Source organism: Lygodium microphyllum, chromosome 27 (genome assembly GCF_053477565.2).
Source record: "Lygodium microphyllum isolate KBCC chromosome 27, Lygodium_microphyllum_v1.1.10, whole genome shotgun sequence".
NCBI lineage: Eukaryota > Viridiplantae > Streptophyta > Polypodiopsida > Schizaeales > Lygodiaceae > Lygodium > Lygodium microphyllum.
The window spans coordinates 111,803,225-111,875,313 of NC_141161.1; the positions used below are offsets into that span (position 1 = coordinate 111,803,225).

Sequence of the window (72,089 nt, forward strand, 5' to 3'; positions counted from 1 at the left end):
GTGTATATAAACTCAATGTTGTCATTGGAATTGCACTTGTTGATATGTACAGTGTGTCGCAATTTTAAAGATGCCTTAATGATTTCAACATATGTTGATAAGCATTATGAAAGGAACGTACTTGAATTTCTCAATTCAATGCAAGAGGAAATATGTGTATTCTGATCACACTATCTATATCACTATACTTGATGCATGTTCTGACCTTATGGATTTGGTGGAAGGAGAAAAAATCCATGCTAGCATAGCACTACAAGGGCTTGATTCATTAAACTCCATTGTAGCTTCTCTTATTCAAATGTACGGAAACTATGACAGTGTTTTTGCTGCATTTAGTATGTTCAAGAGAGCTCTGCTAAAAATATTGATGTATGTAATGCAATATTGGTAGTCTCTACACACAGTGGTTTGTTTACTAAAGCATATAGTACTTACAAGGAAGTTGTTGAGATGAGTTCTTCTTGATAATGTGACCTTTATCAATCTACTTTCTGGTTGAATGTGTTTGATAGGTGTACCAAATTAGAATATGCTTGTTCATGGTATAGAAAAATGTCAGACCATGATTTAGAATTATGCTCTTCCATGATTGCAATATATGTGTGAAATGGATAGGCTAAGCTGGCTTTTCAACTTTTTGAACAAGCGCATAAGAAAGGAACCATTCTTGATAAGAGTAACATTGACTTGCATTCTTGATGTTGTTGCCCCATCAGCATTAGTTGATGTCCAAAGTACTCATACGCATATAATCAATAGGGGATTAGAGGCAGATCTAATTTTATCAAATGCTCTTGAGAATCCATATAACAAGACTAGAGTTATCCACGATGCAAGAGTGGTGTTTAACACAATGCCAAAATGGGATGTTTAACTTGGAATACATAAATTTTTCCCATGCCCTAAATGGGCATTTAGGGGAGGCTCTTGACATTTTTAGTCAAATGAACTTAAAGAAGTTTATTCCTAGTATAATCACATTTTATGGCGTGCTTACTACATGTGCTCATGAAGCAGCCATAATTGAGGGCAAATTGATCCATGACTATATTATCCACGACTCTAATGTCCATGTAGCATCTTCTCTTGTAATTACTGTATGATAAGTTCGATTGCTTGAAGAATGCTCATAAAGTATTCAATCTCATGGCTGAACACAATGCAATTCAATTGTTTCATCAAGAGGGTGTTCTTTTTTATAAAGTTTGCTTTATTTGCAATTTAGTGTTTGTGAAGGAAGTTTATTTCTAAACCATGGGAAATGATTTCATGCTAGCATTATAAACTAGGGGCTTGAGTTGGATGTCAGTGTGGCCACTACTCTATTAAGTATGTATGCCAAATGCTCCTATTTAAAGTTGGATTTTGATGTGTTTTCTAGGAGCCAAGAAAAGGATATGGTGTCTTGGAACACTGTGACAACATTGTCAGCCCAAGGCAATTATGATTGTGTGGGCTTAAATTTATTTGATTAGATGTTAGATAAGGGAGTGCTTCCAATTATGACATTCACAGGCAATTTGCATGTGTGTACCAAGTTTTTGGCTTTAGATATTGGTAAGTAAATACAAGCGCACATCTTTGATGCTACATCATTATTGGATGCTTTAGATATTGGTAAGCAAATATGCCCATGCATCTTTGGTACTACATCATTACTAGATGCTTTTGTTGAGGACTCTCTCATTACCATGTATTCAAGATGTGGCTCAATAGTAGATCCATACTACTAGCATTTGATAAAATGCTAAGTACATAACCTAGAACTCAATGATTGCTACCTACATACAGGCTCAATGCTATAAGGAGGCTGTTCAGATTTATTATCAAATGTTGATGGAGGGGTTGATTCTAGATCAAATCACTTATATCAGCATTCTTAATGCATGTACCAGTCAACATGACATTGCCGAAGGAAAATAGATTCATAGTTGCATTGTTTGTAGTAAGTTTAGAGAACATACTTCATTGAACAATGCTCTCATGACCATCTATGTCAAATGTGATTTTCTATTAGAAGCACATATCATTTTTACCAAACTACCAAGCGGTAATGTTGTGTCATGGAATGCCATGGTTTCAATATATTCTCAATGTGGGCACAGTAAGGAGACTATAGAGCTTTATAATGGGATGCTTAGAGAAGCATCTCTTAATATATATCACATTTGCTTCTATTCTTTCAACTTCTACAACTGCAAGTTCCTTAGGAAATGGGATGCAAATTCACAATCTAGCTACATGCAAGGCTATGGAACAAGATGTTCTTGTTGAGAATTCTCTCATCAACATGTATGGTAAGAATGATTTGCTAGAATGTGCCCAAATTTTTTTTAGTAATACTTTCGAGAGAAATTTAGTTTCATAGAATGCAATGCTCATAGCACAGACTACGAATGGGATTGAGGCTTTTGACATGTTTGCTTAAATGTAGAGAATATGGATTGTTCCAAACAAGATTACCTTCCTTGCTATGTTAAATTTGGAGAAGGTCATATTAATTATATGCTTTGGGCAAGCTAGTTTGGTGTGTATAAATAGAATCTATGATGTTCTTGTTGGTTTATCTAATGTTTGCCCTTGACACACTTGAAGTTTTAGACACATTGAAAAAATAGATCAGTGAGAGTATGTAACTATAGATTAGGACAACTCATTTATGTGATTGGTGTTGATAGACCAAATAATTTTAACAGGTCTTCGATATCGATGATGAAACAAAGCTCTAATGCTTTTGTTTTTTAGATGAGGTTTAGGGTTTTCTTTATATATATATATATATTAATCCTCCTATGTAAGTAGCTCTATTAAAAGGGTTTTCATCTACTAAATAATTTGATTCTTAAAACTAGTCAACAAGGGTCACATCCCTATCCTCATCTATTTAAGGTATTTGAAAGCTCTAAGCTACTTGATACCTAAGTGATCGATAAATACCACGCTTGGCTTAATCCATGAATTATCGATGCTAGTTTGAAAGTACTCCACTATTTGACTTGTATCCATGAATTATCGATGCTAGTTCGAAAGTACTCGAGATACAAAAGAAGCATTTGCAAGCATGCAAAGCAAGTTACTCCGGACACTCTTTCAAGTGGAGGAAAAAAAACCAAAAGGGTAATGCTTTAGTGCGCGGCAGCAAGCCCTTGTTCAGATCTTAAAAATAAAAAAGTTGAGGGGAATCACCTCTGTTAAATCTTAAAAGTAAAAAAATTAAGGGGAAGGAGAAAAAAGATCAAAAGAAAACCTCACTTTTGATAAGATCTTAAAAATAAAAAAAATTCAGGGGAAGGAGAAAAAAGATTTAAAAATCATTTAGTTGCACGTGTTAATTAAAAAAAAAAGGGGTCTCGAAAGGGATATTGGCAAAGCTGGTAGACGTGAACGAGCTCCTAAGCATCAAAGACGGCGTCGAAGCTCTCAGGTCACTGCAAGCAAAGACGCCTTCGCTTTGCTGGCGCATAAGCGCGACCGGTGCAACTGCTTTGCACCCTAAACCCTGCACTTAGCCCCGTTGCAACACGGCTCTTATATTTCAGTGACCATGGTATGTGCTACAGCTCTGATGGTGCAAACATGTTAGGATTCCTTAGTGTTTCGATTTGTGTCTGAGCCTATCGTGCTCTTGGTGGCCTGCTTTGCAGCCTCAGGGAGACCACATTGAGCTTCACCGCAAGCGGCATGGATACCGCCCGGACTTCTTCGAGAGGAAGCGCAAGCGTGATGCTCGAGAGGTGCATAAGCGCTCAGAATTTGCACAGAAGGTAAACTTTCTCTTTATTTGAACTAATTACCGATGGGGTCGTAGCCCAAGTGGGGGGTTTGAGCGTGTGGGTGTTTCATGGGTGCGTGAGATCAAATCAATCCCTTGAGAAAGCTTCAACATCGTGTGGCTATTCACATCCTAGAGTTGGCTTCACTTTCAAGTTCATGATGAGGTTTGAAGGAGTGGTTGCTCACAGTTTATTCCCACACGGGGAGACACATCAGCAGTTTCGTTGAAGGCGGGGAATCCATGATCATGATGTGCTTCTACAGGGCATTAATACTAGACATAGGATTTGGCTATTTACATTTTCTATGATTAGGGTTTTGAGTATGATTGACATTGACTTGGTGCTTATTCTTTCGATATCTTTTGGACTAGGAGTCATGACCTAGAGCTAAAATCTTGGAGTATTTCCGATGGTTCATTTGGGTACTTGAGTATCGCATGTCATTATTGTATGTGCTATGGTGGTAGACTTTGGTAGATCATTGCTATGGTATCGGACATGGTGATGGTTCCTAGGGGCTTGTTGTTTCCCATCATTGTATATTTTAATATATTGACCACCCATGATCTGAGAGAGGGTGTTCGCAATATATATTATTTAGGTGTTAGGCTCTTTATTAGGCTTTGTTTTGGGTGCTCTTATGGACAGTTGGGCAGTCCATTTAGGGCTTGTCTTAGGTCTCATAATAGTCTATTTATACTCCACTCCTCCATTCTTGTTGTATTGGATCACATTCACATGGAGAGAGAGAGAGAGAGAGAGAGAGAGAAAGAGAGAGAGAGAGAGAGAGAGAGAGAGAGTCCGGAGGTATGTTTGGTCACCATGTGCCATTCATGTGTGTGATTTATATGATACATCTCATATATTGTATTGTGGATTTTGTTGTATGTTCATTCATTGTTTGAGTTCTCGTGTACTCTCTTTCATTGTTCATTCTTCTCAGCGTTCAACACTTGTGATTCTTTTGCTTCTGTTGCTCATTCTTACAAGCCAAGTTTGGTGTTAGGCTCACACAATACATTTAATTTGCCTGATTTGGAACCCCTTTGTTATTCAAGTTGTGTAGAATCTAGTTGTAAGTTACCACGGAGACCATGGTACCAGTATAGAGGAGGCTCTAGTGATTGGAGCGCATCTTTAGGTTTACTTATTACATATAATCATTCTTAGTTCTCAATCATCCCTTCCTCTTCACATGATCATTTATGTTCTCTTTTGTGTAGTTAGAGGGGCTCAGGATTAGACTCCACCTTGCATTAGCTATCTTATGTTCTATTTTTTTTGTTGTTGTCTAGCTTTGACCTAAGCTTGGGTGGAAAAAAACAAGCAGTCTAGGTGAGCAAGCTAGCGGGGAGGAGAGAAATCCCTTACGATGCATGCAATACATCCACAACATTCTTCTCTCATCCCACTATTGCTTGTTTGTTGTCACAACCACCCCAAAAACTTGTGCTCATTTGGAGACATTTTTCCCAACTTTTTATTCGTACTTTTGCATAAGAAGTACATGGTCATCCAAAAATTATTAAATCCAATCTTGGTCCAAACTTTCAAAATTGAATAATTTAATGGAAACTTTGGCATTAAGGTTCACAAAGCTCCAAATTATTCAAATGTGCATGTGAATCTTGCACATTAAATGATTAATTAAGTTTTGGTTTCTTGACATTGAATTGTTGCGAATGATCAACCTGCCTAGGCCTTGCACAACTTATGCAATGTCTCACTTGCACAAAGAGCTAGGAGTTAAATCACATGTCAATCTTGAGCTTAGAAAAACACATCTTGGTGACATGCTCCACGTTGCTTGGTCTCCCTTCTTGGGCATAGAGGGGATGTTGAGCCATCAAAATGTGCCTCCCAAATTCTTGTACTCTTTTGGCTCATTGAATAGGCTTGAAGGGGCATTTTTTACTTTTTTGTACGACACTCTGGAGAATTTGTGTGACACTCTAGACTTCTTTTGGTCCAACATGTTCTATAAAAGGGATTTAATGCTCTTCAATTATCCCTTCCTTAATCCTCTTCTTCAACTTGTTGTGGGGTCCACACATTGATTTTTGATTAAGGAACACAACTTAGGTATCCCTTTTCGGCATATTGGGATGCCATCCCAGTAATGCTAAATTTGTTCCATAGTCACAAGTAATAGAGGGAATTGGGCCTTGGGATGTTGGGATGCCATTCGAGAAATGTGTGCATCACAAAACATGTCACATTTGAAAGTGACATAGCTTTCTTTTTTGTCACAACTTGATGGTATGCTACGCAAAATGTCATGTCACATGTTGTGATGTGACCGTATGTGACACAAAATGTGGTCACTTTCTTTTTTGTTAAGAGTGTGATGGTATGTATTTTTTAGCTTGCCATTTTCTTTTGTTAGTTTGTCATCTCTTGGTCGTGATCTCCATCAAAGTTTGATGGAGACATTGGAGCTCTAATAGTCTTTTCCATTTGGTTGAGTGTGCATTTCCTTCCCCAGTTAATTTTAGGCATGTATCTTTATGTTTTCGCTGGTGTCTGCTAGTCAGGGCAGCCTTTGTAGGCTGCGATCAGCTCTTGTATGTTGGGTTTGCCGCCGCGTCAGCATTTTTCGCAGCATTTAATGCAGTTGACCGGATTTCATGGAGTCCAACTTCATATTTTTTACATGTTTGCTGATCGGCCAGATTTTGGGGATGTTGGCTATATATAGCCCACACTTGGTAGTAGACAAATCATCATCTTCTTTAGTCTTTTGCAGGTTGTTGCAGGCTGCACACTCTGTATATGTCTTCGTCTTTGGCTGCCATGATTTTCAACCTTATCCAGTGCCCCTCATGGACGCTTTGGGTTGTGTGTAGGGACTGATCAGTCCATCATTGTATTCAGCTTTCTTTCCAAATTTAGCGCAGACTCTCTTCCATTCTCGCTGTCTTTTCTCCTCTCCTTTTCTCTTCGTGTTTATGTTCCTCTTTTGTTGCACAATCTCACATGGTATTATTGTCTAGTTGAGGACACAGAGGTTTCCTTTAGAGAAGACTATGGAGAGATACCCTAACTTAGAAACTCAAACATAATCGTATGACACAGCAAAAATTGATAATGGAACACATTTAGGGTTAGGGTAATTGAGAGACAATGAACATAGAGAAAAAGAAATTGAATGAATTTGAGTATTAGAAGCATAATGAAAAGATGGAAGGGAAGAAAAAGATATTGTACTTTTTCTTATAATCACCCCTTCTTGTATTCCCATACATGAGTGGATCATTAATGGGGGATTTGCCATGGTCAGCATATGGTACTCTTACTTCAACTTGTTCTTTATCAACATGTTGCAAAGGTGGTGAAGAGAGAGAGAGAGAGAGAGAGAGAGAGAGAGAGAGAGAGAGGAAGGGACAAAAGTAGAGACTTGTGTACCTTGCACCGAAGTATTAGAGATAGGTTGAAAGTATAGAACTTACTCCAGATCTCTCTCCAAGGGGGGGGGCACCCCCCATGGAGGGCTCGATGGCCTTGCAACATCATCAAGCTTGTGCACTACATCTGATGAGAAAGAATCAAGTATACCTTCTTCATGCATGTTTTGTTTGAAGGCTTGTTGACATAACTCTTCAAATATTTTGGCTCTATGAGCCAAGATCACCTTCAACTCCTTATCGGTGATGTCTCCAATGAAGTTAAAAGGATCTTTGGTCGTGTTGGAACCTTGTGGAGTTGGTAGTGGATGCCACTCCTGCTTAGTTCTTGGCATGGTCTCTTTTGGGGACGGAGTTGGTGTAGATGTGTTCGAAGTCATTTGACCTACTGTAGTTCTTGGCTTTTGAGAAGAGCTTTAGATCAAGGTCTAGGTTTCTTCAAAGACTACCTAGCTTTGATACCATAATTACCAGGAACGGGGAATGAGACCCTTTGAAACGGGGGGAACGCCCAAAGTTAGGGAATGGGAACAAAGGGAACGACACATGTACAGACACACACGCACACACACACACACAATCAACACTTCGAATCTATAGATATGAAGAATTGAAAACACATAGAAATGACTTTAGTAATTTGATTACAAAATCATTGACCAACCATATGGCATGTACACATAATTTATAAATTTGACCAATTAACATCCTTTTCAATATCGACCATAATTTGTGAAATTAGAGACATAATAATCAACAATGATAAAGATTCAAAACATTGTAACGAACAATATATTATGGTGCATTGTAATTAGCAATGTTAGACGAGTTCAACAAATGTGCATTGCAAAGCCACAAAATATGTACTAAAGTCTAAAGATGCAAGTTACAAGAGCTCCTAGTTCCAAGTCAATACTCAAAAGTTTCAAGAGGCTAAGTATTCACATTCATGGAAGATGGCTTCCTTGTGCTTGAATGCTCATCTTGTTAAACAACATCTTAGCTATCACCATCACCATCACCATCACCATCACCATCATCATCATCATCATCATCATCATCATTGTTGTCATCTTTTTTTCATCGTACAAAAGAATTAGCCTTTGCAATTGATGTACGAGCTAGCAAGCAAAGATTGGAGCCCATATAAACTAGGTCATTCGTCTTCATTGCACCAAGACAATTTCTTTCTTTGAGTGAATATAATTGAATTAGCTCTAGAGTTTCTCTCAACAAGACGAGCTAATTGTTTGGCTAAGAATACGAATAGCCAAACTCTACAACTTTGGAGCTTTTGCTCCGTAGTCCTTCCACCATAAAGTAGTTCCAATATTTGTCCTGTTCTCTAGTGTATCCTTTGTACCAAACATCCCTAATGTTTGTTGATAGACATAGAGCTGATTTTTTATTTTGTGTCGCATTTCACAATTAGGATAGAGCCTTGCAAGCAATGTGTTCCAAGCCTTGACTACCTCTAGGTCTCTCTCTTGCATCTTCCCTTGAAACTTGGGACTAAGCACATATGTTGCAACATGCATAGGAGAGTCACACTCATTCCATTTGTTGATGCATTACTCCTCAATCTTCTCATACCTGTTTGCATTTGGTTCCAAACTCTCCAACTTCTCAAACATGCGATCCATACCTTCACAGGTCTTCCCAATGCATGGATCCATACCATCTATAAGCCTCAACATGTGAATGATAGAATCAACCATTTGGTTGGTGCGATTCACCTCATCCCAAAAATTTCTATGAGAGTCATATGCATTACATAACACACTAATAGTAGTGGCAAACCCTAGTCCAATTTTTATACTTATCATTGGCAAATAGGTTCCGAATTGCACCTTTGCAATAGTACAATCGACTAAGCATAAGAAAGCTATATGCAAATTGTGTTCTTGACTATTTGAGAAGTTATTTGTTATTAAGCTAAAATATGCTTTACAGCTGATTAGCATCTTTAAACAACCCTAAAACACACTTAATTAATGAAAAACACAAATTTGGTGGTTCAAGAGAGTTATAGTGGTTCCCCAAAACCCTAATTTTGGGATATCCTTTAACATCTATAAAGAGATAGGCTGCCCACCATTGAGCCTAATCCTTTTGTGCAGTTTTCTCACTCTACCATGCAGATTTCAGCCTTCACCCACCTACCATCTACTGCCCAGCCATCACCAGATGCAGCCCATCACTTTCTAGCACTAGGCGGCCTGTTTTTGGCCATTGCCTTGTTGTTTGGAGATCTGCATTTGCTTTGTCATTATAGCACCTAATCAGCTTGCGTTTTTAGTATTTGGTGTGAGGTAATAGGTTGCTACCATCTCTCCCATTCGTAGGCGACTGTTGCTGTACTTGCGTTTTTGCCATCTAGTAGGCCACGTACGTTAGCAAACACCTCTATTTTGTCTCGTGATAGTTCTCTACCTCAAGTGATCAGCTTTCAACCATCTCTAGTGATACATTGTTGCATTTATTAGATTTCAACCTCTGATTGCCGTGTTTTGGTGGCCGGCTTGCTGCCCTTCATTATTCAGCACTCTTTCGCCCTTGGGCATTCTGTACACTCTCACATTCATTTACTTTAGAGTTTCTTCTCTTTGTGTTTGAGTTTTGCATTTTGCGTTTAGGGTTTGAGTTTTTTTTGTCTCTGTATGAGTTTTTGTGTTTCAATCTTGGTCGTACATGCTATGTTTTCTTAGTGTAAACTCTAGTATATCTTCAATGGTATCAGAGCCGGTGCTCTTGTAAAGAGTATCTTGTGGTAGTTTTTTATTGTGAGATTTATGGAGACTCGATTCTAACTCATAATATCTCAAGGACTTTCTTCTACGAATCTTATGATGCCCTATTAGGCTTTGCCATCATCGGAGGCTCTAAGAAGTCATTTTGGTCTCAAGAAGGAGGTAGACACACCTTTACCTTTACCTCCTTCTTTTTCACTTTTTGGTCATCTTACAGATAAGGAGTTTGAAGAGTACTTGCACATCATGTATAGTTAGGTTTATAGCCTTCCAACAAGTGCTATTACTCTGTTTGGATTGACTAGTTGATCTTGGAGGGACCATGACATTCGGTGCATCCGGCAATCCATCTCCTTTATCTCATCCAGGCCTTATGTTAGGTTCGTATAACTGTTTTGAGTCGTATGAATCAAAACCCTCTTATGTTTCTTCTTTTGTTATGTAGGATTTGGATGGTTTTTAGTATGTTAATTTTAATAGAGGAGGGTCTTGAAGTAGATACTAGGATATCTTTACCATTTGTTTCATTTGAGCGTAATCCACACTTCTTAACTCCCTCCCATCCCACCACTATCTTCTCCACATTTTGATCTACTCACATCTTCATTCCAAAATCTTGGATTACACTCCACTTTCGCTCAAAGCACACTAGGAGTTGGATCTTCCATCTCCTAGAAGTTTCTCTCTTCATCCCACCATCTACCTACCTTTTGCTCAAAGCACACTAGGAGCTGGATCTTCCATCTCCTAGCACTTTCTCTTTCTCCATCTCCTAGCACTTCTCCATCCCATCATCTACCTACCCTCCATTCACTCCACCTCGTGGTGCGTCGTTAGGGGGAATGCTATCCTTTAACACTGTACCTTCCACATACTCCCACTTTACTACTCTCGTACACTCTGGGACAGCTGTGACGGGCATTCCTCTCACTACCCTTGGACACTCATAATATCCCCACATGACCTTCAGATGCAGGGATATCTATCCGCTGCTTATGGACTATTGTCACACATCCCTTCGATCACTCCGACGTAGGGATTTCCATCCTTTGCTCCACATGTCCCTATCCCTCCACATACCCCCACTTTACTATATCCTTACACTTTGGGATGGTTGTGATGTGCATCACTGCATCCCTCTCACTACCCCGGACACTCACAATCTCTCTACATGACCTTTCAGGTATAGGGATATCTATCTGTGCTTATGGACTGTCGTCACCATCCCTTGGATCACTCCTACGTAAGGATTTCCATCCTCTGCTCCACTTGTCCCTATTCCTCCACCTTGGGCTCCTTAGGTGGTTACTATGCCTATGTCCACATTTGGATCCACTATGCACACTTCTTCTATACATGGTGGGCACTTTGAGATTCCTTGCCAAGTGTACTCCACTCCCCCACCTTATTCCCCCTATCCACCTAGGTCCTCGATTAGCTCACCTTGATCACATTCGTCAATGGAGAGAGCCCACCATGCCACGACCAATGTTGAGTTAATGTAGGGGTTGCTTCCTAAATTTCACTCTCAGTTACAACATTTTCCCCTTGTATTCGAGAGTTGGAGTCATTTCATTGGTTGCTATGTGGCATGAGATCGCACTCAACGTATCAACCTTGATTTTGAGCTTCAGGAGTTTTTCATTAAGGAAGGGGATGATCTGAAAGTTAAGTTAATTGAATATCAACAGTTACTCGCCGAGTTTGCTACTATTGGCTCCAGAAGTTAGATGAGGATCGGTAGGTCACATTCTTCTTGAATAAGTTGCGTGACAAATACTTTCATTTTATCTAGCACATTATCTCACTACCTAGAGCGGCGCCCTATGAGTTTAGGAGTTTTAGTTTTTGCGTTACGTGAGGCTGCACAATTAAGTCCACAAGAGGTTCTCCACACACATCCATTCAGAGAGGTGTGGGTTGGTTGCCTCTTCTTCGGGAGGGAAAACTAATAGTGGTAATAACTTGCAAGATGCAAAGGCACACCAAAACAAGGGTGACACCCCTTCCTTCATCAGAACCAAACAAACATAACCACTTTGCCAGCAAATTCTTAAGAAAAATAGGTTTTGCACACATTGCTAGAGGTCAAGCCATGTGGATGAGGAGTGTCATACCAACGCCTAGGGTCTTCCACCTAGAAAACCATAGCAAACTGTTACAGCTTGCGACTGCCTCCACTTTGGCTGGTTAGTCCAGTGCGGCTACGCCTCTTCTTGCCATGCCCTTTACTCCATCTGGCCCAATGGCTACTAGACATGTGGCGTAGGGACAGATTAGTAGGTGCTATCCTTCACTACTTTTGAAGGATTAGGTGATTGGTTTGCTAGTGGCTCACCTATTGCACTTTATGCATCCATTCCTAGGGCATCCATTGTATCTTCTAGGACCACTTCATCACCTTGTTAGGCATTTCATTGGTAGAGCTCCGCTAGTGGGTGTATGTGATGGTGGTCACACATTTAGCCTTTCTCTTTTTAGATTTCCACTGCATACTTACATACTCATTGCATTGCACTTAGCTTTTCTTTCCTTTATTTTCAGTTTTGTTTTTTGGAGCATCTCACTACTCACCTTTGTGCTTGTAAATTTGATCTCTTTTGCATGGTTTTGTACTTAAATGTAGGGCTAGCGTATAGGTTTGCACCGGCCCTTCTTGAGCTGGAGACAAGAGCTGTGCACCGTTCCTTTCATGGTTCCATCTACTTGGAGTTTTATTCTTCTACCAACATGGAGGCTTCCCCTCCCGTGGTAGATCATGCACCATCCTTGTTAATGCTATCATGGCGGTGCCTTCTATCCTTACTTTTCTAATAGGCATGCTTCATTATCTCTATCCACATGGTTCTCGGCACCACATGAAGACCCACATCCTTAGGCTCCTCTTTCTTCTTCAGTATTGATATCTAGGTTGAGAGGGGGTTTCTATCCTTCTTGGTATTCCACAGGTTTTGGCACTTGTCTTTGACATTGGCCTTCCCTCCCCCCTTGTCATGCCTCCCCCTATGCATTGCATGATTTCATAATCTTTGTATTAGGGCGCTTGGGCAAGTGAACAATTTTTCCATGAGGGACACTGTCCAAGTGGTACTTTCTGCATGAGCATTCTTTAGCATGTAGCATACTTATGCATTCCATTGTGCAGAGCATTGCTAGACGGATCCTAAGTTGCTTCCATCGGCGGATTATACCACTATCATTCTTCACATGATACTTTATCACCTTTTCCTCGTTATCGATATCCTTGGGTGGATGGGTAATCTTGTACTGTTTTGTGATAGTGTTGGGTGTACCATTTCTACTCCCATCTTCTAGGTCACTGTCACTTAATAAGCCCCGCCACTCATAAAATCAACTTTTGCACAAAAAAAAAAACAATATGGTTCCATCCGCCTTGGTAGGGCTTGATAGGCCACTGGGCAACTGATGAGTACCCTTTGTCTGATGCCCTATCCTCTCTAGGGTGACTACTTAGACTCCCTTCGTAAGATAACCATTGCTTGTACAGTCTTGGTAGGCCATTGGGTAACCGATATACACCCCTTGTCCGATGCCTTGGTTGCTTTGGGGTGGGACACCTCGGGATAAACATTGCAGGCCCTTCCTTTTCCACTCAGTTTTGGACCTAAGAGAGGGGTATTGAGCTAAAACATGCTTTAGAGCTGATTAATATCTTTAAATAACTCCTAGACACTCTAAATAAATGAAAGATACAAATTTGGTGTGCGGTTCGAGAGAGGTCCCCTAAAATCATAATTTTTGGGACATCCTTCAACATCTATAAATAGACATGCTACCCACCATTTAGCCTAATCCTTTTGTGCAGGTTTCTCACTCTACCGTGCAAATTTCAGCTATCAGCCACCTATCATCAGTTGTCTAGCCATCATCGACTGTAGCCCATCACTATCCAGCCCTAGGCGGCTTGTTTTCAGCCATCACTACTTCTATTTGGAGGTCTCCATTTGCTGCGTCATCATAGCACTTGATTAGCCAGCGTTTTCGATATTTGGTGCAAGGCAATAAATAGGTTATTGCTATCTCTCCCACCAGGTGATTGCTGCAGCACCTACGTTGTGCTATCTAGCAGGCTTCTTATATCAACAAATACCTCTTTTCGGCCTTCTCTGGTGGTACATTGTTGCATTTACCAGACTTTAGCCTCTGACTGCTGTGTTTTGGTGACCAGCTTGCTGCCCTTCATTATTCAGCACTCTCTCACACTCCGACTGGTGATCACAACTCTTGGGGTTTATTTCTCGTGGACATCACTCTTCGACACTCCATTGCCCTTCATTATTCAACACTCTCTTAACACTCTCTCACACTTCGATTGGTGATCACAGCACTTGGGGTCCGTTTTTGGTGGACGTCACTCTCTGACACTCCATTGCTCTGGCCCTTTGGCATTCTGTACACTCTTACATTCATTTGAGCTTCTTCTCTTTGTGTTTGCATTTTGAGTTTTGCGTTTGCGTTTTGTGTTTAGGGTTTGAGTTTTGCATGTGAACTTGCATTACATTTTTGCCCCAATAGCTTGCATTGCCTCGCACCACTCGGATGCCAATACAGTTGCACTCTTTCCAATCTTTGAAGCATTATGATTACCAATGAAGTATACATCCCCATGAGAATATGTGACAACGTCATGTATAGACCTATGGCGTGTGCCACTCCATCCATTTGCTATCAATGTCACTCCATTTCTGGCCCATTGATTGCGAATATTTGCTGTTGCAATCTCTATGGCTGTTTTCTCCTTTTGAAGCAATGTGGTTTTGATAGTTTCTGATGAAGAGGGCCTATATGTGGGTCCATACTTTGCAATCTTTGTCACCATATTTAAAGAATACAGTGACCTGGCTGATTTGAATGCAATATTGTCATGGCAGAAAAAGCATGCCACTACTGCATCTGTTTCCTTTTTTTTCTTTGGTTTCCATGAAGTATGCAATGAACTCCGTCTAACATGACTTACTGCCTCACTGATGGCCCATGAGAAGGCTGTGTAGCGGCTAATCCTAGTGGTCTTCTACATGAAGCACCATGTCTTGTTGTCCTTCGAGTCCATGTTGTTGGATCCATTGCTATGTTTGACATCCTCTTGGCATGTGAATTCTCCATAGAAGTAGCTACATAGTCAAGCAGATCTTGTCTTTTCTCAACTGATACATTGGTGCAAAAATGCACCTCTTTCCCCTCATGTAGAAGATGGATTCTCCCTTTATCAACCCCATTGGTATGAGCATAAGAGCAAAGGCTGCATTTCCGAGAGTGAGCCCCTCCATCTCGATGGCACCCTTGCATCTATCTCACCCCACCATGACCGAGTAGTGCTTCAACTTCGTCCGGTTGTTGACGAAGTACCTGTTGAGGATGACGAAGATCCCATAGATATCAACGCTGCCATCTATATAAAAAGTAACAAAAAAATTCAGTAGTAAAGTTCAATGAAATTGCAGAGAATTGCAGCCCAATTTTCAGCATGCATGTGTTTGCTAAAAGTACTTAAATTTTGGTCCTATTTCAGCCTGCATTCCTTTGCTGAAAATGCCCCAAATTTGGGTCATTCCAGCCTGCTGAAAATGCCTCATTTTCAGCTCCCAAATTTGGGGGCAATGACTAATTCAAAATGCCACAAATTTGGGGGACATTTTCAGATCCTGGGCCCGAATGCCTCAAATTTGGGGACATTGCAGCCAAATTTTGGCCCCAATCCTTGCTGAGAAAGCCCCAAATTCGGAGCAACAACTGATCCAAAATGCCCCAAATTTTGGGGAGATTGCAGCCTGAATTGTAGATGCTTTAAATGCCCCAAATGGCCACAAGTTGCCCAAACTTTTGGGGACACTGCAGCCAGATTTGAGCTGCAAATCCCTGCTGAATCACTCCTAAATTTGGGGCAAAGAGTGATCTGAAATACACCAAATTTGGGGGCGATTTCGGATCCCAAATGCCCCAAATTTAGGGGCAATTTCAGATCCAAAATGCCCTAGATTTGGGGGAGATTCAGGCTTCAATTGTAGATACTTTAAATTTAGGGCAATCCTCCCATTTGTGACATTGGGAGCGATTTGGGGCAATCAACAAGGGGACAATTCGGTGTGAAGAAAACTGCTAGGGTTTGCATTGAGGAAACACAGTGTATGACCACGACAGAAACACAAGGAGACAGACACAGACACAGAAAGCAAAACTCAAAACTCAAACACAAGCAGAAGAAGGGAGAGAAGAACACAACTCTAAAGCGAATGAGTACTGCGAATGAATGTAAAGAGTGTACAAATACTCAAGGGCAGAGCAGTGTGTCGGAGAGTGACGTCCACCGGAAACGGATCTCAAGTACTGTGACCACTAGTTGGAGTGACAGAGAGAGAAACACCAAACGCTGATCACTAGAGTGTGGAAGAGTGAGGCCACTGCAGAGGATGATGCCTAATGATGTGGGCAAAGAAGCAAAACACAGTAGTGGAATGCCGCAGTAAAACGTAGCAGTAGAACGCCGCAATAGAACGGCGTAGTAAAACGCGGCAGTAGAACACTGCAATAAAACGCCGTAGTAGAATGCGGTAGTAAAATGCGGCAGTAAAACGTAGCAGTAGAACGCCGCAATAGAATGAGGTGATGGGTAGTAGTTGCGAAGGCTGGACTGCCACGTGATGGGAGATTGATGGTTGAGATTTGCACACAAGGGTGAGAAACCTACATGGGAGGGATAGGTTGAATGGGGACAGCTTGTCTATTTATAGATGTTGAAGGGTGCCCCAAAAATTCGGGTTTATGGGAGACCATTGAAACTCTCTCGGACCGCTCCCCGTTTTAGGGTTTTTCATTAATTAATTGTGTTTTGGGGCTGTTTAAGAATGCTAATCAGCTAAAAAACATGTTTTAGCTCAACACCCCTCTTTGGCCCAAAACTGAGCCGAAAGGTTAGGCCAGCCACTTTAATTTTTACTTACTCCAAGGCATCCCACCCCAAAGCAGCCAAGGTATAGGACAAGGGTGCACGTTAGTTGCCTAGTGGCCTTCCAAGACTACAGAGGTGATGGTTATCTTACCAAGGGAGTCCAAGTAGTCACCCCAGAGAGAACAGGGCATTAGAGAAAGGGTGCACGTTGGCTGCCCAGTGGCCTACCAAGCCCTACAAAGGCGGATGGAACCACAATGAACTTTGTTTAAAAAAAAAGAAAGTGAGAACTAAATTTTATGGGATGTAGCCGATTGAGTAATAGTGACCCAAAAGATGGGAGAAGGGAGAGTACACCCAACACATCACAAAACAGTACAAACTTACCCATTCACTCAAGGGTGTCGATGACGAGGAAAACCATGTGATGAGGTATCCATGTGATGGAGTATGGTGGTGTGGTGACAATAGCCACCGGTGGAAACAACTTAGGATCTGCTCAAGTGGTGCTTTGTACAATGAGATGCAAAGTATGCTACATGCTAAAGAATGCTCATGCAGCAGGTGTTGGGCGAAGTGCACAACTGAGAGAGATGAAACTCGAGCAGGAGTGACCAAGAGTGCGACGGCTGGAGAGAAAGTGAGTAGAGTGAAAGTACGATTCGATAAGAGTGTACCAACAATGTGTTGGTACACAAAGAATAAAATGTACTTATACTTAGGGCATGTAAGGGTGCATTCACATGTACAATGTGCATGTACTATACATGGGGGTTAAACCGGGCCTTTATCCCAACAACCTCCCACTTAAAGGTCCGATGTGAACCTCTAACTAACCAACTCCCACCAGTTGTATGCAATGCTCATGCTGAGCTTTGCTTAGACTTTTAGTGAGAACATCTGTAGGGTTGTCTTGTGTTTTGATCTTGGTCAATGTGAGTTGACCATCTTCCGAAATCTGTCTGAAGAAGTGATATCGCACATCTATATGCTTTGTGCGTGAATGATACACAACCATAGCATACATTAGAGAGCCACAAGCTGATGCATAAGGAACTCCCTTCATAGCATTTGCTTCCACGTCATCTTTCGGGCTGTTGGCTTTGCTAAGCTTGAGATAAGGAGGTAAGGGTACCCCAAAAGGCTTAGCTTCAGCCATGTTAAATCTGTCCAGTACCTTTTCAATGTACTTTTCTTGAGATAAAAACAACAATTTCTACATTCTACCTCTATGAATCCTCATGCCCAAAATATGCTTTGCATTTTCCAAATCTTTCATGGAGAAGGCTGATTTCAGTTGATTTTTGAGAGCATCCAAGCTAGTCTTTCTTTTCCCAGCTAGCAACATATCATCCACATATAAAACAAATATGATGGGGCTGCCATCTATATCCTTTTTCATGTACAAGCAATGATCTGCATGACTGTGTGTAAACTCATGAGATAGCATAAAGGTGTCAAACTTTTTGTACCACTGTCGTGGTGCTTGCTTCAGCCCATACATGCTGTGTTTTAGTTTACACACCATGTGCTCTTTTCCAGGAACTACAAAGTCCTCGGGCTGTTTCATGTAGATTTCCTCATCAATGTCACCATGCAAAAAAGTTGTTTTTACATCCATTTGATACCGCTCTAAATCTAAAACTGCAGTGAGAGCAAAAAGCACACGTAGAGTGATCATCTTCACAACAGGTGAAAAGACCTCTTGGAAGTCAATCCCTTCCTTTTGTGCATACCCTTTGGCAACTAATCTTACCTTGTACTTGGGTTTTCCATCAATTGTCTTTACTTTGTACACCCATTTGCTCATTAAGGGCTAAAGTACCTGTCAGCAAATTTGCCTCATTAAACACAACATTACGGCTGCGAATAATTTTCTTGGACTAAGGTAACCACGCTTTGTAGCCAAATTCACCCTTAGCACCATAGCCCATGAAAATGCCTTCGGTGGATTTTGGGTCAAGTTTATTCCTCAGCTCATCCCTAACATGCACAAAAGCATCACAACCAAATATGCGTAAATGGTCATATGAGGTTGATTTGCTAGACCAAACCTCCTTACGGATGTCATTATTTAAGGACGTGTTTGGAGAGCTGTTGCAAATGTGAACTGCGGTTTTGAGTGCCTCTCCCCAAAATTCATGAGGGAGATTAGCAGTGGACATTATGCACCACACTCTTTCACATAAAGTCCTATTATATCTTTCAGCCACCCCATTTGAAGAAGGGCTGTAAGGAGTTGTAAGCTCTCTCTTAATACCATGCAAGTCACAAAGGGACTTGAATTTAGTCGATGTGAACTCACCTCCATTATCAGTTCTCAAGCATTTCAGCTTTCTACTTGTCTAAGTGGTCACAAATGCATGAAAAGTTTTAAAAACAGCAAACACTTCACTTTTCTTTTTCAGCAAGTACACCCAAATCTTCTTGGAACAGTCATCAATAAAGGAGACAAAATGTGCAGCACCACCCAACAATTTAACGGGCATACTACATACATAAGAATGCACTAAGTCCAAGACATCGGACTTACGAGAGACACCAGAGTAAAAGGAATTTTTACTTACTTTCCAAACTAACACTCATTACAAAAGTCAAGTTTAGAGCCTTTTTCATCAACCCTCTTCAGAGAGGTAAGGACATCAAGTCCTTTTTGGCTCATATGGCCTAATCTCTTATGCCATAACTCCAAGTGGTTGCAAATTTCAGCAACTGCAAGAAACTTGCCATTCAAGGCTTTACAGTGCAAACAATACAAAGTGCCCTTCTTGGTTCCTTTTGCAATCAGCATGGAACCCTTTTTTACTTTCCACAAACCACCACCAAACAATGTGGTGTAGCCATGCAAGTCAAGCTATCCAACAGATAGTAAACTCTTTTTAATGCCAGGCACATATCGAACATCTTTCAACATAAGCTCTTGACCATTGTCTAAAGACAAGTGTACAGTGCCAATCCCATTAATACTGCAAGCATGGTTATTTCCAAGGTACATCTTTCCATAATTGCCTGCATTGAACATAGCAAAACACTCCAAGCAAGGAGTTACATGGAAAGAGGCACCAGAGTCTACAATCCAAGTCTGAGTGACACCATCATCAACTGATAAGAGTGCATCAATCACATCAGCCTTGGTAATTTGCATATCTTGCATGTGACATACAAGGGTATCATAATCAACTGCACATAATACATCAGCCTTTGTATTTGAAAGCTCCTCTATGACTACACTAGAGGCCACATTGGCCTTTTCTTTGCCTTTGGTTGCCTCAGATGCATCTGTTTTGTCTTCATTCTTCTTTTTATCTCGTGCATTCTTCTTTCTCTCTTGTTCCTTCTTGTAATACCTGTAATTAGGTTTCTTGTGGCCCTTTCGACCACAGTGATAACAAGTAATGTCACTCTTTTCTTTTCCTTTGCTCTTGCTCTTGTTTCTTTGCCCTGCGTTTGCATTTTTCTTTTCAGCCTTGCCTCTTACATTATAAGCTGAGTTGTTGCCTTCTCCACTAGACATACATCTAATTTCTTCATTCAAGATAGAACCCCTCACCCCATCATATGAGAGATTGGGGTTATTGCTGAGTGAAACCAGCAAGGTCTCCCAAGAGTCAGGTAGTGTCATGATAAAAAAGATCGCCCTCAACTTATCATCAAAGTCCAAATTTGCATCTTTGAGCTGATTTAGAATCCTTGTAAATGCACTCAAGTGGTCAGCTGCAGGCTTTGACTCATCCAGTCGCATATTCACCAACTTGCACATTAAATGCACTTGATTAACAGGTGTGGTGATCTCATAAGTAGTTTTTAGCTTCTCCCATATTGCATAACCTGTATCTAAACCCCTAATGTCTGTCAGAATGTCATAAGTGACAACCATCTTTATGTAAGCCACAACTTTTTTATTTACTTTGGCCCAATTTGCATCAAACATTAGTGCAGGTTTATCTTCCTATAAAGCATCCTCACAATCCTTTAGGAACAAAATGCCTTGCATACGGTCTTTTCAAAGGTCAAAGCCATGACCATCAAACCGTTTGATCTCCATCAAACTCTTGATGCTTGAACTGGAAGAAGTTGTAGCCATTTTATCACGAACACAAGAGTAAATGCCCTAATCTGCAAAAGCACAAGCTGAACTAGCAAAATACACTGCCGTTCTTTCTCAACCAAAAATAAATCTCTGGTGTTTGTGCATGAAACAGCCACCACACGGGTAAAAAATGCAGAAATTTACCAAATTTTGCGCAAATCCTCAAAATTTCAAGTCCAAAATTGCATAAATGTCAGCCAATTTGACCCAAACTGAGCAAAACCTTTTGCCCATACATGAAAAGCCCCAAATTTTTGGGATCCAATGTCAAGAAATTTTACGAAAGGAGTAAAGTTCAGACTAATTTGGCAAAATCCCCAAATAATTGAGGTCATCGCTTACAATGTCTGCAAATTTTGACTCAAAAATCATTGACAGGTATAAGCAGAGTCAATTTTGGGAAAAGCCCCAAATTTTTGGCTCGAATTTTCACAAATCTAAGATCTATGCCTCTAGTGTGTGAACTCCCGCCAAGGCAAGTGGTAATTGAAAAATTAAAGGAACTTTTTTTAAATTTTTTTAAAGAAAACTGAATGGAGGGGGGTCCTTTGACCGTCGCGTGACTAACACGATTGACGTCTATCGCTGGTTCCATCTGTCGGTTAGGTCGTTGCTTGCCCACTTCTTGCTACGCCCAACTCCCTGTAGGCGTCGTCTAGTTCACGCCTGTTAGTCCTGTTCAATTGGCCCACCACGCAAATGCCCAGTCGCCAGTCGCCTAGTCATTGCCTAATCAGCTGCCCGTTACGTTGGCCTTCACGTCGGCCTGTAGCCGTCGCTTGCTGGACCTGCACGTTGCAGTTGTCGCTTGATTTCTCTGGCGCCTAGTTAGCTAGACCCGACTGGCCTTCTGCCTCGAGCTGCCTCCACGACCTGTCAGCTGCGCCTTGGTCCCTGAAAGTGTGCAGAACCTTGGGCTCTGATACCAATTATTGGGCGAAGTGCACAACTGAGAGAGATGGAAGTCGAGTAGGGTGAGCGAGAGAGAGTGTGATGGCTGGAGAGAGAGTGAGTAGAGTGAAACTGCGATTCGATAAGAGTGTACCAACAACGTGTTGGCACATAGAATAAAATGTATTTATACATAGGGCACGTAAGGGTGCATTCACATGTACAATGTGCGTGTACTATACATGGGGGTTAAACCGGGCCTTTATCCCAACAAGTGCCACTTGGATAGTGTCCCTCGAGGGGGAATTGTTCACTTGCCTAAGCGCCCTAGTACAAAGATGATAAAATCATGCAATGCAAAGGGGAAGGTACAACAAGGGGGAGAAGCTGATGTCGAAGACAAAGTGTTGAAGCCTATAGAATACCAAGAAGGGTAGGAACCCTCTCTCAACCTGGATCTAGATGCTGAATAAGGAATGGAAGAAGATGAAGTGGATGAAGCACCATGTTGGAAGAGCAAGGTAGAAGTCACCGCCATGATAGCATCAAGAGAGATGCTGCATGACCCGCCTTGGGAGGGGAAACCTCCATGCTGGAAGAAGAGCAAGCACTTCTAGGATGATGAAACCATGAAAGGAACAGTGCACATTCCCACGTCTCTAGCCCAGGTAGGACCAAAGCAATCTGTAAGTTAGCCCTACACTGAAAGACAAAACCTTGCAAAAGAGATGAGAATATGCAAACACAGAGGTCAGTGGTGAGATTCTCCAAAGCAAAGCATAACAGAGAGAAAATCTAATTGAAAAGACAATGCAATGAATGTGTATATGTGTGAGTAAATGCAGCGGAAGACTTGAGAATGGAAAGGCTAACGACAATGAATCCTATGGGCCCGACTCTAAGAGTTCGAAAAATGGATGCTAGACTGACCTAGGGTATCCTAAAGGACCTAGAGACATGCTAGTCTAAGAAGGTGTCCACTATTGCATACATCCAGTAGCAAGGCTCTGCCAAGGGAACGCCTGATGAGGTGGAGAGGAAGGTGAGATGGATGCATGAAGTGCAACGTGATCAGAACTTGTAGACCAATGAGCCAGTCCCTCAGGGGTAGTGAAAGAGACTGTTTGCTGAGGTTGTGCTCGGGCCACATGTCGAGCAGCAGTGAGTGTTGAAGGAGCAGATGAAGCAAGAGCAAAAGGCGTAGCCTCACTGGACTATGTAGTTGCAGCGGTCTGTGGAGGCTTTTTAGGTGGAAGACCTTGGGCCTTGGAGCGACACTCCTCGTCCACATGGCCTGCTCTCTGTCAATGTGTGCAAAACCGATTTTTCTTAGGGAGTTGCTGCCAGATAGGTCTAGATTCTTTGGTTCCATCGAAGGAAGAGGAGTCACCCTTTGATTTTCTTGCCTTTGTATCTTGCGAGTTCTTGCCACTATTGGTTTTCCATCCCGAAGAAGAGGCAACCAACCTCCTCTACTCTGAATAAGGCTGTGATGAGGATTTCTTGTGGATGCGAACTCGGCAAGTAAGCGCCTATATTCAGCCAGCTTGACTTTTAAATCATCCCCTTTCTTAATAGAGGACTCTTGAAGCTCAAAGTCCAGATTTATTCACCAAGTACAATCTTGAGCCGCATAGCGGTCGAGAAGGTGACTCCAATGCTCTGACGTGAGCAGGAATTGCTGTAACTGAGAGTAAAACTTAGGAAGCAATCCTTGCATCAGCTCAACATTGGTTGTGGCATCGCAGGCTCTCCATTGATGGATGTAGTCAGGGTGAGCTAGTCGAGGGTCTGGCATAGGCTCTAGACCAATGACGAGGTCCCAAAGACTCTAAGACTCAAGCACTTGTTGAATGAAATTTGACCAAGTGGTGAAGTTCGACCCGTTAAAACGAGTCTTATCTGTGAAGGCATTCTTGGCCATTGCAACAGGAATTGTAGTGCTCAGAGATGGGTAGTGTGAAAAAGTGTAATGGGGGTAAGATGGGATGCACTTGGGAATGGTCCCAGAGTGCCCACTAGGCATACGGTGAGTGTGCAAGGTGGATCCATAGGTAGGAATGGGTTGACTAGGCATGGGCATGGGAGCCACATGAGTAGCCCATGGTTGAGGTGGGATGGGAACACGTGGAGCAGAAGATGGAAATCCTTGCGTAGATGTAACCCAAGGTAAGTGGGATGACGTACCATAAGCCGAGGATGGAATCCCCTATGTCTGAGTGGTCATGTGAGGGGTGAATCTGGGGGTAGTGAGGGGGATGCCCATCACAGTCGTCCCAAGTGCTATGGGTGTGCTCATTTGCGGAAAGGTGAGAGGCACTGTGTTAAAGGGTGGCATTTCCCCTAACGAAGTACCATGGTGCAAAGAGTTAGAGAATGGGAAGGCGCTAGGAGTGGAGATGGAAGATCCAACCTCTAGTGTGTGTGAAGTGGATGCGGAGTGTAATCCAAGATTTTGGAAAGATGACGAGAGGTGATCAAGGTGTGATATAGAAGAGGGTGGGATGGGAGGGAAGTGAAGTGTGTGTTACATGCTCAAATGAAACAGAAGGTGTAGATGTATTTGAATTCCGTTTGCTTCATGAGCCCCCTCTATTGAAGTTCATATACGCAAAGCCATCCGGATCCTGCACCTCCAAAGAAGAAACATGTGAGGGTTTTTATTCGTGCAACTCAAAAGGATTGTTCAAACCTGACATCGGACTTGGCTGAGATTATGAAGATGGATTGCTAGACTCTCCAAATGCCGTATGTTCTTCATGATTGAGAGGTGGCTAGCCTCACCAACTGGTCCGAATGTGGTAGCAAAGCTTGTAGGAGGGGTGTAAACATTACTGTACTTGTTGCGATAGTACTCCTCAAAGTCCTCCTTTGTCATGTTAGTGAAATCTGGAATAGGAGTAGAAAAAGAAGGTGAAGGTGAAAGTGGAGTGTCGTCCTCCTCATCGAGTCCATAATGCCGTCTCAGGGCCTCCAGTGATGGAGAAGCTTGATAGGACATCATAGGAATTGGAGAAGAAGGTGTCTGGGACATTGTGATTCGGTTACGAGTCGTATTGTGTGCCCCACATAAAGACTAGCTCTCCACAATATCCGCAGGATACTCTTTACAAGAGCACCGGCTTTGATACCATGTGAAGAAAATTGCTAGGGTTTGCACTGAGGAAACACGGAGTGTACGACTATGACAAAAACACAAAGAGATAGACACAGACACAGAAAGCAAAACTCAAACCCTAAACGCAAAACTCAAAACTCAAACACAAACAAAAGAAGGGAAAGAAGAACACAACTCTGAAGTGAATGAATACTGCAAATGAATGTAAGAGTGTACAAATACTCAAGGACAGAGTAGTGTGTTAGAGAGTGACTTCCACTGGAAATTGATTCCAAGTGTTGTGACCACCAGTCAGAGTGACGGAGTGAGAGAAACACAAATGCTGATTACCAGAGTGTGCGGAGACTGAGGTGCTTGCAGAGGATGATGCCTGATGACGTGGGCGAAGCTACAAAGCGTAGCAGTGAAATGGCGCAATAAAATGCCGCAGTAAAATGTGGCAATAAAACACAACAGTAGAATGCCGCAGTAGAACGCCACGGTAAAACGCGGTAGTAAAATGCAGCAGTAGAACGCGATAGTAGAACGTGGCAGTAAAATGGGGCAGTAGAACCCCGTAGTAGAACGAGGTGATGGCAGCAATCGCGAAGGTTGGACCGCCACGTTGTGGGAGACTGATGGTTGAGATCTGCACACAAGGGTGAGAAACCTACACACGAGGGATAGGTTGAATGGGGGCAGCCTGTCCATTTATAGATGTTGAAGGGTGCCCCAAAAACTAGGGTTTTTGGGAGACCATTGGAACTCTCTCAGACCGCTCCTTGTTTTAGGGTTTTTCATTAATTAATTGTGTTTTGGGGCTGTTTAAGAATGCCAATCAGCTAAAAAGCATGTTTTAGCTCAACATTTGGGTCCCAAATTTTGTACAAAATTTGTCCATAATACCCCAACATTGGTAATTTATAAAAATCTCTTAAAATTTAAATAAAACTAAAAGCGGTGTGCATGGTTAGTAGACACCTTGGAATTTAGAATTGAAAGCTGAAATTTGATTGTTGATGTGTGAACCTCCCACTCTGCATGAGCTCGCGATAGCCCATGGGCCTTGGCAACGAGAGAGAGAGAGAGAGAGAGAGAGAGAGAGAGAGAGAGAGAGAGGTGGGGAGCTTGCAGACGACTTAGCGCATGTGTAGTATGGTGTGGGGTTGGAGCCTAATGGATTGCAGCGTAGGTCGACATGGGACATGAGGAGCCACAGGAGATTCGACAATAGTGATGAGCAAGGAGTTGTGGGAGTTTTGATGACAATGACGTGCACTTTGAAACGCGCAACAATAGGTGTAAGGTATGCTTTAGCTTTAAGAAAAATCAACCCATGTTGAAACGGCCGTTCCAAGCAGGGAATGGCCAAGGAATGACAAGGGAACGGCAATGGAACGGGGCAGGGAATGGGCTAGAACATTCAGCTAGCGTTTCAAAGGTTCTCGCCTCCCCGAATGCATTTATCCGCTCCTAAGTGCTAGAATGGGCATTTCTTGTTTCTATGTTTGACACTATGTGGAGAAATACCTTGGTTCCTAACACAAACTTAAAACACAATCGTACGACAAACCCCAAATTGATAATGGAGCACAAGTAGGGTTAGGGTAACTCGGAGACAATGAATGCAGAGAATAAGAAATTGAATGAATCTGAATAGGTGCAATGCTCATGCAGCAGACACACTATGCAATGAAGGAATGTTGACCCTAAACTCCCATATCTTGAGGACCAAGGTAGAGAGTATGAGCTGGAGAGTGTACCGTACTCTGAAAGATCTCGAAATGCAGGAAGGCAGCCTCCCTAGGTGTTTGGTAGCAGCAAATGCAACTCAATTGTGGTTGGATTAGTGATAGATAGGTAGAGGGGAGAGAAAATATGCAAATCTAATTCTGGATGATGATGTGGCAGCCCGGTGGAGTGGAGGAATTGTTGGGAATAAAGGGCTACTGTGCCTTTTATACGTGCACAGGTGTGCACCCTTAGCTCTTGTACTTTCATATATCTATCTCAAAAACCTTAAAGAGGTACACTCTATTGTACCCACACATTGTGCATCTCTCACTCTACTACTCTCTATTGTTGCTCAGATTTTTCTCTCACTCTGTCATCGCCATGGCTGACCATTGCATCTCCATTGTGCATTGGGCACTTTAAATTGGTATTAGAGCATTGGATATTGCGAGCACGCTTCCGGAGTTTGTTCGAGCTGTGTTAGCTCGTCCTATGCAGTTGTCTCAGGTGCAAGTCGCAAGTCGTGCAGGTCGCAGGTCATGGAGGTTGCAGGTCACCAGGAGCAATCTGCAGGCCAGATGCTGGCCGCAGATCAGGCGACAGTTTTTTGGTTGGTGTAGGTCCAGTGCTGGTCACGTGCAGTAGATCGGCAGTCAGGTGACAGCTTTGGTGACAGTTTCTAGGGCAGTGCAGGTCGCATGGGTCATGCGCAGCAGCTGGACGGTTCATGTTTTTTTTTTCTTGATAACAATCACGTTTTTGTTTTTCAAAGGTTCATTCTTTGCCAAATTTTGCAGGTTGTCATGCACAACTAAGTACAGATTGACGAATCTCGGAGAGTGTGAATGCATTTGCTCCTAGACTTTGGGGCTTTTGACGTATGCTTGGAGATTTTACTCGACTGAGTAAAATTTGTGAAATTTGCACACCTTCGGGTCTCAGATATCGGGGCTTTTCATGTATTTGTGGAATTGCATAGTGACAAGTACAATTTCCTGAAATTTTGACACATTGGACCTTGCGCAATTTGGGGCTTTTGCAAAATTTGCAAAGTTTGTGTCAAAATTGGTCTTGATATAAACTTGTAGTACAATTTCTATGCAAATTGAGCACATTGGACCCTTGGCAAATTTGGGGCTTTTGCAAAATTTGTGAAATTTGGCAAAATTGGATTGTGGAATCTACTCTGGAGTTATGTTTGATGCAATTTGAGCAGTTTGAATAGAGAGATTTTGGGGCTTTTGATTGTGTGGGTCAAATTTGTACCTATAGATGCATTTGGAGCAGAAATTGCAGCTAAAATTTAGGGATTTCTCATACAGTTTGATGTATTAGCCCGTGACACAGCTGGAATTACTTGTGGTGTGCTGTAGCATACATTTTGTGACTCTGAAAATTGATCTGCAGATCTGAAATTTCTGCAGTTACTTGGTTTTTCATTGCTGGCTAGTACTTATTTTGTACCTTGGTCATTTGTGTGATAGTTGATTTTACGTATGTTAACTTTCGAGTCATTTTTGGGCTGTGAATCATGGCTGGTAGTAGTGATCGTAGCAATCTTTTGCACATTAAGAAGCTTGAGGGTGCACACAACTTTGCTATATGGCAGAAGCAATGCTATAATGTCTTGGTGCAGAAGAAACAGGTAAAGCCCATAAAGACAAAAGGGGTAAAACCAACAACCATGGATCAAGATGAGTGGGATGAGTTAGATAAGCTTGCGCGCTCTACCATAGATCTTTCAGTGTTAGACACTTTGCTATTCAACATAGAGAAATTGAATTTTGCTTATGATATATGGCAAAGACTTGAGGAGTTATATGCTTAGAAAAGTGTAGCAAGTAAGGTTTATTGTTGAAGAAATTGATGGATGGTCGTATGAAGGACGGTATAGCTATGTTTGTACATTTGGATGAGTTTAACTCTATTTTTAGCCAACTAATTGCTTTAGAGTTCAACATTGATGAGGAGTTCAAGGCAACATTTTTGCTATGCACTTGGTCTAAAAGTTGGGACACTTTTAGGACAACAATGAGTAACTCCAATTCTATGCTGTTATATTTTGATGTGGAGAGCTCTTTACTCACAGGAGAGCTAAATAGGCAAATAATTCTGCAAGCAAGTCTTCCAATGCATTACATACTAGAGGCAAATCCTAGCAGAAGGGCAAGTCTGAAAACAAAGCACACAACAAGTTTTGTGGAAAAAATGTAGAGTGTCATCATTGTGGCAAGAAGGGGCACCTCAAGTGGGATTGCTTTAAGTGGAAGAAAGAAATGGACAAATGGAAAAGCATTGATGATAGCAAAGATGAGAAAAAGGACAGCCAATATGCAAAGAAGAGCAGTGTGAAGATAGAGGAAGTCAATGTAGTTAGTTATGATAGTGATAGTCGGAGTGATGCACTCTTTGCTTCTTCTTTTAATACATAGTCATTGATTGCAAATTCTAATGATGACATGCACACTTGGGTTCTTGATTTAGGTGCTTCATTCCATGTGACACCACATTGCGAGTGGCTTTTTGACTACAGTGGTAGTAGACATGGTGTTGTCCACTTGGGGGACAACTATGCATGTGACATTGCAAGGATTGACAGTGTGCAGTTGGCATTTCAATATGGTTTAGTGTTCACCTTGCATAATGTAAAGTATGTATTTGAGCTCAAGAAGAGCTTGATAAGCACATGGTAGCTAGATGATGAAGGCTATCACAACACTTTTGGGGATGGCAAATGGAAGATATGTAAGGAATCTAAGATTGTTACTAAAGGCTCTAAGAGTGGTACTTTGTATCCATTACATTTATCTAGTGTGTGTGACTATAAATGAGCAACTAAGTGCGTCTTTATGGCATGGTCGGTTGGGACACATGAGTTAAATTGGAATGAAACTGCTTTCTCATTTGGATTATTTGTCATGTTTGAGGTATGCTGATTTTGACCATTATGATTATTGTATATTTGGTAAGTATGCTCAAACGTCACATAAAAAGTCTCTTTCGATAAAGTCTTCACTCTAAGAGTTGGTACATTCAGATGTATGTGAGATGCCAGGGTTGTCTCCAGGGGAAAATAAATCTTTTATCACGTTTGTTGATAATGCCACACGCAAAGTATGGGTCTATCTAATCCGTTGTAAAAATGAGACATTAGATAAGTTTAAAAAATTATTGGCACTTGTTGAAAATATGACCAGCAAGACATTAAAGTGTCTTTGTTCTGATGGTGGGGAATATGTGTCAAAAGCCTTCAGGCCTTTTGTGACAACAAAGAGATAAAGAGGTAGCTCACTACCGCTTATAGTCCACCCCAAAACAATGTTGCAAAGCGTATGAATAGGACTTAATAGAAGTTCGGTATCATGCTGTCTCATTTTGCATTACCCCATGGATTTTGGGCAGAGGTTGTTATGACAGCCGTACACTTGATAAATTGGTCATTGAATAGGTCTTTGTGGGGGGAGTCCTTGAAGGAGTGTGATCGGGCAAGCCACCTTCGTATGCACACTTCAGAGTGTTTGGCTGTGAGACATTTGTGCACATACGCAAGGAACAACATAGCAAATGGGAGCCAAAGTCTTACAAATGCATTTTCCTAGGATATGGTGACGAGGGTGAAACAGGTTATAAGTTATGGGATCACGAGAAAATTGAATTTTACACAACAATGACATTATCTTCTGGGAATATCACATACATAAATAGCCCAAAAAGATTGAGGAAGTTAGAATATACTAAGAAGGCAGCATATGGCAACATTATTATGTTGGTTTTGTATATGGATGACATGTTGATTACTAGTAGGGATATTTATGCTTTGGACACATTGAAGCAGAACCTACACAACAGTTTTGACATGAAGAATCTTGGTGGGGCAAATTACATTCTTGGCATGCGTATACTCAAGGACAAGTCAAAAGGTCTTCTTTATCTGTCACAGTAGGAGAATGTGTCCAAGATATTTGCAGCGTTTCAATGTGGAAGGGGGGGGGGGGGGGAGCAATTGGTATATCATTGTCTCCATACGTGAAACTCAGTGCAAAGGACAACTCTATATCTGATGATGAAAAGGCTGAAATGGCTAAAGATTCCGTATGCTTCAGCTGTGGGTAGCTTGATGGATGTTATGATATAGCATTTGCGGTGAGAGTGGTTAGCAAGTACATGGCACATCCTAGAAAAAAGAATTGGGAAGCAGTGAAAGGTATCATGAGATATCTTAAGGGCACAAAGGATTTGTGCATTTACTTTGGAAAGTAGAAGGCATCTGCCATTGGCTTTGGATGCAGACTATACTGGTCATGCTGATTGTAGGAAGTCTACTTTAGGGTATGTGTTCACCTTTATAGGGGGAGCAATTTCTTGGATCTCTAGGCTATAAAAGTATGTTGCATTGTCCACTATAGAGGTAGAGTATGTGGCTACCATGGAGGCATGCAAGGAGGCTTATGATCTGGAGCAGTCAATGGCTGGTTTGGAGTAGGCGATAGCAAGAGAGATCAAAATGCAGCTAGTAGAGTCATCGCCAGTAGTAGGCACACCAGGACAAGATCCATGCGTTGAAAATTGGCCGCCAGCAGCAAATGCAATGTTCTTGGACATGTTGATAGTAGGTGACAGTTGGTAAGGGCAGTAGACTGCAAAGGAGGATTGGTAGACAAGCGCTAGAGGATAGGAGATGATGACCGGCAGCTCCATGGCTGAGATATACTCCATGAATGGGGTGCAGGCAGCGAAGCTTCAGCACCTGTAGATTGCAAAAACGAGATTGATTGAGTGGGAGGGTAGCTTGTGGTGTGGGCAGCGAAGCTTCAGCACTTGTAGATTGCAAAAACGAGATTGATTGATTGATTGATTGAGTGGGAGGGTAGAAATTTTGGGGCCTCTTAAATTAGGACATTGAAACTCTCTAGGGCTGCCTTTGTTTCAAAGGAAAAGGTTAAATTCATTAATTAATTTTAGTTTTGGGGCTGTTTAGTGAAAGCTAATGAATTTTTAGCTCAAGAGAAACCACCCTATTGTTGGAAACACAAAATTTCAGCCTGCTTTCTACTACTGAAAATACAAATTTTCTGCATTCTACAGGTGCTTTCAACAAGGATAGGACATCTACATCTGATTTCTTGTAGGTGTAGTTGATCATTCTCTTAGGCTCTTCTTTAGCAAAACACACTAGATTTAGTGTGTTTGCAGGTCTAGAGATATAGAATACTACCGGTTCCAAGGTTTTGATGACTCGGATGAGGAGTCTACTCATACTCCCTTTGATAGGCAGTATGATCATTGCGAAGATTGGAGTTAAGAGTCCCGTTTTACATGGGAACCATCACCTGACAGGTCACAAAGATTGGAGCAGCCCTCTCCTCCTCCCTATCTTCATGTCTCCTACACATGGATGCCAATGATGACACCTTTTGTTCAGGTGCCCTTTTTTCTTTCCAACCCAAAGAAGATCATTTGGATGGATCTAATTGCTCCCTTTGGTCCTGCAAAGTGGAGTGTATTCTTGATATCTTTGATCATTAGGCTTTTATGACTACCCCTATTCCTCGGCCTATGGAGGATCTTGCTATTGGTGCGTGCAACCCTTTGGGACAGGCTCAACTTTGGAGCCCAGTCCTTTTTCTTCATGACCTACGGGATTCTATCCTTGTTCATGTGGGTAGGTTAAAGGCGCTGGCAAAAGTGTGGACAAAGCTATTTTCTCTCTACCATCAAATGATATTTGCGCATCATAGCACTTAGGAGAATAAGCTTCGTATGCTCTTAGTTGATGACTCTTCTTCTATGAAGGATCACATCAACAAAATGGAGGATATGAGAGATGAGTTCACATCTCTTGGATGGATGATATCTTTAGAAGATATAGCCATGGTTTTCCTTGCCCAATTGCTATCTCTTGAGCTTGTTGTCTTCTACACTAGTCTTATGACATTGAGAGTGTGTGACACTCTTATTTGGGAGGAGTTAGCTCCGCTTGTCTTGGATGACGACGATCTCTCCAAAGAGATAGGAGCGAGTGGATCCTCCTCTACCAAAGCTTTTACTGCAGGTGCATGAGGGGGAAGCAAGAAGGGGAAGAAAAAGACAAACAACAACAAAAAGTAGGATGATAAGAAGGATGAGAAGAAGTCGAAGTGTCATGGGGACCTGAAATTTTGAGATGCTTTAATCTTACTGATAACATTTGATTAAGTTAAATTCAAATGTGCAAGGTTATTTAGTACATGTGATGCACATGGCAGTTATTTCATGGTAACAAGCCAAGGACCTCGAGGATGCACTGGGTGTAAAAGGCAAAAGTTGCGATAAGTTATACCAACTGGGCTTTGGGGGTCAGTTGGTGTTAGTTTTGGCCCTGGGATAGTTATTTGGCCAATAAGTGTCAGCATTGACACTAGGAACTAGCATTAATTAATTAATTAATGCCAGTCTAAGGGTCAACAAAGGTTGGGGACCACTCCAGGTTGCAAATGGCTTAGCCAATTTAAATATGGATGGACACATTTAATTTTGGGCAAGGTTAAAAGGGTTGGAATTAATTTTCAGGATGATTTAATTTTGAAAATTAATTAAATGACTGGATAATGCCGAAAAATGGGTTTAGAAGGCTGCCACTTGGGAAAAATACCCATGTAAATTAAGAAAACGTTTTTGGGGGATTGGGTCTTAACTATGTAGTTAGTTTATAGCTTGGGAGAAAGAGAGAGAGCTGCTAGTCCATTTTTTGATCAAAGAAAAACAAATTTGCTGTAGAAGACAGCCATCTGGGGGCCTCATTAGGCAGGGGACAGCAAGCAGTCACCTTCCAGGGATTGGCAACAACATTACCGATCAAGTGAAAACATTTTGGAGGTGTCTGGCAGTAGGTGACTGCATTAAATGCAGGCTGGAGCAGGCACCATGCAGAATTTAGGATTTCTCATGAAGAAAATTAGATATCTCTCTCATCTTGGCTTTCTCTCACCTTCTCCAATCCATTCTCAAGAGATCTCAGTATTTCTTAGACATTTTGAGCAAATCTCAGCTAAATTTGGTGGACAATAGAGAGATCTTTGCTGTAAGTCCTAAATTTTTGTAGAAATTAGGGTCTGATGGCCACCTTGAGATCTGTACTAATTGGTAAAGCCATCGTACATTGAATTCAGGACCTAAAATTTGTGTAATTGTCAGGGAATTCAGATGATAGCCCATTCATTGTATTTTGGGGTAGCATTTAGCCATTTGGTGGTTCCATTTGTGCAAGTCCTAGGTGAAAAATCAAGGGGCAATTGGTCCAAATTGATTGTTGATTGTTGCTATAGCAAAGGAGATTTTGAATATCAGCTTGTACTCATTCCATTAGCAATCAAGTAAAGAAATACGGAAAGGGGCGCCAGTTTTGGGGCCAATAAGGTGTCTGATGTTTGAGATTATTAAGGTAATTTGTGCAATTTAAGTTATGTTCATTTACTGATTGCTCTAACTAAGCGCTTGATTAGGGAATTATCACCCTTTCGAAGAAGAAAGGCTGGTTTCACTAAGCCCAAGTGTTCACACTGTGGGAAGGGGACTTATCATGAGGAGAAGTGTTGGCTGAAGTACCCCCGTTTGAAGCAAAAGGGTGGTTCGAAGGTCTCAAAGGCTACCCTTGTTGCTACCGAGTGTGTCTTTGCGCATCTATTTGAGGTTGATAATACAGACTTGCTTTCTCCATTGAGAAACCATGGCTCATTGATAGTGGGGCCACGTCCCATATGACTTATTGATAGGATTGGCTTCAGGATCTTCATTCCAGAGGGGGTTCAGTCACCATTGGTAACAACTCTTTCATGCCAATTCATGGAGTAGGGACCATTTTTTCTTTGCTTGCTTAATCATTAGGCTTTAACAAGGGCCAAAGTCCTTTATATACTAGATTTGGACTTTAATCTTCTTTTTATCCATGGGTTGACACAACTAGGTGCTCCTATGATCTTTACCCAGGATGATGTGACCGTTGAGAGTCTTTTATGGGTTCCATTCTTTGTATAGGTACTTAGAAGGGTGGACTTTATAAGCTCATTGCCCTTGTTGCGCGGACTTCTCATGAGGTTGGGTGTCACAAGGACATGTAGTTTTATTGCCTTGTGTTTGATTAAAAGTTAATCAAATGTACAAATGTGACTTGCACATGTGAGGTGCAAGTTAATTGTTTTACAATGTGGAACCTAGGACCTTGAGATATTAATTGGCGTCAAAGGCAAAAGTTGTAATAAGTTATACTTGACAGGTATCAGGTGATATTGGATATTAGAACTTAGCCTAGAACATTTGATTGGCCATAAGTGTCAGTGGTGACATTGGGAAATTTGCATTAATTAATTAATTAATACTAGTTCCAAGCTGATCAGTGCTTAGGATTATTTGGGTGATAAATTGGCCTAGCCAATTTAAATGTTGGACGGTTAGATTATTTTTTTGGCCATAGAAATAATTATTAAATTAATTTTTAGAATTTATAATCTGAAAATTTATTTAATGGATTGGATAATGCTGGGAATTCAGTTTAGAGGCTACCACTCGGCAAAACATGCCCATGTAAGTTTGGGAAAGTTGAATTGGGGCCTAAGGGAAAAGGGGAGTTGTTGGAAAGAGAGGTTGGGCTATTACTGCCTGCTTTTGGGGCCATTTCTTAGCCATAGGAGGCCATTTTGTTGAAGTTGGTTGCATATTCTTAACCATAGGAAGTTGGCGATCACAGTTGATGCATTTTTTTATGAAGATTACAGCCTTTGATTCTCCCTTTGCTGTTGATGAATCCATTTGGGGATAGAAAACCAGGTCAATAGCTCAATTTCACCTAATTCTTGTGACAAATCTCTAATATTCTCTCTACAACATTCTCTCTCTGTCTCTAGCCATTTTCTAGCTTTGCTCCAAGTTTCACAGTAATCCAGCCATTGGAGGTGGAGATTTTGGTAAATGTCTGTTGTAAGCCCTAATTTACAGCAAAAATTATGGTTTGATAGCCACCTCGAGAAGCATGCCTAAATTTGAAGGCTTCAGACTTGAATTTTCAGAGCTGAATTCAGTGTATTTCAGGAGGATTCAAGAGGTTGGTCAACCAACATTGAATTTGGGGCTAATCTATTTTTCGAGGAGCACGGGTGAAGGCCAATCCCCTAGCAAATCAAGGGGCAAATTGATTTGAAGGCTTGTTGGTCATTTATGACAACAAGAGGTACTTAGATTAGTGGAGGAGGCTAAAGAATCTTAGTTGTTCTCCATCCATTTGCAATACAAGTTTAAGAAATACCACAAGGGATGCCAAGTTTTAGGGTCAACTGGCTGTCCAATGTCCAAGATTAAGTGGTAACATTTGCATTTTTAGATTTATGTTAATTTTATGCTTGCTGTAATTGTGGGTTAATCAGGTCATTACCACCCTTTCTTAGGAGGAAGGTTGGTTTCATTGGGCTACTTTGACATGCGCGTTATGGGCACCTGAACTTTGACTCCATGTGCAGGATTTCTTGGAAAAAGTTAGTGGAGGGTCTCCCAAAATTTCCTCCTTTTCACACCTTGTACCCTAGTTGCTTATGCGACAATAGTCTCCACATTCCGCATTATGTGACCCGACTCCTTATGCGGTTTTTTTGGAAAGAAGCCTTTTGTGCCCACTTTCACATCTTTGGGTGTGATGCTTATGTGAGAGTGCGCAACAGAAAGAAAACATGAACATAGAGACAAAGGAACAGAGATTGCAAGAGAAGAAGAAAAAAATCTGCACTGAACAAGGAATAAGTATTGAATATAGGAGGAGGATTGATCAATCCTTGCAGCAGACTAGTGTCAGTGAGGACACAAAATTAGACTGATGATGACGGCAGCATTGGAGATGGAGGAAGATGATGGAGTCGGAGTGTGCGCCTACAAAACTTGTAAGGGAAGAATGGGAGATGATTTGCCAAGTGAGTGAGAGGTGGCTATAAATAGCCACTCTCTCCTAAATCTGGCCAACTTGATATTTAGGGCCTAAAATATGGCAGACCAACATTTAATGTTGGTAAAAATGCTAGATGAGCACATAAAAATCTTTGCAAATGTGGACAATGTCCTGTAGGTGAGGCAGATTGATATATGCAAAAACTGCTCGAGAAATGTATACAAAATTCTTATTGGAGGAGAAAATGCACTGAAAGGCAATAAAATGACTGTTCTAGAATGAGCTACCTTCTTTGTTTAAACAAGTGACAGACATGTCAAAGCTCCTAAAGTCCTTGTCTGACCCAGATTGAGCCTTATAGGCAGGAGATGACATGGCGTGACAATCATGATTGCTAACACCCCCTCTCATATCTTGGATGTGGCAGATTGCTAAAGGAAAAACGGAACTTGGGTTGGCAAAATGAATGCCAATGTCAACAAAGTCTGTTGATGAAGATTGCCGATGAAGAAGCTTCTCATTGATCTTGGGAAACCTAATTAAAATGCTAGGGACAAGGAAATCCACAACCGCATCACCAAGTTTGTTCCTCTTTGAAAGGGATGGGGGATATGAGGGAACCACGGGAGGAAGGGGTGGGCGGTGGAAAAGAACCCGTGAAATAGATGGTGCACAAGAGGGAACGGGTATAACAATAGACAATTGCCTCAGAGAACCTTGCATAAGAGAAGGGGAATGGTAAAACCTGCTCTTCTGCCAACTTGTCGCAATAACAGCTCCTGTAGAAGAATTCTCAATACAAAAACCTGCTTAGTGAAGACAACCTGGGTACCAAGCCTAGTAAGGCCATAAACTGAGAGGAGTGGAAAGCCCAAGTTTGGAACATAAAGGGCTTGTGAAAGTGAGCTCGGCGCACGGCCGGGAAACAAAAGCAAAGTGCCAACACCGCTAATAGGCACCGATACAATGTTACCAATAGTGATAGAACACTTAGAAGGGCGTAGATACAATAACAAATCACCTTGGGGAGTCATATGACAAGCTCCTTTGTCAACCAGCCAAGGCCTCTCAAAAGATGAGGCAATCACTGAAGAAGGCTCCTTCGATTCAATATGAAGGAACACTGACTCATGGATACCTGGTAGAGTGGAGGTAGAAGGCTTGGATGTTTTATCTCCATCCTTTGCTCTCGTACGAAGGTGGGGGTACTTCTTCTGATAATCTCACTGTTGTTCGGAGGAGTATTGAGAAGGCTCCTCATATGTATTATCAAAGTTGCGAAACTGATTGTAAGACATATTCGATATCTTGCAAGAAACCAACAAGAAATTTGCGCTTTGGCTGGAGATTGCCCCAAAACAGTAGGAAACGGCTACAGGATCACAAGAAAATTGATGTAGAGGGTTTGCCTAGCACAAAAAAGCAGTCACCTCCAAGAAGAAGGCTGTGTTTTCAGCAAAACACTGATGTGTCAGGGCCATTTAGTAGTTTGGGGTGGTCTTGTCTATGAGAAATTAGCTTTGTGCCTCTCTTAGGCGATGATACCATGTGAATGCACAACAGAAAGGAAACACAAACACATATACAAAGGAATAGAGAGAGACTAAGAGAAGAAGAAAGAAATTTGCGTTGGACAAGGAACAAATGCTGAATACAAGAGGAATGATCAGTCCTTGCATGCAGCCCACAATGTTAGTGAGGGCACTAGATTAGGCTGATGATGACTTTAACATTGGAGACAAAGGAAGATGGAGTTGGAGTGTGCACTTGCAAAACCTGCAAGGGAAGAATGGGAGATGATTTGCCAAGTGAGTGAGAGGTGGCTATAAATAGCCAAGCACTCTAAATCTGGCTGATCTGATATGTGGGCCTAAAATATGGCTGACCAGAATTTAATGCTGGTAAAAATGCTAGACGAGCATAGAAAAATCCCGGCGAATGTGAAAAATGTTCGGCATGTGAGGTAGACTAATGTGTATAGAAACTGCTCGGGGAATGTACACAAAATCCCAACTGGAGGAGAAAATGCAATGAAAGGCAATAAAATGACTGCTCTAGAATGAGCTACCTCCTCTATCAAAACAAGCGATAGAAAGGTTAAAACTTTTAAAGTCCTTGTTTGACTCAGATTGACGCTCACAGGCAGGAGATGACAAGGCATGACTGCTAATAGCTTATGTCCATGTGGACAAGAAGAAACAAGACAACAAACTTCACATGAAGTCAAAGAAGCATATCTTCGTGGGTTACAACACGACTACAAAGGGCTATAGACTCTATGATCCACAAATAGAGAAGATTGATGTGAGCAAGGGTGTTATCTTTGATGAGATTGCGGCCTTTGATGATCCCATTGATGGTGCTTCTTATGTAGGTGGTTCTTTGTCATTGACTGATGCAAGACCTAGTCAAATAGGGTGCAAAAAAGCTGGCCGACCTACACTTGAGAATATAAATAATGAAATCGCCAGAAGAAATGCTGAACATAGCTTTCATGATTAAATCACCAACTATCTAGTGTGAACAGGACTTCGATCCACTGAAAAAGGAATGCAAGGGCTAGAAACTGTCCACTGATAGTTTGAACACACCCAAAACTCACTGCAAAAGAAATGCATTGTAATATATGCTGTAGAAAGAGCTTCTTCCTCTATCAAAATACATGACAGATTGAGTGCCACAGCTCCTAATCCCCTGTTTGACTCAGATTGAGGCTCACAAGCAAGAGATGATTGTGCAAGTCACACATGATTGCTAACAGTTCCTCATCAGCATTCCAAATCCCTTAGCCTCATGGTGTGTCCAGGACCTTTAAGGAGGTATTAAAGATTTGGTCATCTCCAGGATGGGCCCATGCATGTATAATGCAGTTTAGGGCTGATTATGCAATCGTACCATGTTCATGAGCATGCCAGGCAGCAGTTTAGGCACTTTTCAGGCAGATTGGACAGTTGGACCAGGCGGACAGTTTGTGCCACACGACAGGCAGTTAATGTTACATTATAATCATTCTTTTTATTGTTTATTATGGAGTCAGCCAGTTCAGCATCAATCAGCCAGTTTTTTACTGGCCGACCTGATCAGATTTTTACATTTCTGGCTTCCTATTTAGGGCAGACCCACCTGAGGTTATAGTCACTAAAGTTATTTGTGGGTTGAGAGAGAGCTCCAGCTGGTTATAAACACACAGTCCGTGGTACATATCTGCCTTCTGTATTCAGCATTCATACTTTGCAGTTCAGCATTCTACTCTCTCTCTCTCTCTCTCCTCCCCCCCCCCCCCCCCCTTCTCTTCCCTTTTCTTTGTATTCACTTCTTTCTTTCAGTCTGATCGTATGCTTTTGCATTTGCTGCACTTTGACGCATCAATCATAGGGCAGCTATTTGGTACAACAGACACCACCTGTAATGTGTAGGCAACAGGGTGCAACAACAAATGCAGCAACTGTTAGGTAAAAACGCATCGTCTAGGAAAAAGCTATTGCAACAAGAGCTATCACCAGACTAAAATGCAGTAATAGGTGCCATGTGGGAGTAGCTGATTAGGGCAGCATTGGTCAGGTAGGGCGGTGCCAACTAGGATGGGGCAGTAGTTGGCAGGTAGGGTGGCAATTGTTGAGCCAGTGATTTTAGGTTTTGCACTTAGTCATAATTACGATGCATTAATCCCTAATTTAGTTCCTTAACACAGGCCCAAAAAGCAATTAATGCAAAATTACCAAAAATAAATAGATTTATTTTTGACAATAGGACAAATATAGCCTCAGTCCTCTATAAATAGGAGTATTGTGATCTTACATCCTCATTCGGTCATTCAGCCAGCTAGCCTCATCTCTCTCAGTCTGCCATTGCTATCCACACCCCATCGTCAGTTTGTGGAGTCTTCTCTTAAGTGTTACCATGTTGTCTACAGCCCCTTTCTCGCCAGGCGGCCTATTTCAAGCTGCCCTGCTGTTGGAAATACTTTTGCTGCTGTTCCCATTAGTCATATGTTGTGTGTTTTCACCACCGGAGGTCTTCTTCGGCTGCTACTCTGCTTTTTTTTTTTTTTCTGCATCTTGATTTGCATTTTTGGATTATTGTTGCTGTTTTGGGATCCATTCGAGTATGAAATACTCTTAACACTCCTTCAGTCACCTCTGCCCTAGTTCTAGAGACATGGAGGTTTGAGGCTCCATATTTTGTATCATAATTCATTCATACATTCATTAACAACAATCTTGAAATTATGTTCTTTGTATTGTCATACATTTCAGGTTTCTATGTTTTCCATACCATTTTTGTAGGGCAATATTGAGTAGGTGAGGGAAAGATGATGCAAATGGAGGAGGGAAGCTTACATTGAAGGTGAAGATGAAGAATAAGGGATGAAAGTGGTAGTGAAATTGAGTCCTGCTCTCTATAGAACATTATGTGCCAATTGACTATGCTGAAAATTGTATGAATTGAATAATTACTTTTTGGGACTGATTTAAGATCCATACAAGTATGAAAATTTTAATGGAAAATCCAGGTGGCTCAACACCTTGTTTTAAGCCCAAAAAGGTGATCAAAGAGTATGAAAAGAAGCCTCTAAAGGTGCCTTCCCAAAGAGATCAAGGCATTGGCCAAGGGTGTCACTTTGGATTGCCAAGGACCTACTAGGATCATAGAGGCGATGGATACTTTCTTTTGAGTTGTCCAAGAGGTCGCCCCATGAAATCAAGACATTGGACAAAGGTTGTTGCGGTGGATTGTCTAGGTGCTTACAATGATCGCTGAAGTGACGAACACTCCTATGGGACTTTTGTAAAAAATGCTTGTTTGACCTAGCTTAGTAGTTCATGTAAAAGTGAAACTTGAAGTACAAAACCACAATCAAGGGTGCTGATGTAGAAGTATGACGAGGTAGATGAGGGTAAGTGTAGCAAGGAGTGTTATTGCTTGGGACCTTGGGTGAGCAATGATAGCTCATGATACTCCATTTGATGAGGTAAAAGGGAATCATGCTACACAATGCGATAAGGGGCATGCTCATGTAGCTATTATTGGACTTGGTTTCACTTTGATGTCTTTAACTTGGGGGAATTTTGGGGTTCTTACCTTTAACCTAGAGGGATTTTTGGGTTCTTACCTTGATTGTTGTTCGTGGGTTACCTGCTGGAACCCTCTTTCTTCTTTCTCTTCTTCATTGTGCTGCTTGGCCTTCTTGTTTTCTTGCATCTCAAGATAATCTCTAATGAAGTGTCTTGCTTCAAGACATTTGAAGTAGGTGTTGGGGCAATTTTTGTAGACGATCTCTTGCCTTCTTATGACATCTCCAACTTCATTCTTAATGAGCACAAACTGTTTAAGCTATTTTCTAATATCTATCTCAACCAGTATTTGAGAGTACCAATGATTGTATTCTCTCTGTTTTGTCAAGGGAGATGCTAGAGTGCTAAGGAAAGGGTAGAGATGGTTTGGCAAACTTGGAAAGTTGACCCACACTTGGAACTTTGGTCGGTCTAGGACCATTCAGATGTAACACCTCATGCCATTTGAATAGGGTCAATGGCGAGCTGTGCAACATCCACTTTCCAAACCCTAGCACATTTAGAGCCATTTCCTATGTCTTGATTAGAAAACTAAAGTAGTTATTTGTGAGATATGTAGCTATGAGTTCTCTTACCCCAATCAAATTTCATTCTTTCATCCAAGACCTTAATACCTCGAAGGGGGATGTGAGCCTTGTCACAACCCAATAAGAGCTCAAGATTGGTACATTTTTATCCAGTGATCCAAGCCCTGAGGGGATAGGCACTGAAAATGTACCTCGTCATTGATTGGTTTTCCAGATCTGTTTTTGTTGCTGCTGGGTTGGTTCTCTCTCATGTGAGTAGAGTACATCTAATGGGTGTGTGAGTCTGTAGTCATACTTTCATTTTTATGCCAGATTATTTTGAGGCTGGTTGATCTATATTTTTGAGCACCTCTAGAGCTGGCCAATTGGTATTTTCTGATGTATTGTTTTAGCCTAGGCTGCCCCTCTCCCACTATCAGTCAGTCATCAGATACACATCCTTCAGCATGACTGCTTCCAGGTGGTGAGAGAGAGACTGTGCACATTGCTAGTGACTCAGTGCTCAAGCCTTTGTACTGTTCTTGAGCCTTGGTATATGGATTCCATTTCCCAAGCATATTGTCTTTGAGTCCTTGTGTTCTTGCAGTCTATAACTATAGTGTCTCTTTGCTTCCATTGCTGCACACTTCTGTATCATCTTGTTGGTCGAGAGTTGCTGTATTTGGCTTTTCAACAGGAATTGCCATTGAATTCTTGCTGTATTTGGCTGTTCAACAGGAATTGCCATTGGATTCTTGTAGTAGGAGTGGCCTACTTAGATCCAATGAAATTATAGTTCACCCACAATGGCCCAAATGTTAAGAGCCTGAATCACCTTTGGGCATTGCGATGTTCTTGGGAGTGAGTTGAAGGAAAATTGTAGCTTTGTTTTGGTGTTGCCTATGACATTGAAAGGTTACATGAGCTCAATGGAATTACTAGATTATGATCACAGTTACTTGTAGTGGTAAATGTTGATGCAAATTGTAGGCTCCAAGAAACAACAACAATTTCTCTTGTCATAGTGAAGTTCAGTATAAAATTTGAATGCATAACTAGAGATCTTGGGCTCAAGAAGACAAGTCCATGTAGATAATGTATGTTAAGGAATCTCCAAAAAGAAGCTCAAAGAAGAAACTCCTAAAGTGGATAATATGTAAAAGGTACCTTGTTTGTTCAAAAGAAGAGAACATGAAGATGGAATCTCTATAGGTTTGCAATATGTTGCAATGGTGTATGAAGACTTGTTGTGGGATATTTTTGGTGGCCAAACACAAACATGGAAATCTGCAGTGCTTAAGGAACTGCCAAAATTCAGCTATCATAATCTCCAGTTAACTGCTAAGTTAATTGCCTAGCTCCTGCCCTGCCGTTGGACAGAAAACTTTAACCTAAACCTTAAATCTAGTATGCACCTATTTTTAAATCCATCCTTGCATCATTGAATGATTGGAGTGGTAGATAGTGATAGAGATTTATCTACTAAGACCAAATTGTGTGATCTTTCTTTTGTGCATTTTTCTTCCAAGAACATTGTGTGTTATTCTAGGATTGTATGTTGATGGTCCAGAAGTATAGAAAAGCCCTGTGTGTTCTCCTACTGTAGAAGCATACTTTTTGATACAGTAACTAAATGTTTATTCTATTTATCTCATGATTTGATGACAGGCCTTGGGTATCAAGGGGAAGATGTTTGCAAAGAAGCGCTATGCAGAAAAGGCCTTAATGAAGAAAACGTAAGTATGAAGTAAGGTTTGGATATCTACTTAAGGTTGGGTCCAAATGTTTTTTCTCTGTGGTTGAAACTGGATGGCTGGTTGTATAGTACTCGGTTTCACAAATTTGACTCTTAACGAGGTGCTTTTTTATGCAAATCAGTCTTGCCATGCATAGTGAGAAAACAAATAGAAGAAAAGCTGAGGATAGTGTACAGGAAGGTGCGATCCCTGCTTATCTTCTTGATCGTGAAGCTACAACCAGAGCAAAAGTGAGTGCATCTGATTTTTCTATTTGGGCTTTACTACCTATGTACTCCAGAATTCTTGGCCAAATTTCGATTGTAATTTGTTATTATTCATTATATTCATCTCCTGAATCCAAACATGAACTGTTTATTTCTGGAACTGTTCTTATTTGATCTACTAATTTCTTTCTCAGGTGTTGAGCAATACAATCAAGCAGAAAAGGAAGGAGAAAGCTGGCAAATGGGAGGTACCATTGCCCAAGGTATTCTGTCATTTCCTTCTCTGTCTTCCAGTACTTAATAGATTGTACAATTTCAGATCAGCTATTTTAGCCAAAATTTTACATAGTGAGACATTTGAAGGTAATGTAGTTTTATAGTGGTATGTAAGCTGTTAAATTTTTATGCTTCAGGTTCGACCAATTGCAGAAGATGAAATGTTTTGGGTTATCCGCTCAGGAAAGCGTAAAAGTAAGTAGAAAATCAAAATCATTATTGCCAGGCCTTTATTCTTACTCTTCAGCAAGCTCAGATGTATCCAGTTCTTTCCATCAACATTTTGTCTGCTCGTAAAATGGCTTTTTGTGGCACTGAAACAGTCTTCTAGCTGATTAGAACAGTCTTATGAATGCTCATGGGCCAGCTACACTTGTGCATTGAACATTGAACCTGTCTCCACCTGTACAGAAATGTGTCGGTATATTTGGAAGTTGGTTGTGTAAGGACTCTCTGAACTGGTTGCTTTGCTTTCCAGGTATGAAGGCCTTATGAAAATCACCCACAATTCTTTGGGGCCGACCAGAGTATACAGGATTTTAGTCTTGATCATAATATACACAACCTCTAATTGCGGGTGGGGGGTGGGGGGCCCGCGGGGGGTGGGGGGTGCACAGGGGGGTAGCCACTGAGTAGTTAGATGGTCCACAATTGTAACACCCACCTGGAGGATGGGGAGTTACACTGTTACTGTATATCGAAAGAGAAAAGGAAAAAGGAGGGGGGGGGGAAAGGGGTTTTAAGCCTTGTCTAGAACAATAGTTTATTTTATTTAGGTACATTCATAAGCAAGGCGAACAACTTCTAGTCTAGAGCATGTGAGGTTATAAGGTCTGGATTTTCAGTCAAGGCTTTTGTTTGTTGTCTTTGCTGCCTGGTGTCTGGCAAATATGATTTTTTTGTATCTACTGTCTGTTGTGACAAGTGCTAATGGTCCAATTGCTTCATTCTGCATCACTGCCTGCTCCTAAGTAAGTTTATCCCTGTAATTGTGTTGTCTAGCTGCCTTGATTGTGTTGCATGATCACATTGCATAATCAGTATGTCATTGTTTTTGTATTGAGTCAAAATCAGTATGGGATTTCAGTCTGAAAGTCAGTTTGCTGTCAAGGGATTTTGGTGTATGCAAGGGTGGATTCATGTACCACCCAAGTTGTACTGCTCTGTAATAATCTAAAGCAGCAGATTGCAGAAAGGGAATTTTAGGCAATTTCAGTCAAGGTCAGTTTCCCGTTAATGGTTTTTGGTATCTGCCAGTGTGACAAGCTACACAATGGTCAATTTGTTCACCACTCAATTTCTACCGCTCTTTAAAAATCTAAAGAACCAAAGGACAGGTGCTAAAATGCATTTGGACCCAAAGGAGACGAGATTCAAGAGTGTAGTAGGATCTTATGTCACCTTAGAAAATTCTTCCCCGTTTACCTGGTTTGGCATTGAGTTGATTTTGGTGAGAATTAGAGGAGATGCTCAGTTTGGTTATTAATTGGTAGATCACAGAAATGAATGCGTTTGGGCATTTACCTCTTCTGAACTGCTACCACTGCTCTGGTGCGGAAGTTTTTAAGCTCTGGGCTGCTGCTACAAATACTTACTGAACCTGTGCAGGCAAAGCATAATGCAGGAACAGAGTTGGCAGAAACAAGATATACTGGGCTTAACTATGATAAATTGCCTGAGTGGGCTTGACTACTGAAACAGCTGTTGTAGCAGGTGTTGGGAGACAATCCTTGCTCATACAGGCCCATATGGTAGCATTTCTTCATGCAGGCTTTGTAAACATGGTTGCATGTCATACACGCTCATACATCGGAATGCAGAGACTTTTCCTCCAGCTGTGCCAAGAGAACTTCGACAAATGTCTCTAATCTAACTTCAGAAATAATCGATGCATTTTCGTAATGAATGTGTTGTAATTGGATTACTCGATACTGGCTTTAGAAGTTTATGAAGTTCCTTAGGGCAGGTAAACTGTACGAGGAATCTTTTCACATCAAATACTTTAGACAGAAGACATTGGGGCATTGCCAATGTATGGTGCTCCTCACGGAAACTGTTACACCGATTAATAACCTACCTTAAAGTTCAGGAAGTTAAAAGAAGCATTGGATTCATGAGTACATTTTAGGACCCTGGAATAGGCTTCATGTAATACTGCAGTTGCCTTTAGGTGATGGATTACAATACATGCTGGTTTTGGAGACGCACCTCGTAAATTTTTACTTTTGGTTCAACTCTTTAGCGAGTTGCAAAGCTCATGGAACTTTCTTGGTTGGAGAAACTTAGAGATGGAATTCGTCCTTACTAAATGTGTATGGCAGCCAAGCAATGGAAGCGAATGGTGACAAAAGCGACTTTTGTTGGGCCTGGGTTTACAAGGAAGCCACCAAAGTATGAACGTTTCATCCGACCTACTGGACTTCGTTTCACTAAGGCACATGTAACGCATCCTGAGTTGAAGTGCATGTTTAATCTGGATATTATAGGCATTAAGAAAAACCCAAATGGACCAATGTACACATCTCTTGGAGTTATCACTAAAGGAACTGTTATTGAGGTAAGAGATCTTATGTTTTCCTTCATTTATTATCTGGATTTGGGGCATTCCTCACCATGATTTCGTGTCTAAGCCAGATTTTATTGATTAATTCTGTCTTACAGGTAAACGTGAGTGAGCTTGGTCTGGTGACTCCAGCTGGTAAAGTGGTGTGGGGTAAGTGATCCTGACCTATTATTGTTGCACATTCCATTCTCTTTATATGAGGACGGAAGCAGAGTGATTTTGTTGTTAATGGTAGTTGAAACATACCTGTTTTTGATGGTTTTGTGCAGGGAAGTATGCACAAGTCACAAATAATCCTGAGAACGATGGCTGCATCAATGCTATTTTGCTAGTATGATAACCTGACCAGGGATTTATGAGATGAACCATTCTTGTAGACATCAAGGCTGTGCTTTTTTGGAGTTCAAGACAAGGCAAGTGTATGTAAAAGGGTGTTTTCCTGATCCACTGAAAGTGAGGATTTCAGGAAGTATTTTTGTACACAAATAGTATTTCTGTACACAGTTGATCTTACAGAAAAAACAGGTTCGTTACACAGGTTTTGTCTTAATAGACCCAAAGAATAGTAGTTAGGATATGAGAACATGGTGGGATGGAATTCTGAGCTTCATCTTAACGAGAATCTTGCGAGCTCGATTGACCATTCTGACTGCCTAACTCAAGGCTGAAGTTTTCTGCACATGGGTGCTAAATTTACAAGTTACAACAATGTTTCCTTGAGATGGTGCTCACCCGGCAACTAAGTTTGCTTCCATTAGACGGAAGGCCATCCATGCTCAGCAATCATGATATACAGGTTCCCTATATTTGGTTGGAATGCTGTTCCCTCAAAAGTTTCTGCTGTCTATCTTAGCAGAGTGTAACCCGAAAAAGAAAAGAAGCTTCTGCTCAATGAGTTGGTGACAATCTAGCAATGTCCTGTGACTGTTAACATGTTTTAGCTACAAAGTTGGTCTTTTGCAAGTTTCTGCAGTTAATCTCTTTTATGTTAGCAGATCTCTTTGTTTGTTTGGTTATCTTTTTCTTGTTTGTGCTTTTCGACATTGCTTCTCCTTACAAGTTTCTGACATTCTAGCAGTGTCCCGTGATTGCTAACATGGAGGGATAACATGGCTGCAACTTTATGCAGCAAATAGAAACAGCCCAATCCAAAACCGATTTGTCAAATTGCTAGAAGTGAACGACACATTGCAGTTGTTAATGCGTGCACATGACCATTTGTCATGCTAGTTGTATTTCACATGGAGAGATGACATGGCTGCCACTTTATGTAGCTAACAGAAACAGTGCAATCCAAAACTGATTGTCAAATTGCTAGAGGTGAATGATACATTGCAGTAGTCAACTCATGCATGTGACAATATGTCACTCCTCTTGAGCCACATCTGGCATTTGGTACATCAGGAGCTATCAAATAATGGTGACTGGGCTTGAGGGCGGGTGTGATTCTGGTTGAGAGGTCTTGTAGGATTTGGCTGGCATTTATGGCTCTGAGGGCAGAGTTACAATCTCTGCTTTATATTTTACTGCAAGCTGATAATATTAGTTTCGTAGTAAGAATGTTTTTATTTTTCACCACTGGTATCTTTTCCCTTAAGACGTTTTTATTAAATTTTAGTCTGTCGCGCTTCTAAAACACTTCGTCTCTTTTTGGGCTCTCTCTGGTGAGATTGCAGCTTGCTTTCTGGAAATGAACCCAACAATTAATGATAAATTTTTGAGATGCATTTTGACCACTTGTAATCGGCTCGACATTGAAAAACATGACTTGTTTGGCCTGCTGGTGATGCTTACGAGGGAAGGTATAGTTCTAAAGGAGAATAGATTGAATGCCTAAAGCTTTCAACAATAACACTCTTTTGAAGTTATCTTATAACTTGTGTGTGTGTGTGTGTGTGGAGTAATGGACTCATGTTGCAGCTATAGGATGGCATTTCCTGAGGATCTACAGCGGGGGGATTTATGATTTTGTATGAGTTAGTGTCAAGGACAATCCTTGCTCTAGGAGGGCTTTTGGATATAGTGAGAGAACTATTCGAGTGAAGCATTGGTGCGTGCTTTGACCTACTCTATTTGGTGTTTATGTTGAGGGGCACTTAGATTATGTGGATATATTAGGGGAGTAGTTATACTCTTGGTCAATAAATGACAATGAACCTTGGGAAGATCAAGGTGATGGTGTTTGATGCCACACAAGCTTGGTAGTCCAAGTGGACCTTAAATTCACTATTGGAGGAGATTTGGTTGAGTATGCTAGATCTTGTGTATATTTGGGGGTAGTTTTAGTGGCATTGAAGAAGGAAAAGAACACTCCAACAAGATGAGAATGAAGATATAATAGTACAATGGAGTGGAAATCTGATACAAGGCTTAGCTTGTGTATGTGTTATAGTGTGTAGTAGTAGTGAGGGCATTGGAAATGAGGAGGTAGGAAGTGATAATTACCAACTAATTGGTGTGTTTATAGATAGGAAAGAAACCTAAAATACTTTGGAATGGTGTGAATGGAGTGTCATTGACATGGTCTAGGGCTCATAGTTAGGAGATGATCATGGTAACTAACACTTTTCTTGGATCTTGGGTGTGTTTGAACTCCCAAGGGATGCAAAAAGATGAAGAATCAATGGCAATGGAGGAGCCTTCTTGAAGGCATTTGTCATAGTCTTCATTGTGGGACATTCTGCTAGCTTTGGCTTCCTTGTCATCGATGTGCTCTCGAATATAGTGATACTAGATCTCAATGTGCTTCATGTGAACAGGGAACATGTGATTCCTAGCTATGATAGCTCTAATTATCCCCGCACATTGATGGGTTGTGGTTGTGGAAACCCAATCTCAACCGTCATTGTCAACCAAACATCCTTGGCGGCCACATAAGTAGCTCGTGCTTAGTTTTTGGTGGATGAAAAAGTAATAGTTCATCACTTGTTACTGCAAGAAACGGCACATGATCCTAAGGTAAAACTAAAACTTATTAGTACACATTTGGAAAGTGATAGTTGGCTTTTGCTTGTAGCTCTAAGAAATGGCACATGATCCCAACCTAAAACTAAAACTTGTAGTAGATCTTTGGGAGTTTGTCATGAGCTCAGTTTGAATATGAGTGAAACTTGCTCAACAAAAAATCATCATTGTGTTGCCTCACATGTATCATACAACTCTCAAAAGGCCTTGCTAATGGGGTTGCAGAAGTCATTGCATGAATAAACATAAGATGTTAATTGCTAGAGAAACATTTGGTTGGGTATTAATGAGCCATATTAAAAACCCATGTGTTGGTAGAACTTGCAACTTGGGTTCACGGGCATCAAATCGCTTTGCAAGTATTCATGCTCAAGGTTGTCAAAACCTGAAGGACATCTTTGTCGTGAGTTAAATATGGTAGTGGGCCTTTGAAATATCTCTAGCGCAAAGAAAAAGTGGACAAGTCTAAGATTTGTCATCTCAAACTTGATGTTGAATGTCTCTTTAATATGTGCAATGTACTCACAATGGTTCCTTGTAAAGATAAAGGGAACGGTTGTAGATGTGAAATGCAATGCGAATGATCTCACCCCCAAATAGAATGAGGCAACCCACAATGCTCAAGTATGGAGTGGGTCATGCCCAATCTTGTCTTGTTATATTGCTCTACCACACCATTTTGATGGTGTGTAAACACTAAAATACTTTGCTTGAATGCCATGAGAAGAATGGTACCATTGGTGCTCATGGGAGGTAAGACTCCACCTTCATTTGCTCTCATAGTTTGCACTGTTGAGTGGAGTACCTCCCTATCATGCTCCTCTATTCACAAAAGTGTTGAAAAGATTTTGCTTAGTCCTTAGAAAAAAGACCCATACAAATCTAGAGTATTTCATCAACATCCAGCACAAGACATAGCTTTGCCCAACACTTGAGTGCACACGGGATTGCACAAATTTGTGCATACAAGATCAAGAGTAGTGGCTCAACAAGTAGTCTTATGTGGAGAAGGCTCTGGATGTTACTTAGTGTATGTGACAGTGACAAGGTGCCCATACGCATGCCTCAATACTTGGTAACCCATGAACTAATGTGTGTGGCTAAGTTAACGCAACAGCTCAATGTGCAAGTGGCCATAATAGGCATGCGGAAGAAGACCCAACATGGAGGAAGACCTTGTTGTGGTCATGAGCGCATACAACTAAAATAATAATTTTATTGTTAAAAACACAAAAGCCACTCATGCAAGGAGAAGAAAAGCAAGAGCCCAAAAGTGATGCCATTTCAATATATTTTGAGCATAAAAGCTAATCAAAATCCATAAAAACATGGGAATTGATTGTACCCATTGACTGTTTCTTGCACACTCTCTCTATTCTATTCTATCTTGCAATTTGTGAGTTGATTCAATTTTCAATTAACCTTTGCTATTGTACAATGAAGGACTACAACATTCATATCAGAGCAAGGTCATTGGTTTATGCAACATCATAATGAAGGCACGGTGAATGCATACATTTATATTGGAGGGCTACACCATTCTCATAATCAAGGATCACTCTTTTACCCATTAGATACAGGCTTTTGACTCAAAGGTGTACTGTCATCATTAAATTTGTTCTATTCTTCAATACCTTTGACAAAACGACTACTTCCAAGGCTCTTTTTACCTCTAGCTCTTACAAAACTGCATGGGCTGTTGAAAAACCACCCCTATAGTTGTTTTGGGGGGTAACTAGTGGTTTTTCTTAAGGAGGGGAGAGAGTCAAATCAACCACCTTGAATTTGAAGCTCTTGATGAGCTAATCCCAAAACTACCTTTAATGTTGCTAGATTTATCGTTTCATCCTCTTCCAAGGATCGACAACGGCCTGCAACCTCTTAGATTGATAGACAATGAGGATAGACAATGTTTTATTCATTTCCTTTTAAAGCTTATTATAGGGCTTTAAGTCTACACCTTCAAGCTTTAGAATCCTATGCCCAATTTTTTTGAAGAAAGGGTTGAAACATTGTTAAGTCTCCTTTTCCTTATGGTCCACTTCCCTTATACTCATCTTAAGGCTACAAAAGAAATGTTATATGCCCTCACTCTTGTGCATATCAAGAAAATTTAATCTAAAAGGTAGGGTACACAACATAGAATAGCAAGTTCTTCGTCAAGCTTTAAATCTTTCCAAAAGATTGATCACATTCAATGGGGGGATTGCTAATTTCGTGGGATCATCTAAAAGATTGTTTCTACATGGGGTTTTATTTCCAACACTGCCAAGTCCTTCTAACACTGACAAAGTAAACATGGGATCATCTATTCTCGAGATAACTTTGTGGCAATAAAATAATATTCTCCAACTTAATTTGAATGAAGTTACTAAAGCACTTTAAAAGTAGGAATACAACAAAGTCCATCAATACAAGACAAGGAGATTTGCATCGTTCGCATCCTATGAGACATTTCAAAGTGGAACAAACCAAGAACCAAAAAGTCAATTGTAAGTCTGTTTAGTTTTCTAAATTTGATGGTAAAAAGGATGGATTTTTTTTGTCTTGGTTGAGCTCGTTTGATGAGTACTTCAACAAAGAAACATTTTTGGAAAAAGAAAAAAATCAAGCGTGCCACCAACTATTTGATGGATAAAGCATTGCTTTGGTGGGACATCCTATCATAGTACTAATTGGCTAAAAACCTAGAATCACGTTCAAGAGAAATTTAAAGAATCCTTTAATTCTACCTTGGTTTTATCTTCATGCAAGGAGAAATTGAAAAAACTTGATGTGGCAAGAAGGTGATAGCGCAACTACCTATATTGAAATTTGGCAACTATTGCTATTACACACGTGATGAAGTTCTTGAGAGCATGATACAATGGAAATGTGAAGATGGCCTTCAATTTGGCATCCAAGCTAAACCAAATCCTCTTAAACACACTTCTCTTTACGATGCCATATCATGTACCCATGATGTGGAGAAAGAATTCCAAGCTATTACCTAAATACTTCATGAATTGTGTTTTCACTTATTACATAAAAATCACTTGTACCTAGATCCTAACAAGAGTTCATTTTGCCAAAATCAAATTGAGTACTTAAGACATATAGTTCATACTAAAAGAATTACTATGGATCTAAGGAAAGTTTAAGCAATAAAAGATTGATCTATCCCTAAGAGTGTGTATGAAGTTAAACTTGTTTTTTTGTTACGAAACAACATTGTTTAATGGGGTCCTAACCAAAAAGTTTTTTGACACTCTAAAACATCTTTTGACCCATGCACTTATGCTTCAATAGCTAGATTTTTCTCAATCTTTCTTTCTAGTAGTGATTGGCGCTAATAGTTCGGGCATGGGCATGATGTTAATGTGAAATGATCACCTTGTTGCTTATGAAAGCCAAAAACTCAAATCTTCAGAACAAAATTATAGTACCTATGTCAAGTAGCTATTGGTTGTAGTAGATGCCTTAAACATCTAAAAACATAATCTCATTGGAATATAGCGGATAGATTTAGTAAACAATATTACTTTGTCCTTGTAAAAAAACACTAACTACACCATGAGGATAACATTTCCAAAACCCTTTGACGTGTCTAAAAATAAGTAGATAAGGAAACAAGGCAAGAAAAAGGGAGATGGATTCCTAGAGTTGGAGCCAGCCTATCCAAATCCCTTGAATGTGTCAAAAAATTAAGAAGTAGATAAGGACAACAAAACATCAAATTACGTGCGTCAACTTCGATTTCCCAAGTAGAAACCAATATGGACATTGATGATGGACCACCTAGTTAGATGGGTTTGCATGTCTACACTTAGTATGTTGATAGTCATTATGATCCTCACATGGCCACTAACTTACCACTTATTATAATTGGCTAGTTGTATATATCTATAGTAGTTGGCATAGTTATAGCACCCGTCAATTAGTATAGTTAATTATGCATTGTTTGACTTAATAGGCAACTTTCCTTTATGTTATACCTTATCTATACTTTGTGTACATTGTATTGGGAGAGAAAAAAGGAAGAAAAACTAGCAAGAAAATGTTTTTGGTCTCCATCTCTCTTCTTGTGTTCTTGAGTGAGCTTCTTCTTGCATTATTGTGTGTGTTTTATATAGTAATGAGAGCTAATTTTTGAGCCCAAGAAGTGCTTAAAATTTTCCAAAAAATCCAAATTTCAAGGAAAAAATAAACTCCATTGAAGGCGGCCGCTGCAGTTAGTTCGATTTTAAGCGGCAAGTTAGAGACGAGTTTTGAAAATGCTTTAAGATACACCAACTGATAGTTATGGATTTTTCATATTTTATCCAATTGCCGGATTGGACTTTAGGAGGTGCTCGGCAGTGGGTGTAATGTGTCCACCTGTTCCCTTTCAGGACATGTCTTAGCAGTCCATCGGAAAGAGAGTCTAGAAAGCTCCGCCCGGCACTCCCATGGAATAATATGGGGTTTGCGATCTAGGACTTTCCGCGTCTGCTACATAGCGGAAGTATTCCGGCCGTTCCCACTTAGGACCGCGACCTGAATCAGGGTTTCCCCTAATGGTCATATTCCTAAACGGCAACTAGCGTCAAACCCAAGCGAACTACTTTACACAGAAATGCCAGGGAAAAGCAGATTATTCATGCTGCACTTGGTTTAAGGAGAATGGGAAATGAGAGGGATATAAGGCTCGACCTCTCTGCCCATAAGGCATAGTCCCATTTCGTTCCCCTAAAACAATATAAATCGGGATTTTTGTAACCTAAACTCTAGGTCAACGCCATTGCTATTCATTTCCTTTGAGAAGAGCTCCTTGCTGTCCATTACGATTGAGAAAAGTTCCCGGCCAACCGGGACCACCCATCTGTAGGATGGACCCATGGCCATATCCACCGCACTTTTCTCAAAGTTGCTTTAGTTGTCCACATTAAGTTGGACATGCATCAAGCAGCTTCATTAATTACCCAGTTAGACACTGGTTCCTTCACGTAATCTTAGCACTTGACATAGAAAAGCAGTCTCAAACAAGTTCATTTTCAACAGGTTATCATATTTATCTTTGGAATACATCCATAAAGTCCAGCCCGTAGGCTAATCCATAATCCACCCGAAGGCAATCCATAATCCGCCCGAAGGCTATCCAACAATCCACAGGGATTACTAATCCAAGATTCTGCACGTAGACTAGTATGCGGGCCTCGAGATCCAATCCCGAGTCACATTGGCCTCTTGTGCAGGGCCCGGAAGGCGAGGGATTTACGGCCAGAGCCCCCCTAGCACCCAAGCGTCCTCGTGCTCCAAGTAGCGCTCAACGGAGAGACCTCACGCGGCGCGTTCGGTCCACGTTCCCGGCGCGGCTAACAACCCCCTTGGTTAGGGTCAGGTAGACAGTCGGGGGTAACTGAAGTTGCATCTCCCTTCAGGCCTTCAACCTGAAGCATTAAATATATTTCCATCCTTTAGTTCCTTGAGCAAACAATGCAAATAGTGCTCCTAAACTTTTACAAGCACAATCAATTCCAGTGTGGTCGTTTATTTGGCCAACTGTTAAGGAGTGAATCCTTCTCTCCGAATGCATCCAGCATTCGATCCGGGATCAATTGCGACTTGGCAAGATCCTCAAGGGTTTGTCTGTTCACCCTTTTGTCCTTGGGTTAGGGCCATACCCTATTAACCCAACTTAACCAATACCTTAGGTTTTATTAACAGTAAATCCTGGCGACCATGTCGCTCCAATTATTGATTGATCCTTTATTTCCAAGCAAATACCTAACTCCCTTAACGTGGCAACTTTTCCCAAGAAGGTGATATAACAGGATGACTACCCATCCTCTAGCAATTTAAACTTGCGCAAGAATCTGCCAACCTCATTCCAAGGAATGGCAACTCTCTTGTGATCAAACCACAAGACCATGCGACGTTGCAACTTGTTGCACAAGTATCGCATCTATTCCATGGGATCTTTTCACCCATTGAACGGCGTTTTCTGGTCACGGAATCATGATTGGATAAGAAGCAGGGTTTAGGGTGTCCTCTTACCCAACCCATTCCTAATTGCACTAGGTCGACAACGTTCGGTCCTATGGATTCCAACTCAATCCGAGTTTCATCATTTGAACGAGTGATCCTTAAGGTAGAAACCCTAGATCGTTTCTTGCAAGCGCTTCCAATTGTCCCTACATTTCGTGAATGTGGGTAGGACCTTTCGGTATGAGGGTTTCGACTTGGCAACAAGTGCGAAACTAGGTCAAGTCCTTAACGTGCTAAACCCTAGTTAGCACTTGGAGTATTTATTGTATCGATTGAACCATCCTATGCGAATCCTTTGCGGTTTAGGTGATTTAGATAATCCAGTTTACTTGTCTTGCAACAAGGACAAACCATTCTTAGAGATGTTAACTTGATCTAAAAGGGGAAAACTAGTTGCATTACGTCACAATTCACGTAAGCACGCGATTCATTGCCTCTACGTACGACTAGATTCACAATCCCTAACTTTTCTTGTTAAGACCAAAACGCATGTTAAATTTTGGCATAACCTCCATTGATCCTACTAGGACTTGCATTCATGAATCATGCCACTATTCTTTTTCTAAGCTTTTAAGATTTCATGCTTAAATGAATCATGCAGCTTTTCCCTAAATACAACTCTTGATGAATGAAAATCTTGCGTACGACGAATGTGCAACATGCAACCTTTTTCTAACTACTACGTAGTTAAATGAGATTCATGCCAATTGAAGCTAGAGTTAACTTGTTTCATGCAGCCCTTAGAATCTTTTCCATGCTTTGCTATTTCCTACGGTTGATAACGACTTCCTTAATGAATCATTACAAAGGAGATTTGTCTAAAAATGCGACATGCCATTAAACTTTCTATGCCTAATCAAAGGTGCACTTTAATAATTTCGACCTTGTAAAGATAGGCAATAGGCGTTCTAGACAGTCACTTTGAAATGCACAAAAGGCAACTTGCTAATAAGGTCCTAAAATGCATAGACACCTTATGTTTTTTTCATTCATTCCATTGAAAGTACCAATGACCAATTTCGTATCATGAGCTAAGTTTAGTAAATTCTAAATAGCCAATTTATTTCCAATTGCGTTTAACTAGGTAGATTTGACATGCATAGGTGCATCCTAGTCCATGAAATTATCGTGCATAATGCAATACTTTTATGTGAAATCAAAATAGAAAGAAAACTTGGACTTGTGGGCTCAGGGAGATATCCACGTGAATAATAGGAGATGAACCTCCTGCAGGCGCGCCTTGTGACTTTTTAGGGGCCATCGTAGGCGTGATTTCGGCTTCTGGTTTGTCTTTGCGGTCTAGAATTACTCGCCTTGGTATGCAGCCTCTAGATCTTTGCCTTTCTCCCTCGTGCGTAGGAGATTCCTTCGCGGGACTTCGGATGAATGGTGCTTGCGGGAAAGGGATTTATGAGCCTCTTTAGGAAAAACCAAAGTGGCTAGGAATGGGTTCACGGATGGCTTGTGGGCTTTGAAGCCTATTTGCGGAAAGGCTCTTATGATGGGTCTTGCGGGAAGGGGCTTTATAAGTTTCTTCTTCTTCTCTTCAAAATTCCGGGGCTAGGGATGGGCTTGTGGAGGATTAGTGGGAAGGGGGGTTAGGAAAGCCCCCTTAGAAGCTTCTTAAAGAAGCTTCTGGTTGGGCAGATCCACGTGGAAAAGGGAGGAGGCAATATGAAAATGTCATGGAAGAGGAATGATGGTGCGAGGGATGGCGGCAACCTGACACGGCGGAGCTGGCGAACTGGACGGGGCGGCGAGGGCCAGCGGCTTGCAGCGAGTACGGTGGCGGCCTCCCTCTCTCATGGCGTCGGCAACGTTAGCAATATCTTCCCTTTCTCTCAGCCACGGCCTCAGTGCGGCAGCTCTCTGCCTCCTTCTTCCCTTCCCCCCTCCACTAAGGGAGGTTTTTATAGTCCAAGGGGGGAGAGGGGACCTCCCCCACGTGGCCATTGCATGGCTCCCTCCCCCCCTTCTCATGCAACCTACCACTCAACTAGGCCCATCCCCCCCACACTCCCACTCCTCCAGCCGTGCATCGGCTGGGAGAAAAGGGATAAATATATATATATAAAAATTTACAATTATTGATCATTATCCACTTTAACCCCTCCCAAGAGGATGTTTCTCCGCGGTTATGCGGGTTTGAACCCCCGGGCTCGCTTTGCCAAGACGGAGGTCTCAATTTCTCGCGTGCGGATTACAGATTAACTGCGGGCACTGAAGATAACCTTTGCACGAGTTTTACACGGTGTGCGGGAGGTCGGGTTTAGTAATATTTTCCAAACGGGAATATTATAGTGGGGGACTTTGAGACGAGTGCGAAAATTTTCAGTGTGTAAAATGGGCACTGAATGTGGGAGATAGGCCGGAAAAGATGGCCAATAAGGAGAATTAAAGGGGGTGTGACCCTTGGGGGGGGGGGTGGGGGGTGGCCGTTTTTTCCAGCAGCGCGTGAAGAAAAACGATGCCATTGTTGTAGCTATGTGATTTTGGAGGGGGGTGGGGGGGGGGGGGCGCTATGCCACCTCAATACAACCCTATGAAGTGATGCTACGGGGCACATGCTGTTTCTCTTCGCTCTCCATCACCGCCTTTGGCATGTGAAATGGCTGCCCGGATCATAAGATCGGAAACTAGTATTTCTCTCTCCTCCCTCTCTTGCCTGTAAGAGGCAATTCAGGTGGAAGAAGCTCGATTGATGAATGCTCATCGGACGGTGTACCAGATTGCTTCCAAATCAAGTGGAGCTGAAGATGAATGACAGAGCACCAACATTGGACTATTTTGCTGTACCAAGACAGATTTTAAAAACCCACAACATGTGTATAAGTGGTATGCCTCATTTTTACAAAGGAAATTTGATTCTAAGAGGGCTAAGAAGGTGTGAATATTTGAAATATTTGATTGTGCATTTCATTTAGAATTGCGATATTTTAGTTTAAATGGCTAGTATCATGAGAAATCGATGCTAGTCTCCATACATCGAAGCATACGTTTAGTGAAGATCATGAAAGGGTTGTTTTTCCACATCACAAAATGCTGATTTGATAAATATTGTTTGTGCATTAGGATCATATGCACTATGCATGATGCATGCCACGTGGTATAAAATCTTGGACTGCATAGTAATTGTCTTCCTAGGACCTGACTTATAGGTGGAATGGAAAGGAGCCTAAACTGTGGGTTAGTTCTACGATTTCCTTGGGACTATTTGGTGAGGATCTATATATTCTCGGAACGTACACAACAAGAAAAGAGTGGACTTTGTGCGTTATGTTTCATATGTTAGGCAGTGCATCTTAGGGCCAATCCCCTTGATGTAGGAGAGCTATAGTGGAGCTGCGACAGTCAGCTGAGAGAGGTGCTTTCCTATGTTTGTGCTACAAGAGGTATTATACCTATATCTTATGGGATCTCTCTTTGAGGAGAAGAGAAGGTAAATGTTGGACTGTGTCTTATTACAAACACAAAATCAATATTAGAGTTCAGTGTAGTGTGAGCTTTAGACGCTCATGGCCACGAGGTTGTGTGGGGTGTCTTGTGTGTCTTAGAGGTCCATTTCAGGCCCCAACAGGTGGTGTATTTGCTAGGAGCTGCCAATAAGTGGTGATTCTGAATCTAGAGTCTCTAGGGACCAAATAGTCAGTTTATGTTCTCTAACAAGAACCATCAAATTGAAATACAAAAAGAGGAACATGCTGAGAGGGCTAGATGGCGAGCTGAGGTTTTAAGGCGTTATTTTCCTCTAAGGAGCAGTCCAATACGCATAAACAGTAGTGGTTTTAATGATCCAAGCATCACAAGCAACCCTTTGAGTGTAAGAAGAAGTTTTAATACTTCCCCTCTTTCAGTCAATCAACCCTAGTGGGGGTGTAGTTTTACCTACATAAACTCCTATTGTCAATCCGGTTGTAGCCATGACACAACCCATCACAATTCCAGCAAGGACACTAGATTTACCGGCATTAGGAGCACCTTTGCCCATCTTCCATGGGTGAGCAGAAGAAGATGGAGAACTCCATATTAATGAGTTTCAAACACTCATGTTCAACTTTTGAATCGAAGACGAAGGACACTTAATGATGTTCTTCAACATGATATTAAAAGGAAGGGCAACAATATGGTATCACGGTCTAGAGGCTTGAACCATAACTAGCATTGACCAATTCTTCATGGCCTTCTGTAGAGAGTTTTCCCCTAAGAGGGTTGGACAATATTGGTTGCGTGTCTTGAATGTAACACACCAAGAGCCAAATGAGAATGTCTAGGCCTATGCCAAGAAACTAAAGGAAGTTTTTTGCAAACTTAATACTTATATCCCCATTCCACTTGGCTGCATATTTGCAATATTTCCTACATGGATTAGATTTCAACATCCAGGTGTAGTTGAGTAGTGTTGCTTTGATTGACATTAACGTTGCTATTACCCAAGCAGGAGTAGAGTCGCGCTTACAAGCAGCTTATGCAGCAAGGGTAAATTGGAATGGTAATAATTTGGCACTGACCAATGGGAGTCAAGGGGACCCCATATCAAATGCGAATGGAAGAGGGAGTATCATGCCAAATTTTCCTATGTTACAAGCTCCTCATAGTTTGACTATGCATATGGCTAGTCAGATGGACCCATTAAATGGTGGAGACCAAACAATAAACCTGAATGTCGTCCCAGTAAGTCAGCGATAGATTCCCAATCAATTGCTTAGACTGATGGGACGACAGATTGACGATTGGGGCTATGAGTCAAGTGCCTCAAATGTCCTTGGTGAAGTCAAGGATATGATGAAGCACTACACTGGCATGATTAGTGAACAATATAGACAAATAGTTGCGGATGCCAATTTCCTTAAGAAGCAACAGAATTTGATAGGGAGTTGACGCCCTGAAGAGGGTGCCCCCTCAAGCTTCAGCTATAAGTGGTGTGGTGGCTAACATTTCCCTAGGAATTGTCCGAATGTCAAATGTGATATTTGCGGAAAGTCTAGCCACTTAATTGCTATACCTGTTGGAGTAAGATCAGTTCTCTCCAACAAGGAAGTAAACAACTAGGTCCAGTTAATCATTACGCACAAGGGAATAATCTCCAGCAAGACGATGGACCAAGACAAATACTGCAAAGAGGAAAGGCTATTGTAGAGGAGTTGCCTCATGGCAGTGGAGTCAGTCTTATTGAGACTGTACGTGCCAATGACGTTGAAACTTCTAATCTACGAGTTGTAACATGAGGTCAAAAGACTAGAGAGGCTAATAAAGAAACAATAAAACCTATTGAGGGAAACCCTAAGCAAGATGCTAGGGGAAAGCAAGTCCTAAATCATCCCAATATGGAAGGTGGACCTCTAAGGCCTGTTGATAGTAAAGTTGATCCCGCGAAGGATAAAGAATTGAAAAGAAAGAAGGAAAAAGTTAAAAAAGAGGCACCAAAGCTGGTCCAAAGACCAAAGGAGAGAATGGTTGGGTGAGAGAAGAGAACTTTGGCTAACTACCACGATTTTGATCTAGCAAGTTCTCTTTGAGAAGTTAAACCAGACGTGAATCGCTTGCAATTAATTAAAGTGTCTCCAGGAATATGCAAGGAATTCAAGAAAATATTGCTTATTGGGTATATTGTAGAACCTTTGGGCATAGCATGAGTGGGAGAAAATTGGTTCGATCATGATGAAAAGCATTGTGCCAAGGTTCCAGCATATGTGGATGGAATATTAGTGGAGCATGCTATCATGGACATTGGATCCTCCATCAATATCACGAGTTCAGACTTGATGGAGAGGCTAGGTCTAGAAATCCAAAAAGACGGCTCCACACTTCTTAGGATGGCTGATGACAGTCTAAGGCAACCAAAAGGTTGCATCACTAAAGTCCATGTTACCGTTGCAAGCGTGGAATGCTATCTGGACTTTAGGGTGATAAGGTTTGCAAGATGTCCTAGTTATCGAGTTTTGCTAGGCAGGCCATGGATTTTATGAACAGATTGTCAAGTCAATATACCTGTTGGTCGAGTGATTTTAGGTAAAGGTGCCAATTGTGTAATAGTGGATGCTTACCTTGAGTCTCCTCAGAGTGAGAGAGCTCCTTTATCCTCTACTGAACTATAAACAGTAGATGATCCATCTGGTAGTGAGACGTCATCGAGCGATGGATCTAAAGAAGGGTCCACTACTACAGAGGACATTTATCAAATAACTTTGAATGAGCCGATAGAGCCTCACGATCAAATAAGAGACGTGGATATAATTGAGTTGGACCTTGGTATGCTAAACGATTCGCAGCCAATGAAATTAGGTTCCATACTTAGTTCGGAAGAAAGAGAGGACTATGTGTCCTTAATTCAAGAGTTCTACGACATCTTTGCTTGGAGCTATGATGAACTTAGAGGCACTCTTCCCAGCTTGGCTGTGCATACCATTCCTCTAAAGGAAGGAAGTCGGCCCGTACATCAGAAAGTAAGGCGTATGCCTTTTGAACTAAGGGACGACGGGCTGTTTGAGGAGCTATAGAAGTTGCGAAAAGCAGGCTTGATCTTCCTTTTCAGCGTATTGAATGGTGTTCACTAGTTGTGATTAGAAAGAAGAAGAATAATCAAATCCGGCTTTGCGTAGACTTTAGAGAGCTAAATAAGCAGATTGTTAAAGACTACTACCCGTTGCCATTTTTCGACCAAATTTTGGATCAATTAGTGGGTAGGGAAATATATTCGTTCATGGATTGCTTTGCAGGGTATAACCAAATGACGATTGCTGAGCAAGACAAGCTGAAAACAACATTTATTACTATCTTTGGTACCTTTGCGTACCATGTGATGGCATTTGGTTTATGTAATGCACCTGGTTCGTGGCAAAGAATAGTAGACAAGACCTTTAGTTACATCTTCCCTAAGGAGTTGAAGGTATTTATTGATGACATGGGGGCATCTGCCATAAGAGAAAGGCATTTGATTATTTTGCGGAAGTGTTTTAAGTGTTGTAGACAAATTTTCATAGCTCTTAACCCATGGAAGTGCGCCTTTGGGGTGCCCTATGGGCTATTGTTAGGCCATGTGGTTAGTTCAATATGGATTGCGACTGACCCTAAAAAAATAAAGGTCATAGTTGTTATGAGTTTACCACACACTCCGTAGGAAGTACAAAGCTTTCTGTCATCAGTAGGATATTATCAAAGGTTTATCAATGCCCTAGTAGAAAGAACGTTGCCACCGACGAACCTATTGTTCTTTAACTGTCTGTTTGCATGGAGTGAAGCTTGAAAAGTATCTTTTGATGATGTGAAGCAGGAGCTTGCCAAAGCATCCGTTTTAAAAGGACCTAAAAGGGGTGAAATATTCTATATATTTTCAACAGCCACCATGCATAGTGTTAGCTACTATTTAGCCCAAATTTGGGAGGAAAAATGGTACTATCCAATAGCCTTTGCTAGTCGGAAGTTGGGCGTATTGAAAATTAACTACCACTATATGGAGAAGTTATGCCTTGCGATAGTATTTGCGACCAAAAAGTTCAGGCACTACATTCTTTATAAGAAGGTGGTTTTGTATACGAAGGCGGAAGGGCTTCGCTTGTTGTTGAATAAATTACAACCGCCTGATCATTTAGCAAAGTGATTAATCACTTTGCAGGAGTTTGATAACGAGATTAAGAGCAAGCCACCAAAGGTACATGGCATTGTAGAATGTCTTATGGATTTCGGAGAGCCAAAAGAGGTCTTGACTGAAGGAAGTGACATGGAAACATTGTTTAAGATTGAAACGACATCTATTCCCTCCTAGTATGCTGCTATAACGCACTATCTATCTACAGGAGAGATTGGAGCTGCTCTATCAAAATACGAGAAGAGAAAAATTAAACAGCAGGCATTGAAATTTTTCTTGATCACAGGAACACTATATTGGCAGGGTGTTGATGATATCTATCACCGATATGTGATGCTCGACGAGGTTCCATTTATCTTGGAGGAGTGCCATGACTCTGCTTGTGGGGGGCACTTTGCTGGGTGGTTGACGGCATAGAAGGCCTTAAGAGCTGGATATTGGTGGCCATCCATCTTCCAGGATTCATTTGAGTATGTTAAGAGATGTGATACTTGTCAAAGACATCGCAGTAGAGAGAATAGGAAGCGACCACTTACGCCTATTATGGCTATCCTTCCATTTGAAAAGTAGGGCATCGACTTTGAGGGTCCTATTACCCTATCATCTACTACTCAGAAGAGATACATTATAGTAGCAATTGATTACTTTACAAAGTGGTTAGAAGCATGGGCGACGAGGCAGATAATGCAAAAGAGACTATCAGTTTTCTACGTAAGTAGATCATTTGCCGTTTTGGTCCGCCAAAAGAAATAGTATCGGATCATAGAACTCACTTCCTAAACAATGTGATTAAAAGCTTGACTGAAGCCTGGAAAATTAAGCATAACAAGATAACTTCCTATAATTCGTAGGAAAATGGACAAGTTGAAAGCACTAATAAACAGCTTGTGGGTATCCTATCAAAGATAGTATTCGAAAAGAAAGGGGAATGGGATATGAAATTATATGTGGCAGTATGGGTGTATAACACGATGTTTAAACGAGCCACTAGTCACATCCCATTCAAATTAGTTTATAGGGAGGAGTGTGTCTTGCCCTTAGAAATTGAGTTGCTGACCATAAGATTCACAATCAATCATTCTTTGGGTGATGGGGATGCCCTATTCAAGCGTTTTACGAATATAGCCCACTTGGATGAGCTCAAATTGTAGAGTTTGTTGCACCAGGAGAGGTAGCTAAATGTCAAATGAAGTGGCTACATGATCTAAAAGCAAAGAAATATACATTTAAGAAGGGACATTTAGTTTTGTATTATGATGCACGTAGGGAGCTATTTCCAGGAAAGTTGGAACATAGATGGGATGACCCTTACAATGTAGTTAGGATAGGTAAAAATAAGTCCATGACTTTACTAGCTGATCTACAAGAGGAGTGGAATTTAAAAATAAGGTTAATCTTAATAAGATTAGACCTTATTATTTTTGAGTATGCTAACGTGATAAATGCATTGCAGGTCCATGTTGGGGCTGATCTAAGACTTGCACGAGAGCTTAAACTGGTTGATGGGGCGGTTAATTCCTTATTTGGAGCACCCATATCTAGAGCAAATATATCATCAGGGGAAGCTTATTTGGTGGAGCAAAGGATACAAAGTGATTGAGCAAGAAGACGGAGCCTTTGCGTAGGAGATCAAAGTTTTCTACCATCACTGTTTACAAATTTTGACAAGCATCCCTGTTGAGTTTAATGAAGAAGGTGGGATGGAGCCATTAGTTCATCCTCTAAGTATGTTGAATTTTGATTATCATAATTACGAATAGGGGAGTTCTTGATAGCTAGTTGTGTAAACCCATTATGGATGTATACATTATACTTTGATGGAGCGTCTAGGGACCCTAATAAAAAAGGGAGTGTTGGAGTAGTTATCCGAGATCCCCAACGTAGAGTTACAATGAAATTAACTTTTTATATCGGGGTAGGATTCACCAACAACATGGCAGAGTATAAAGCCTTGATTATGGGATTGAATATTGCCAAGAAAGGTGGTACTCGACTGTTGTTAGTAAAAGGGAATTCCCAGCTGATCTTAAATCAACTAAATGGGACATACACAGTCCAGAATCCTATCCTTTGCATGTATCATCGTACTGCTATGACCCTACTTGATGAATTTGCGAGTGTATCTCTTCAGCTGATTCCACGTTCTTGGAATCAGTTTGCAGATTCCTTAGCCAACTTTGCTTATGAAGAGTGTTGGAAACTGCGAGGAAGATGAGAGACGAAAGGAAGAGAGGAGAGATATGAGACACTAGAAGTGGAACTCCAGAAGTGTATCAACTGAGCACACGTGATAGGAATATATAGAGGGGACCTGGGGCACTATATATAGACAGACTATATATAGCTAACACCCCTGCTCAAATAAAGGTCTCTTACTATGCATAAAAAAACCCTTGGGGGCTCAAGGGAGAAACCCACAGCTCTATATAGGCCTACCGTTATATTAATATTCAAAATATAAAATTACAAAGTTAAACTTACAAGAGCCTATTCATAGGCATCAAAGGAGCTACATCACTCGTGAATTACAACATCAACGGAGAAGGAGCTACATCACTCCTGAATTACAACAACCTATTCAAAGGCATCAAAAGAGCTTTATCGCTCCTAAATATACAACATGTAAAATAAGGATAAGCGACATCACTGCAAAAGATAAAATCTCCAAGAAATTCCTTCAATTGAACTTGGGATGTAAGTAGTATATCTGTCACATCAAAACTTAAAGAAAAACGTTACAGTGACATTAGAACAACACAAGGTCTATAGAGATGGTTTGCGACGATGCTCTATAGACAACATAACACATGTGGGGCCCCATGAACAGAATATAAATAAAACAATTTGTCATCAGCTGGAATATAGACACTCATCAATTGGAAAAAATATAAACGAAATAATGTGTCATCAGCTGGAATTTAGATGCTCGGAACAATGTGTCATCAGGCTGGAATATAGACCCTCATCAGCTGGAAAGAATATAAACGAAACAATGAAGATTTTGCTGTTGTCATGAAAGCTAACAACATACGAAGGCCAAAACGTTGCTTCTTCTGTAGCATCAATAGATTGGTAAAGATGTTGCTGAGCTTGCTATGATGGGCAGTAATGCGTCTACATATTTGATAGAAAAATCTTAGAAAAAGATTCGTTCGTGATAATAATAGGCGTTGCTTCTTCCCTACATTACTGCTACAAAAGCATGATAGATAATAGGCTTTGCTTCCTCCCTACATTACTGCTACAAAAGCATGATAGATATAATTAACGCTCCATATAAAGCTAAGATTTAGAAATAAAGCAACTAATAAAAGCACTGTCGTGCTCTGCAAGAAGCTTCCTCTCTCTCTCTCTCTCTCTCTCTCTCTCTCGTTCATTCGTTTGTATCAATCCCCCTGCGTTTCCATTGATCCTACGCCTACAACATCCTGCAACATCTTCCTATTTTCTTTAACATAATCCACCAAACCAATTTCTTTGCACTCGAGATAATGGCATGGGACGCCCGTCTCAAGGAGTCTCCGTATAAGATATAATTAATACTCCATATAAAGCTAAGCTATATAGTCTGTCTATATATAGCTAACAAAGAGGACCTCTTCTTCAACTGTGGTTCTAGTCTAGATGTTGCTATTGATAATGAGACATGACCTGGTCACTTGTGGGGAATTTTATCTGACCACACGTTATATGGCAGACGATGGTTGGTATGGGTAATGCGAAGAGTGGCCGAGACCCATCTACCACTATCATCTTGGACCCATAGGTTGATCAGAAGACATGTTTTGCGTACGCCTCTTGCTATATATACAAGAGGGATGGGTCACAACTTGATGCATTTAGTTTAGGGCTGAGAGCCCTATTTTTCCCCTTGGAATGGAGCGTATTTTTGTATATATGCCTTATTCTAAGGAGGGATGAGTAGGCACTATTCTGCTTGATTTCTTTAGCCCAAGAGGGCCATTTTCATCAGGTTTTAATGTTTGATTTCATTAGGCCAAGAGGGCCAATTAGTTTACAATAAAATGTGCTATTTCTTTAGGCCAATAGGGCCATATGTTTATTTGGTGCAGGTATGTTTAATAGTTTTCTCTTTTAGTGATTGCATCATACAGGTTGATGAAGTCACTAGAGGGAGCCTTTGCTGCGGTGGAGCTTCTTGTGGCCATTCCAGGTAGTTTCGTCCCCCCTTTATGAGTCTTTTTCCTTTAGAAAACAATGATATATGTGTATGTAAGGGGGTACTTTATTTTTTTATATTGGAAACCAACAATCAAGGCATGAAGTCCCATGTTTAGGTCAGGTATGTCCGAGGGAGGTCTGAGTAGTCATTGGCTATAAAGGCATTGTCAGGCACTAAAAGATATGTTTTAGAAGGCAATTCTAGTGACCATGTTCTATAGACCTGCTAGGCGGCCATTCTAGGAGTTTCTGTTAGTTGTGAGGCAGTTAGAGAAGCACTGAAATATCAAGAGAAGAACAAGTTCAATCTAGCTAACAATAAATATACGGAGATGTGTAAAAAGGGGTTCTAACCCTTATAAAATAGAAAAGGAAAGAAAGCAAAATCCTTGAGCAATTGTTCATCACTTGCGAAGGCCTGGTAGGTTTCTGGGGACGAGACAAGACCCAGGGCCTTGATGCCTTGTCTTCCTAGGGGTGGCATGTAGCTGAAAAGCAAAGAAAACTAAGGAAGGTTGGAGTGAAAATAAAAGTGAGTGTTAGGAAAGGATTAAGTGTGGCCTTGCGAGGGCTTTATAGGTTCTTGGGTACCGAGACAGGACCTAAGGACGATGCCCTGTTCTCCTTGGATCACTACGCTCAACCTCTCCTCCTTTTTACATACCCGAGTATGGAAAAATAAAGGCCTAAAAGCAAAATGTGCTAAACAATAATATTTCTTGATCAGGCTATAGGAGTCCTTGTGCCTAGGAGGAGCTTCTAGTTGAGGTGTCCTCAGTTAGGACGGTAGTTTAAACCACCACTTAGGATGACTTCTCTGATAGTTCTTTTTAGCTTGGCTATGTTGGAACAATTGGTTAGTGACTAGCTTTAGGCTTTCTGATAGAGTATGCTAGGCCTACTCGTGAATTTCATGCCTTGGTTTTGATAGGGGGTAGGGTGCGAGATGTGATGTGTTTTGTTGTGTATCTGTTTTGTATCAACTTGATGCTCTTTGTGGTTGTGTATGTGCAGATCTGTTTGTGGGATTCAATCGGATGAGTCGCCCTATCCCGTGGTCACCAATGAGAGCTAATTTTTGAGCCTGAGAAGTGCTTAAAATTTGCTAAAAAATCCGAATTTCAAGGGAAAAATAAACTCCGTCGAAGGTGGCCGCTGTAGTTAGTTCAATTTTAAGCGGCAAGTTAGAGACGGGTTTTGAAAGTGTTGAAGATACACTAACTGATAGTTACGGATTTTTCATAATTTTTTCAACTATCAAATTGGACTTTAGGAGGTGCTCGGTAATGGGGGACTTCGAGACGAGTGTGCAAAAATTTTCAGTGTGCAAAATGAGCACTAGACGCGGGAGATAGGTCGGAAAAGAGGGCCAATAGGGAGAATTAAAGGGGTGTGACCCTTGGGGCCCCAAAATTTGACGATTGGGAGGGGGCGTTTTTTTCCAGTGGCGCGTGAAGAAAAATGATGCCATTGTTTGCGTCGACGTGATTTTGGAGAGTGGGGGCTATGCACCTCAATACAGCCCTATGAAGTAATGCTACCCGGTAGATGCTGCTTTTCTTCGCTCTCCATTGCCACCTCTAGCCCTTGAAATGGCTACCCAGATCAAAAGATCAGAAACTAGTCTTTCTCTCTCCTCCCTCTCTTGCGTGTAAGAGGCAATTCATGTGGGAGAAGCCCGATTAATGAATGCTCATCCCTGACGATGTACCGGATTGCTTCCAAATCGAGTGGGGCTGAAGATGGATAACCGGAGTATCAATGTTGGACTGTTTTATTCTCCCAAGTCAGATTTTAAAAACCCGCAACACGTGTATAAGCGGTATGCCTCATTTTTACAAATAAAATTTGCTTCTTTTTGATGTTTGATGGTTTAAATGAAATTCACATGGAGCAAATTTTTTTTTGAATCTTATTTGCATTATGATTGAGGGATGTGTATAAAAGAAATGTAGAATCATAAGAATAAATAATTGCAATAATTAAATTACAACTCAAAAACTGCATTTTTCGAGTAAAAATGAAGATTTTGTTGGTTTTGGGGTGGGAAAAAGAGATGCGTATGGAATGAAATTATGATAAAAACCATCTTTCAGTTGCCACTAATCATAGATGAAAAAAACCTATTTTTATGTATAAATAAATAGTAAAAAATAAATAAAAATAGGGAAAAATGGGTTTTTGTGCTTCAAAAAATAGAAAAAAATATGATTAATGTTCATACATGTTTGGCAAGGTTGAGACATAAGGCTAAGCCTCAGATCACCATTTTGTTTATGTTTTAGTGTGTTTTTATTGCTTTATATATTAAAAATGACAAAAAAACAAGACCTTACACCTATGCAATGAGGCAACACATAAACATTAGAGGGAAAGGGTGATGCTAAGAGATTAAGAGGGCTGAGAAGGTGTGAATCTTTGAAACATTTGACTGTGCATTTCATTTAGAATTGGGATATTTCAGTTTAAGGGGCTAGTAGCACGAGAAATCGGTGCTAGTCTCCATACATCAAAGCATACGTTTAGTGAAGATCATGAAAGGGCTATTTTCCCGCATCACAAAATGCTAATTTGATAAATATTATTTGTGCACTAGGATCATATGAACTATGCATGATGCATGCCACATGGTATAAAATCTTGGACTGCATAGCAATTGTCTTCCTAGGACCTGACTTATAGGTGGAGTGGAAACAAGCCTAAACTGTAGGTTAGTTGTGTGGTTTCCTTGAGACTGTTTGGTGAGGGTCTATATATTTTCGGATCATACAAAACAAGAAAATAGTGGAGTTTGTGCTTATGTTTCATATGTTAGGTAGTGTATCTTGGGGCCAATCCCCTTGATGTAGGAGAGTTGTAATGGAGCTATGGTAGTCAGCTGAGAGGTGTTTCCCTATGTTTGTGCTACGAGGTATTATACCTATATGTTATGGGATATCCCTCTGAGGAGAAGGGAAGGTAAACGTTGGATTGTGTCCTATTACGAATGCAAAATCAATATTAGAGTTTAGTGTAGTGTGAGCCTTAGATGCTCCTGACCGTGAGGTCATGTGGGGTGTCTTGTGTGTCTTAGAGGTCCATGACTAGTGCTAGAGAGCCAATGTCGGACCCATTTTAGGTCCCGACAAGTAGCTCAAGCGAGTTCCCCCCACCATGTGATTTGTGGTATTGAATAGCATGGAATTTGTCACTTCAACATTAAAGTGAAGTGTTTTAGGTTGGAAACACAATTATAATGAGGGATGAAGAGGTCCATGATGATACACTTGTTCTAGTGAATGTGCAATGATACCATGTGAGATTGGCACCAAAAGAAGGAAAAAATCAGTCAAGAAAGATGAGAATTAAGATAAGAAGATGAAGTTAGATGAAGATGAAGAATTTGATATGATGCCCAACCCTTCCACATGCTATGATGTGTAGTTATAGTAACGATGCTATGAATGATACTATGAAGTGATAATGATGAAATGACAGGTGTGCATGCAAATAATCAATAAACATAAATAAACCCTAAAATATTATTAGGTGGTGTAACCCAAAAGAAACCCTAAAATACCCTTAGGTGGTGTCTTGGGCCAAAAATCAAAGTGGGTCCCACAAATAGGGACAAATGAATAATAAGACCAAAAGTGACTAAAAAGAGTTGAGCTTGAAAGGGATTCTAATATCTCTCACATCGACTTAGCGTAGGGCTCACAACTAGAAGATGACCATGACTACTAACATTACATCCACTAAATCTACATTTGAATTAGGTTGGAAAAAGATTACAAATACCTTGGAGTACTCTAGGGGAAGTGCAAATATCTTTAGTTCTAGGAACACATAGACCAAATTATGGCTCTTTGACACATTGGCTATCTTGTCCCTATTACATGGAGTCTTGATATGGGGTCTAGGTTGTTGTAAAAAAACCTTGAAGAGTATTGATATCCATTAGTGATGATTTCTTGTATGGTATTGAGCAAGCCATTGGTATCCCATGATATTGTTAAATTATGAATAGGAGCAATACAAGTGGTTATGGAGATCTTATTTTAGTTATGTAACCTTCATATAAAAAATATGGGAGCTTCGTAGGCATGGTTTTCAATGATTGGAATTGACTTTGTCTAGACTATTAACAGAGATAGGAGAAGCACATTTTGGTATGTTGAGATGAGTTGTGATTTAGGATATATGATTGTAGATGCATGCACTTACATTGGTACATTACAGTTTGGATTGCCTACACTTAGATCTTACTTGTATGGAGTAGGATTAAGTTATCAAGTGAGATCATCAATATCTAGGATGCCTATGATGCTCATCTTACTTAGTAACTAATTGTCTATGCACCTTGTGCACATGGGTTAGAGAAGAGGTTTGACACAATAAATATTTGTCTTGTAAGGAAATGTAACTTCATAG

General features: G+C 41.0%; 1 protein-coding gene across 1 annotated transcript; it reads left to right on the top strand.

Annotated features, from left to right (window-relative positions):
• The first annotated feature begins 3,380 nt into the window (after nucleotides 1-3,380).
• LOC148012714 (uncharacterized) lies at nucleotides 3,381-47,902 on the top strand. Its single transcript, XM_087669306.1, has 9 exons — nucleotides 3,381-3,547; nucleotides 3,645-3,764; nucleotides 43,806-43,873; nucleotides 44,016-44,124; nucleotides 44,295-44,363; nucleotides 44,514-44,571; nucleotides 46,698-46,933; nucleotides 47,038-47,089; nucleotides 47,209-47,902. The coding sequence occupies exons 1-9, from the start codon at nucleotides 3,545-3,547 to the stop codon at nucleotides 47,274-47,276; spliced, it is 783 nt and encodes a 260-aa protein (XP_087525432.1). The 5' UTR covers nucleotides 3,381-3,544; the 3' UTR covers nucleotides 47,277-47,902.
• Nucleotides 47,903-72,089: the final 24,187 nt, after the last annotated feature.

Bases quoted from the DNA above. Each gene is read 5' to 3' on its own strand.
- LOC148012714 (XM_087669306.1), top strand. The intron at 44,125-44,294 runs GTGAGTGCATCT...TTTCTTTCTCAG, and splicing joins AAGCTACAACCAGAGCAAAA to GTGTTGAGCAATACAATCAA. The intron at 46,934-47,037 runs GTAAGAGATCTT...TCTGTCTTACAG, and splicing joins CTAAAGGAACTGTTATTGAG to GTAAACGTGAGTGAGCTTGG.